General features: G+C 35.0%; 3 protein-coding genes and 1 long non-coding RNA gene across 7 annotated transcripts; 3 read left to right on the forward strand and 1 right to left on the reverse strand.

Annotated features, from left to right (window-relative positions):
* Positions 1-21,186: 21,186 nt before the first annotated feature.
* On the reverse strand, positions 21,187-27,501 carry LOC117209744 (craniofacial development protein 1). 4 transcript variants are annotated; one of them, XR_004487978.1, is made up of 4 exons: positions 27,201-27,500; positions 26,444-26,837; positions 25,366-26,351; positions 21,187-21,338 (listed from the first exon to the last, which is right to left on the reverse strand). XR_004487978.1 is itself a non-coding variant. In XM_033452094.1 (3 exons), exons 2-3 carry the CDS (start codon positions 26,802-26,804, stop codon positions 25,837-25,839), a joined length of 876 nt encoding a protein of 291 aa, XP_033307985.1. In that variant the 5' UTR covers position 26,805; positions 27,201-27,501; the 3' UTR covers positions 24,194-25,836. The 4 variants fall into 4 exon arrangements, 3 of the variants coding, with proteins under 3 accessions (XP_033307985.1, XP_033307983.1, XP_033307984.1); XM_033452094.1 differs by lacking the exon at positions 21,187-21,338 and having other exon boundaries at positions 24,194-26,351; positions 26,444-26,805; positions 27,201-27,501; XM_033452092.1 differs by lacking the exon at positions 21,187-21,338 and having other exon boundaries at positions 24,194-26,351.
* On the forward strand, positions 21,676-24,740 carry LOC117209745. Its single transcript, XM_033452096.1, has 7 exons — positions 21,676-22,158; positions 22,222-22,302; positions 22,458-22,517; positions 23,208-23,502; positions 23,654-23,793; positions 23,884-24,117; positions 24,200-24,740. Exons 1-7 carry the CDS (start codon positions 22,103-22,105, stop codon positions 24,213-24,215), a joined length of 882 nt encoding a protein of 293 aa, XP_033307987.1. The 5' UTR covers positions 21,676-22,102; the 3' UTR covers positions 24,216-24,740.
* A 2,031-nt stretch (positions 27,502-29,532) lies between the features above and the next one.
* LOC117209763 (transcription factor 21) lies at positions 29,533-32,588 on the forward strand. Its single transcript, XM_033452119.1, has 3 exons — positions 29,533-29,686; positions 30,275-30,601; positions 31,974-32,588. The coding sequence occupies exons 2-3, from the start codon at positions 30,278-30,280 to the stop codon at positions 32,169-32,171; spliced, it is 522 nt and encodes a 173-aa protein (XP_033308010.1). The 5' UTR covers positions 29,533-29,686; positions 30,275-30,277; the 3' UTR covers positions 32,172-32,588.
* Positions 32,589-34,019: 1,431 nt separating this feature from the next.
* Positions 34,020-57,256, forward strand: LOC117209754. The gene is made up of 3 exons (XR_004487980.1): positions 34,020-34,154; positions 34,234-34,370; positions 56,584-57,256. It is a non-coding gene; the product is annotated as an uncharacterized LOC117209754 (long non-coding RNA).
* Positions 57,257-72,089: the final 14,833 nt, after the last annotated feature.

Raw genomic sequence — 72,089 nt, forward strand, 5'->3', positions numbered from 1 at the left:
TAACACATAACGTGATCGTTAACCACAAAGCAAGCGCTCGAAGAATAGTAAATCTACATCATTAAAGTCCTCTGTTCTTTTCCATCGTAGAAATAATCGCGTTCATTTCTTTTGCGTAGAACTGCTCTTCGAGATGATTCGTTATTAAATTTTGTATTTCTATAATTCTTCGTAACGTGGAACGTGGATTTGCTCGTTTCGATGAAGTCGCAGCTGAGACAACTATCGATGAAGCGTATAGTATTTTGGAGAACATTATATTTGACTGAGATTTAAATTTTAAACGAATACCGTGGAGAATCTAAACTTAATCTAAATTCAAGTAGCTATATGTTGATACGTGAATCATGTTGGTGTAAGTCAAGTCAGTGTTGTGATACATCCGAGGAACGTTCTTATACTTGGAACAAATCGAAGTATACGAGAAAAATGAAATACTAAAATAACATTTTCTCTTTTTTATTTTTTGAAAAGTCTGCGTTCGTTGAAAGTGACAAGTGCAGCTCCTTTTGTGTCAATATCGTGGAATTGAAAAGTTTGTTTGTTCAATTGCAACGAAAGGATAACATTTTTCAATATCGAAATAATATTTTCACGGCCGATTATATTTTATTTGAAACAAATACACGTTTAAATCTTACGTAAACTTTACGCTATTCTATTTGTTACGTTGTCTAAAATTAAAACGAACTCATAAGATCCAATATCGATTTCTATTTAAGATAAAGATGAAAGTTACTAATAGCTAAAACCAAAGTTTGTTTTATATTCAAAAAGATTGATCAAACGATTAATTAAAAACCCTTATACTAAATATCTATATTATTAGTAAAGATTTATAATAAATTATTATTATCTAGTGTTCGAAACAAAGTTGCACTTCATCTTTCATAGCGCAGTTATTGTTAATATCAAACTAATTTTACTTACTTCAAAACTTTTGTCGGATATACATACGTATATATTCCATTATCGACCGATTGTATTCGAGCTTCCTCAAAATTACCAAACTGACCCCATTCTCCTTTTAATGCGATCTCATGGCCCTTTAACGTGCCTCAGACATGCGACATTAATATCTTAACGTTGCGAATACTTTCCTTCATTTATCATACTATCGACGTTTCATCTTAATCTTCCCTTTTTACACCGCGATCACGTCATTTCCATTCTTGCGAAATCTGCTGTGATCGTTTTGCGTGGTATTTGCATGAAACAAGCCTGATAAAACAATTGTAGTAACCAAACTATAATTCGATAATACGCGCAGGCGTTATTTACCACATTATTTATCACCAGATTTATTTATCACATTATTACCTAGTACTAAACTTCCCCTTATATAAATCATATTTTTCTAAGAAATAGAATCGTACGAAATAATTTTTGAAATTTACAGTAGAAACAATCTTTAAATAATCTTATTAAAAATTAATTAATTAATCCTTAGGAATAATCTTAAGCCTTAAACTACTGGCACGAACGCGACTGATTTTGCGTGTTATAATGTACAGATTTCTTCATCTATATAATTGAATATAAAGATTTCTTTTTTATTTATAATTCTTTTAATTTTCTTTACGTGTCATTGCGGTTCGAACGTATCGTTCCCGTTTTACATAATATTAGGTTGTCCGAAAAGTTTCTTTCGTTTCATGAGGAAATGATAGATGCACAGTATTTTTCCTTTTATATTGTTTTATCGAATTGTACATCACCCACTTCTATTACTTCAAAATAATTCAATAAAATAATATAAAGCAAAACATGTTGTGCACCTACTAATTCCGTATAAAAAGAAAGAAACTTCTGGGGCAACCTAATAGTTTATAGTTAACAATATAAGTATATGTTCTTTTTATCGGAGAGTGACAGAAGCTTCATGTTTGTATTAGTGTTTAAAAATATCTAACGGAAATTTATAGTTATCTTTTCATTCTATAACATTAGTCACTGTTTATTTAGTTACCTAATTATTCTCTATGGTTATGCGTATGGTTAGATCTATCATCGCATTAGACCCATGACAAAAGATACTGACCAAGCATCTCGTATCAGGTAACGTTTTCATTACCATTTTGTTTACCTCGATGTTTTCGTATAATAATAATTAACCTTCCACGTACGTTCATATCGGTATCCACCCACACGAAACCACCAATTAGCAATAATATAGCCATACATGTACGTACAATACATATACATAATCATATCGGACGCTGTAAGTAGTTGTGTAAGCACGCTTAATCGATACGCAAATAAACATATGAATGATTAAGAAATTTCTGCGAATCACTTCAACGTATTTATTATACTCTGGATCATTGAGCAACCAACCGTATACATTATACATACTCGTACGTTTCCGTAAATGGCAACGAATGTGTGCCAATGTATCTTTCCTACGTACGCTTTCGCCGTTATCTTAAATAGCAATTAATATCAAGGCCGCAAATAGAACAGCAATAGTTTGTTGCTGAGTTAAGAGCCAGTTCCTTTCAGACTCCAGACGTTGGTCTAAAACTGGAGGGTGATTCAGTGAAAAGATCTCTTTCTCATTGTTCTCTGCGGTTGATGGGAAGTAAGAAGGTTTAAAACAGTTATTTAAATATCAAGGATGAGAGTAGAGAGTTTTGTACTCGATGTAACAATAGTTTTACTGAATGAAATTTCGAAGTTCAAGGTTCACTCTGACAATGAAGACATCTCGATAAATAATTCCTCGACTACTCGGCGCGGTTTGCATTAATAACAAGATTGAACTTATCGTCCCTCGAAGCCATCACCGGTTAATACAAAATTCAGAATGGTTATTTAAATATTAATTCTTGCGCTCGATGAAACTTTTTCGTAAGTACAAAATACTACCTAGACAAAGTCTTTTCAATAATGTTCTTTTGATGCTTTCGAGATACAATCGAGAAGATGCGAAAACAAAAGTTAATAAAGTAATTTAGTAAAAATATTCTTGTATTTACGCGACTAGTTCTCCGAAAAGAGTGGAAAGGTCTCCTAACAAGTTTCGTGAGAAAGTTTCAATGGCACCGCTGGTGCTCGCGAGTTTGTCGTCGTCTCCAGTGCCAAAGGTTCGGATAAAAGTATTTTATTGGATTTAGTTTTATTATATGGAATTTCAAGAATAGAAATTTTGGTGATCGATAACAAGGTTTTAATGGATTCTTAACAACAGAACTATCAAACCTGTCAATATGATTTTCAGATTTATTATATTTTTATAATCATGAGAAGTACATATGCGGGTCCTTTTGGCAAATTTAATTTTAGTTCTCATTGATATGAAAACATGATTATAATATAACTATTTTTCTTCGTCATAGCATTTTAATTATAATTATTTAAATATACTGTATATGAATAAACATTTTTCAAGTTCGTAATTTTATTTAGCTATCTCTAGAATTTTCTGAATTTCTCAACAGAGAATTAGCCTAACAAAGTATAAGGTAAAAAATTCACATTTATATTCACAAATGCAAATAAAATCGTACTATGAAATTTGTAATTTCGTAGTTGGAATTGCTGAAGCATGTCAAACTGCTAATAATTGAAAGTTACAGAATCGATAGTGTAGATCGATATATACCGTGATTACAACATTAATTCGAAGCATTACTCTGCGCGAATATTTGTTATGAAAACCACGATCGTGTTTTACAGGGACTGCAATGTCATTCAAATATCCTTCTTGTGCGTGTTCATCAGAAACAGGTCATCTTTTAATATTTTTCTAGCAGATAAAGACTACGAGGCAGACGCGTTTAGACGATTTCAATGGGTGAGTATGACACGGCAAAAATTATGTTTCATTTTTTCGAAGTTGCTGAGTCATTAGCATTTTTACGACCGAATGATAAACAGTTTAAAACACTTTTATGGCTCCTTAGTGTATCCTAAGTACCCTCCAGTTTCTTCGAAGTTAAAAAATAAAAAGTTATTAATAACTATCTTTTAAATTTAAGATAAGGATAAAATAGAAGTAGATAAAATTTATCCCTAGAATAAACGAATGAGTAAAGAAGATATGAAATTCATCTGTATCTAAATTTTGTTTATGTATTCTGTATTCGTTTGCACTATTTAAGCTTATTTTTAATAAAATTAAATAGAATCTATTCATAGAATAAATTCGCATTCGTTATAATAATTAAAAATATAATTATATAAATATAATTTTTAAACATATAAATGTAATTTATTCTTTAATTAAAGTCAGCTTATTAGCATGCTAATTACTTCAACAAAAATATTTTAAACTCTACAAAATGGAACTCCTCTGTCTCAAACAAATTTTCTATATAGAAAACGTCAGTAACAAGTACCAAACAAGTTACATAATTAAAACACCTGTTTAACTCTTCAGAGACGTAACTACGAAACAAAAATCTCGCTTCCATAGTACAAATGTGAAATACTAATGTGACTGTACGAGATCAAATTTATAAAATCGTATTATCGATTTTATTTGGAAAAGTACGAATTCTGTTCGTAGCCATGCAGAGCGAGCAACGCGGTGTCGACTTTCGAAACAATCGATAAGAGTCTGCCTCAAGAATTCTCTGGCCACGTACGTCACGCACCTTTCCACGAACGATAAACCTGAAACGAGCGTGCCGTTCAAGTTCGACGAAATCCGCGACAGTGAAACCTGTCGAGGAGAGAGGCAGTAGTGGGCGTGTTTCCAGTCATCCAGAGTACCCGGAAAATAGGATGACATCGGCAAACGGAACCACTTCCGCTCCGCTACAGAAATCCGGCGAGATTAAAATCAATGAGTCAAATATAGAGTTCTGAAAATTTTTGTCACAGCATTCATATTTCCAATGCGTGGGAATCTTAGTAATAATATTTACATTCTAAGTTGATAAAAATCTTTGACTAAATGATATTGTACATTTATCAGAGATTTCAATCAGCGAGTTGATAATATACCAGTCGAAAATTGTAATCAGCATATTTGTAACTAAATTGGCGGATATTTAAATAATTAAATAATTGATATTCTGGGTTCGTTACAATTATTTTGCCCTATACTTTATATTTATTATACATTAGGTTGTCCGAAAAGTTTCTTTCGTTTTATAAGGTGATAATAGGTGAACAACAATTTCTGTTTTATATTATTTTATTGAATTAGGCCTGATCCATTTCGTTCTATTTCTATTTATTATATTCGTGCATAATTTAATAAACTAATATAAAACAAAAAACATTGTGCGTCTATTATTTCCTTATAAAACGAAAGAAACATTTCGGACAACCTAATATATTCTGATATTCCAGATAATCAGAAATTTTGACGAATTACTTTGTCCTGTATTCTTCTACGTTACTGCATGATATTAATCAAAAAGTCGATATTTCAGGCCGATAAAGATTTTAATTAACGAGGCAACGAAGGATTTTACGAAGCCTAAAATCTAAAAGGGCGGATATTCTAGATTAATCAATATTTCAAATTAGACGACGAATTTAGTATATTATTTCTTTCTATGTCCTTTCATCTTTCCAGGAAATTAATAATTTTAATCGAAGGATTGAACCAATATATCAAACGGTTCAATGATTCGAAACAAAATTTTTTTTTCTGCGTTCGTCTATCTTACGAAAAGAAGATCGGAAAATGTAATATTTTATAATTGGTTAGCCACTTTGACCAGAGAATCACAAAACTCTTTTTATTATTTCAAGCTATTTAGAACCGCGAATAAGTAGATCCATGTGGGCAATCGATGCCAATGAAGCCAATGATCGCGGTTTGCAGTGATTACGCTTTTCTAATTGGAGCGGAATCGCGCGAAGAGGGGCGTTTGCTATCAATGCGATGATGCTGTTGATGGAATTTATGGTAACGTAAGCGTGGTCGCGGTTAGACCGAAATACACCTGAATTATTTTCCATTAATTGAGAATATTCTATTATTTTGATAAGGGAGACAAACAAATGTAGGTAATATTAACTATCTAGCACAGCAGGATCTTTGAAATTTTTTACGAATGATTAATATAATCGAAAAATGTAAATGGTCGCTTTCGAACACAATACGTATATATGTTTCCATTATGTATTATAGACATAGCCACTAAGTGTTTTATCTTGTGTTTGATGAAAAAGAGAAACACACGTAGCTTATATTGATCTTAATGTTAATTGCACTGGTAACATCGATAATTGTTACAATTGTAGTGTTCACTTATACGATTGTTATGTTAATAGACTGGAGCTCAATTGTTTGAAATAACAAACATAATATCTAATAAGCAAGTAACGGAATAGTGGATCAGAATATTATAAAAAAAATATGAAATAAAATTAATAGTACAATATTAACCCTCCCTCCATAGGCAAATCGTCGATCGTTTCTGTTTAAGTCTATTCTTATTTTTCTAAACTTACAAAAGAACTTTATAAAATATAGATAAAAATTTGGAAAAAAAATAAGTGTGTAGTAACGCAGTTTGCCAAAGAAGAGTTAATATGTGGAAAAAAAAGATCATCAACAAAATTGAAATTACTAAACATAATCAAAACTTTTCATATAATAATAAAATTTGCCACGCTCATCATGGTTATCACGAAATGATAAAAAGTAAATGATTTCTGCAAAAAAAAGACTATTTAATCAAATAAACATCTGTTACCTAGAATGACGCCTTAAATAATTTTGTTGGCTGCAAGGTGCCATAACTTCTTTTTTCCTTCGTTTAATATTCTTTAACCGAGAGTTTCTTTGCTATGTATTAGCAATAAAAAGCGATACACAGACGAAGCTATTGTATGCTCAATGTCATTCTCTATCTTTCTATCTTTTTCCTATGATTGCAAAATATTACTTGTACCTATTTGCCTGAAAACGCTCGTTTGCTTTTATAACCATTGTGGACAAGTACTACTAAAAACTACTAGTACTACTCGCTTTTTTAAGCTACCCAATTTGCATTATCATTCCAATCGTTTATTTAAGTCATATTCTCCACCATATAAATTTACTACCATCATTTCTACATGTATATTTTTACTACTATTTAAAAACATACTGCTTAGTTAAAAATTATTTAAAATCATGGAATTATTAAATATTCATTTTTATTCTAAAAGAAGACTTTTAAAATAGAATAAAAGTGGAGTTAAGTTATATATTAAATACGGAATGTCAGTAGAGTCCATATATATAACCTCAAATATGTATAATATATCAAACTTTCTGACGTTATAAATTAGATAATAATTTTTATTTAGAAAAAAAGATCTGGAGAGATCTAATTTTCATTAAACTAGAAATTAAGATCGATATAGGATGTAGATCGTCGATAAAATCTAACCTCAACTGTATATAACATATAAAACTTGTACGTACATATCAAAGAGTATAGAACCTGAAATATAATTTTCTAGGTACAACTATTACTACATACTATATATACGTAGCTTCCTATGAAAATGAAGAAACGTTATATGTACCTGTTGGCAGCTTTCAAGGTCAATAACCATTTTAATTAAATATCACATGCCGCTTAACTTAACCTTAGCTTAAATTGCAACCAGTTGCAAGAAACGGAATTCTAAGTACATTCTATGAAATAAATACGATGGCTCGCGAGGCAAGGAACTTGAAACCCGTTTACGATACGCCAGTTACGTATAAACGACACACAGCGGGTTCGCACGTTTAAAATAATCCAATGGAATTCGATTAATCGGTTCCCGAGACATTATCGATGAACTAACCTGTCGTCCAGCGCTAATTACCACTGACGTTTATTACATTGGGAAGGACCATAGACGCGAACGTGTAATATTGACACAACGTGATGTGCGATATAAGGAACTTTTTGTTCTCGCAAGACGATGTTCTTGAACCGGCAACTACGAACCGCAAATATTTGTCTTTTCCACGCCATCTTGACAGGAATGGCGCGTTGCCCCAACCTGTGATATAGTACTGTTATAATAAGCACCAATAATACCGATCATTTCGAACATTTTCCATTCGATTAATCGATATTGTCAAGGGAATTGGAATACTTTCGATAATTTGCACTGTAAATATGAATGTTAGACTGAACACTACTAATATCGATAATTTTCATTTGATTAATCGATATGTAAACTGATATACGTATTTCGAATAATCGATATTACAAAAAAGATTCATATACTTAAAATAATTGCAAAATATTGTACTTTAATCGTATAATTTTATCTCAAACAGTATATTGATATTGGTAATATCTAACAATTTTCGATAGATCAATGAATTTCCCAAAGAAAACTTTTACATTTTGAATAATCGTGGAAATTATACAGTGAACTTGAATTCGTGAAAATAAACACTATTAATATCGAGCATTTCTGACAGTTTGTATTCGTTTAATCAATATCTCAAATATTTCGACCAATCGTCGAGTCTTATACAATAATTATTGTATTCCTGTCTTCACGTAACGAAGAGTACATAAGGTTATTCAACACAGAATCTCGCAATCGGTATTTGGCGGTTACTATTACTTTCGACTTCGCACGTTAGCAAATCGATATAATCGAACATTCGTTATGTATCGTGTTTGTGGTATATTAATGCACATCTACGCGAAATTTTCGATAAAAACTGACGAGTCACGTCAAAGGCGTTTCACAAATTTCTCCACGCTGACGAAACAAGTTTACGTTACGAAACGAAAGAGACACAGAAAAAAGGTAGTAGAGCAAAAATTCGAATGTATTTCACGCGTAAGAAAATTCCTGGAACAGGCATAAATACAACGTCTCTCGCGTGTCACGGAAACAGAACGTTCACGTTTCGCCATCGTCAGTAAAAACACACTGACCGTATCGAAACAGGCAGAGACTTTCAGGTTGAAGGTCACTACGCGGAACGAGTAAAATAAACCAAGAGTAATATTCGAATCGTTTTCGCTTACCTGATTCAAAGTCGTAGGAATAATGTCAGGGGTCTGTGGTAACATTTTGCCAGTGATCTGTAGTCGACTGCCCCTCGAGTCAAAACGATCTTACAGCACACGCGATCGGTAGCATAATATCCTGACCAGAGAACGGTAGAAAACACCTTGACAGGATACACACAAGGATCGATCACGAGCGACTCAACACTAATCGTTTATCACTGACCGATCGTCTTGACACACTACTTGTTTATCACCCGATGGTCCTTTTACGTCTTTTTTAATATAGTAAACTAATCGTTTTAGCGTTGCTCGTTTATGAAAATATGATTGATTTTTTCCGCGTCGAAGAATAAGCAACGAAACGAAGGAACGCTTCCTCTCACTACGAAATCATGCGCGAGACTGACGGGTCCGGGCGGTGTAGCTAAAGCCGAGCGTAACCGAGCGATCACGGGAACAGCCGAATAGCTATCATCCCCCCGAACACGGCATACACCGACACTATGGTATTTCTGAAATTTAATCGCTATCGACTACCGATGAAGGAATTGTCATGGGAATGATGGCCTCAATTCGCAATAGATATTGATATTAATCAAGTTTTTCATGAGTGGGAAAAGTATTTTCTTTTCAATGAAGGTTTGTTTATACTTTAGGATTAATTAATTTGAAAGTTCTACGTATAATGATGGCGCCTCGTTTTAATCTATGTTAATGGAATTAATAGTATAGAAAGTTGAAGATGTTTATACTAAAAATCTTTTACTATAGTAATAAATAAAAATTACAGTTTATATACAGTAAATTACAGTTAAATAAAATTACATACGATGTACTGTAACTCTTATCTTCGATATGCTATAAAACATAATTCAGTTAATTATTCAATACAAAAAGCAGTATAATGATTTCATACTTGCTTATATAATTTGTTCATATTTTATATAATGTTCACATTGTTATATAATTTTTTCATATCATGAGATAATAAACTCGAGTATCTCCTCAAATTTTTAGACAAACAAAAATTTATATCGAGATAAAACAACATCAATATTTAAAAGTCTCCAGATCATAATGTGTACGCGTTAAAATCTAATAATTAAATCGTTTCATCACAACACTTACTGTCAGTGAAATTAGACACCGTAATGTAATTCTTTACTTTTTAATTTCTACTATTTCGCTTTATTCATTTTACCATAATACTCTACTAATTCACAAGCTGTAAGTCTGTCGTATAATTCTTTGTCTTTGTAGGCTCTATTATTTTTTCTGTTCCTCCATTATTCCATTGTTCTCCAACATCCCGCTCGGGTTAAGGACGAGAAACTGTGTCACATCATTATTACATTATCGCACATACGTTTTAGCAGGTTGGTACGGGAATACAGGAGGTTCGCGAATTAAAACCTGTCCGATACAGCGACCGCTACTGTACGCGTACAGGTACGGTTCGTTCTACGAAATACGACTTCATTTCTGAAGGGGGGAAGACTGGTCCGCCATCAGAAGCTCGTTTGTATTCACTCTGTAATGGTTGCCTCGCAGGACGCATAATAGTCGTATCTAAAGAGTTGCCTTGCAGACGACAAATTCCTTTCTCCGGCTGCTTCGGCCATACATGGAATTTAAACGCCGCCTCCGCGAGACGAACCTTTGAAATTCACGGAAACCTCGTTGAAAGATCAAACACTCTCGTGGCTGACATTACGAGGGGTCGACGTGAAAGCGGCGAATGGAGCAAACTGGAAGGACGAACGTAAAACAGGACCACGAATCGGCGAAACAAAAGGGCTCAGTTAAAAATATCGGTTACGTCAGCTGGACTCTTCTAACGTGGGGACCATTAAGTAGGTTCTCTACTGAATCGCTTTTAAAGAAGTATGTATATTATTGTCGTGATTAAGGGTATTTATGTTGAGCTAGTATTTCGTTTTTTCATGACTTTGTGCATTTTTGAAGGCAATTTCGAATTGTTATAAATGTATATAAATATTGATAAAGCGTACATAATAACAAAGGTTTTAATTAAGAAGCGGTTAATTAAAACCGGTTACCAACTGGGCTCCTAAATGAGAACTATTAAATTAATCCTCTATTAGATTGTGCTTAAAGAGATGTATATGCTGATACAACATACATGAAGCGCATTTATGAATTAGTAATGAGTTGTTTCATAAATTTAGGTATTTTTAAGTCAGTCTATTATTACTATAAGTATATAATAAGGACACAATAGTTTCTGATTCTTGAATAACTTTCAATATCAATTGCAACATAAATATTGTGATTTATCAATAATTTAAAGAAATTCTTTTAGAAAAAATTTGTGGGATATTTCAATAAATAGCAATTTTGAGCTATAATCTAATAAATTGTTTAATTCTAGCTCATCTTACATACACTCCCCTCTCTTTAAATACATCCTTTTTATATTTGTCAGACATTAAAAATATTTAATTGGAAAAAAGAAAACAGTAGAAATTAAAACAAATTGATACATTCACCTGATTAAATAAAAAGATTAAATAAAAAATAAAAGAACACTTTTTCCCTCTTCGTTCGTTATACAGAGATGCAGAAATTTAAAATAAATGTAAAATGTCATTAAAATTAAAAATCTTTCATACGAAACGAAGTAGGACGTAAAAGCTCCAATATTATTTTACGTTATATTTCTTTCATTTGTCCTCCTTTCAAGTAAATTTTTGCACTACCGAATGGAAAGTCCATGAATCTTTTTAAATCCTGACACACCTGTTTAAAGTACCATAAGAACGAAGGTTACATCACGAGGTATGAGTCAGACAAGTAATTCTCATTAGTGTCGACGAATTTCGTTGTCACAAAATGAGTCCTCCACTATGGTTAATGTATCGGAAATGAGCACAGCTTTTACCAAACATGGTCTGACTAAATTTTGTTTCAGATTCCATTCAATTATCTCAACTTGTTTGAAGTTTCATTCATCTATGTCATTAAATGAACTCTTGACATCGTCAAATCTCGAGATATACGTCGCACTTGAAGAAATTTCTTGTATTCACGTATGATAACGTTATATTAAGAAAGGTGACAATGACTAAACTAATTAGGAGAAACTTTATTATATACTTTATTAAATATCTGGGTATGTAATTACTAATTAATAATAACGGAATATCTGTAATACTTCTTTCTTTCTAATATGAGATTGTTATTCAGTCTTCAAAATTACTCTGATATTATTACGAATGCTTCAGGAAAATATAATTTCTACTTTTACAGTTATTCCATCCAGTTACTCCACTGTATTTCACTCCATCCTTACATATGTTCCTTTTTACTTGTTCAATTTTTATAATCACAAACCATCTCCTCTTTCCTTCCATTAATGTATACATTTTATAAAATCTTTACTATTCTATAAAACATAAGATATGCTAAGTAATATTTTAACACGATGTAAATGAGGAATTTAATAAACGAGATAGTATCTATAATATTCGTGTTTCTAATTTTTATAATTTCATCTTTCCTTGTACATTCTCTATTTCATATCAATATATAAATCATATCGATATTGATATAATAAATAATCTTTGTTATATTGTAAAATGAAAAACATTCAGATTTTGATAAAACTTTCTCTGATGAATCTAGAACGAAAGTAAACATTAACATAAATAATATTAAATCATCATGGAATTCATGCCCAGTATCATTAGAGAGATTCTATAAATATCAGTATTTGATAAGTATCTGATTAACTTCGATTTCTCAAAGAGCGTTCGTATATCATGGCTTTTCTCTACTTTTCAATTGATGCGATTGGCCAATGTGGATTCTCAGTGGCTCAATTATATTTTAATAAATCCTAAATCCAAAAACCAATTAAACTCTATCTACGTGTTCCTTTCTATTCACGCAATATCCACGATCGATCAAAGTTCAGAAATTTCACTTTCTTTCACAAATCCCATTTTCTATTAGCAAACAATCGTTCCCAGATTATCTGCTTTACGTAACCAAGACAAAAGATAAATTAATTACAGAATCTTCTACAGAATCTTCATACAAATTCACTTCCTACTGACTTTCTACGTCCTACGTTAATCCGCCATAGAAGAATGGTATTATCCGCCGATCATTTTCAAAATAATTCATCGTCAAATTTCACGACATTGTGGAGACCGGGCACTCGCTATTAATTCCAATGTCTCATTTACGTTTACGTTCCTGGCTCGCTCGTGATAGCAGTAGATACAACGACCGGTCGATGTATCTATGGAAGAGCTGGCGCCGCGAAAGCTCTAGAAGGCTATCCATAAAACATGCTCACTCGAACGAGGAGAAAGGAGCGAGCGAAAGAGCGAGCGAGATGAAAAGGGTAGCTCTGACGAGAGAAAAGAAACCGAACGTCTTCTCGACACGCTTGTCTTCTGTGGCCACCAAGAAGCGTTTAGCCAAAGGGAGTTCGTTTACACGGAGGGTGTAACGGAGGGACGTTAAGACAGAAAGAAAGATGGGAAAAGAAGCTGTTGAACAGTAACGGTCCATCGTCAAGGGAATATCCACTTAAACGATCGATCATATGGTATAATGTAGTTTAATCGTGTAGCTCTTTGGCTGTTTTGATATCGCATCGTCCGTTCTCGAACCTTTTTAATTTCCGATTATGTTCATATTTTCTAGTGAAGTTCTAGCTTCGGTAAATATTTGTGTACTGATGAATAATAACATCGAGGTGCGTTAAATTTTAATTAGGACATAAATTTTTGTAGAAATACTTTGTTTGATAGGAATATGTTTTTTGGCATAGTTAGAACATTACTTATCTGATTCGAAGTACAATATAATGTAGTATAAAGAATAGTTGAGAAATAGTTACATAGTGTGACACACGTTACACGAAGGTTCGATTCTTTAGTAATATGTAACTTGAAATATATGTAATGCAAGTGCTATGAAGCAGATCTTTGTAATTCAGCATCGCAGTTTTAGAAACTTTAATGCTTTGCGTAGTTCGAAAAGTAAATTTTAATAACGTGAAACAACGTTAAAAATTAGTTTACTTAATCGTTTGTCAGAGTAAAATTCTTCACTGGGAAAGTGAAGAAATAATTATAATTATAACATCGGTGTTTGTATTGAAATTAAAAATACGAAGTACCTTCGCATAGAGCGAGAAGTTTGAATACTCACACGCGCGTGTAACATATTATTTTTAAGTGATTTTAAGTGATAAGTTTAAAATAACTTTAAGGAAATCTACATTCACATTCTGTCGGTACCAATTATCCAAATCTTCCCATAAAAATCGTAAAACTTACAGGAAAAGAACGAACATCGCTAATCGTAAGAATTTATGTACATTGAGCAATGTCCTTAGATAATACGGTCAACATCGATACAGGAACTTATCAATTTCCACATTATCAAAGAAAAACGGAGCACTTTCATAGAATTTTAATGCTCTTTCATTAACTAGAAGCGATCAAAGGGGACGCCTTTGCGGGAAGCAGCGTCAAACGCACAAAGATGCAAACAGACACAAATTACGCGGTGCTACGCTAGCTACGGCAATTTCAGCTTGTTTCCTTTTAAAGTCCCCCGCTCGACGGCTTTTTGCGTGCCCTTTGCGCCGCGGAATAGATCCGCGAACCGACTCGATCTTCCTATCTCTCTCCATTCATAAAACATAACGTTTTAAACGAGAACGAAGGGCATACCCATCGGTGACAGAAAGACTGGCCGGGAAAAAAAAAAGGAGCGAAACGGAAAATCGAAGAGGAGAAAGAGAACGATAATGAGTACAAAACGGAAATACGGTTCCTCGATGATGAGAGGGAGCGAGTTTTCTTAGCGTTCGTTTTATACGAAGATCGAGGGACGTCAGACAAGAGGTTAATTTTACCGTAAGACAGAAGAAAACAAAAAGATAAAGAGAACGAAGGAGAAGGAGAGTAATAGGAAAGAGCAAAAAAGATGTACTGAGAAATATACCGCGCGAGAGGTACATTTCCGTGAGTTAATTGAAAGTTAGATACATGCGAAATACAAGTTGCTCGAGCATCGAACGGTGTCAGGGGTCGTTAGTCGATGAAATTATTTCATCTCGATGGCTCGTTAAAACAAACATGGCAACGGCGATGCACGCTTTGTGCCGTTGGATTGGAGGAGAATTAAGTACGAAAGGACATGACAAAAAGGAGTCGAATGGTTCCACTTCGAGCCCGAGTCTTTCCTTTCTTACGCCCTGTGTCTTGGCACGCATTAATTCGTACCACGTTTCTTTGGTATAATTGATCCACATACCGATCCAAGTGCTTTTAGGCACGAGTGGTCTCTGCGTTTTCGAGTGGACGTCTTCTTTTTTACTTTAGCCCCCCCACAGGAACGAGCCGGCCTTATCCGTGCTCCGATTCTACGCTCAACGCTAGGCTATTCGTCTGGCGAAAAAATTTCTAGCCAGATAAACGGACAGCGCGTCCACGGACGCTTTTAGCATTATGATTTTTACCAGGTTGAAATGTTACACTTTGATAAATGAACTAGATAGTCGAGTTTCGGTCTGACTTCGCGTTACTGCCTCGATATTGAAGTGTTTCTTTAGTACAAGTTCGTTGTTGATACAAGATGATGTATAGGAGGAATATACTCGACCTATGATTTAATGCGTGATTTGAATAAATGAGATTTACAGGCTATATATTCATGGAATATAACATAAGTTCTAATTTTTTTGTAATAGTATATGTTTGAGAATTCCTTGAATATAAATGCGCCTAAACTTCTAAACGCCCGTGTAACACTATCAATAAACCATTGTCAGTTAAAAATGAGAAGAAAAATGAATAAAAACGATAAGTGGTTACCTTTTTACTCTTAGAGAAGTCTAATAACGATAGAAAGTTTCGTACAATTAAAATTTAGATATCCGTATGTCGAGATATTTTTCAAGCTTAATTTTCTAGAAAAAGAAAAGAAAATCTTGCATTAGAAAACTTCGTTCTACATATTCGATCATATTTTCTATGTAAAATCATTCTATTTCCATACTAATGTAGCATAAACATAAACTTTCATATTTGATCAATTTTATTTGTTTTAAGAAAGGTATAGAAGATATCGCGTCTCTGGAAATAGACTTTCCCGAAATTTCAGCTTGACAGTAACTGGAACGCTTGTTAGTAGAATTTCAAGTAACAAGTTCATGTGTAGTGGCGAAAATAAAAGTGGAGGATAAACTTTAATTCCGAGCTGCTTGGTTGGCACGCAAGGTAAAACCAGACGCTGGAATCTTGGTACTGCAAATCAATCTTATTGCTAGTCTCGTCTAGTTTGTTTCTGGCAAAAGGAATCCCTGGAATTTTATCAGTGGCGTATTCAGAAGGTATGCCAGCTTGTAACAGCACCCCGGAAATTTTCCAGTATCGGAATATCCGTTTACGTCTGTGCTTAATGTTTCTTTCCTTTATCATTGCACGAATCAGAAGTTTCACAGGCAACTAAAGAACACGATCTCACTTCGATGCTTTAACTTCAACTTAATTTTAACGATTCGATAATGAACAAATAGTTTCGCGATACGAATAAGAAATCCTTATCAAAATTCTAATTCATTCGATTAGATTTCAATTCGACTTTTATTCCAATAGTTTTTATTTAATTTAGTGTAGCTTTTTCTCGTCATTTTCACACGAAGCTCCTTTCTCTCGACTATCTTTATTCGCTGTTATGTTCTCGAATAGCAAAATGAAATGCACCGTAAAATTGTTCTAAAAAATAAAGTGAACTGAGAAAATTTAAAACGAAACATGCAGTAATTAACAAGTATGAATAGTACTGTGTATTGCCTAAGTACGTTACTGCATTTTATTCGCGACCTCCTCGAAAAAAATCGTCGAAACCGAAGTGAATTCCCGATCGTGAAAGAGGGACGGTGATGAAAATAGATCTTCTGGTTTTGCCTTGCAGATTCCTTCAGGTGCACCGAAATTACATTTACCGAGGGAAACGTTCCGAGCAGAGATAGCATTGATTATCCTCCGTTTGTCGCGTTGCTGGACAGCTTCTGTTCACTTGACGAGAGAAAAAAGAGGCACGTACTTCCAATTATGTAAATTAACAGCGGGTATATAACGAAGTCATCTTTTGCATATGTATGATCGAATAGAAATAAGAAGAATCGAAGGTCCGGTAAAGAAAGATTTGACTAATCGTGGGTGTCACGTTTATTTTTTCCTTACTTTTAACAAACAAGTAAAATCTATTGTTAGGACAATTTTAGACAAAGGTATTGATCATTCGAATATAGGAAATATTATAGAAATATTCCAAGATCATAGGTACAGTTAATTACAGCACCGAAAATACATATATAGAACGTGAAATATAGAAGAAAATACATATTTAAACGTGAAAACTTCAGGAACGTGAAGGGGAACGATAAACTAAGAAAAATGTCCTGCAGAGATTTGCTTGCTTTCGCTTCATTTTGAAGAAGATCGCGAAGAAAGAAACAAAAACGTTTTCGTTTTCTCGCTTATTTATTTACACTTGTTTATTTATGTTATCATCTATTCAACGAAGATGAGATCGAATCGTAGCTGCGGTCCGTCAAATTCCTTATTTCCTTATTCCAATTCCTTATTCCAATTATAACTGTCACTGTTAAATGTAATGCTTGCGTTACCACAAGGGGCCAGCATTTTAAACAATGTCTTCATTAAATCTTATCTCAATAGATATTAATCAGCAGCATAAAATTCTCTCTAATTTACAAATTAAAAATTCTAGTTCCTCATACATATTTCTTATAATTGCAATACTAAACTCGTTCGTCTCTATCTCTTTATCGTGCATAACAATTCTTTATCGCAGCGTTATTAATTATAAGATCAAACGTATAACCGTATACAATTCCTGCGACGATCCATCGGCTTATCCTTCCTTCGTGAGAAAAGAATTACGAGCTATTTTCCGGAGCCGGAACAGAATTAAACGACCTTAACAAAACACGCAACGAAGAGCCGCGTTTTCCCTCTATGCATTTATTATAATTTCTTTGCTGAATGTGTAATGTCCCGATCTTTTATACGAAATAACAGCTCTTCCCCCGATCCGTTCCCGTAAATTTCCTCTTAGATCATCCGTGCAATCAACCGTGTGTAATTTACTTTGGACTCGCCGTGCACGGTTTTATTATCAACCGTCCCTTTGTAATTTGTTATTCGATAAAACACAGGATGGGAGGAGCTTTTCCTTTTTCTTCGTGTCCATGGCGCTCTTACCGCCACGAAAACTGCAGAAATTCCCTTTTACCGTAATTATCATCCGCGAAACCTCGGGGCTCAAAGTTCTCTTTCTAGTCGTCGAAAAAACGCGAAGACGGTTTTCACAATGCGTTATAAAGCGCGCGTAACATGTCCGCCGCTCGTTACAGTTTGCCCAATAAAGAGCACAAAGAATATCCTTTCACGCGGATCCATTATGGCGTTCGTGAACGCATTGAAGCCTCGTTTCGCGACGCTTAAAAATAGACGGTAATGGTTTTCGCGTAAAGCCCAGCCGACTCTTAATTATTAACACTTCATAACAATGCCCGTAATAAAGTACGTTGGCGTGTACGTGTCTATATGTTGATTATCGCAATACGCGCGTTGCGACGAAATGTCCTGAAGGAATTGTTAGGGAGCGTTTGGAACGAGTTTAAATTTAAACGTAGACGCCTGGAACGTCTCGTTTCGCGCGGATTTTAGCAACACTACCGTTGAATTCCGCCAGAAGACTTTTAGGCAACTAATAATAGTATTCGGACGCTTATGAAGATCTTTTCTTTAGGTGTTTAAGGGCTTGGTTATTTTAAGTTACTGTCTACAGGGTTGGAGTCCTCAGACTTGAGACAATGTTAGAAGTTACCGCGAAGTAACTGTATTTTTTCTTTACATTGGTACAGCAAAGTCGATATAAAAATTCTCCTTTGAGAAACAATTAATTGCAGCAGTATTTTACTGTCTATCGATTACGATATGTAGTAGAAATACAAACAGTTTTAATTACCAAAAGCAAGAGGTGTTGCCTACATTTGAAATGTTCGAAAACTCGTTTCTAATTAAGTCTTGCTGTATTAATTTTACTAAAAAATTTATGGCTCGCTGCCAAGCCCAACTTATTCTTTTATTGATTAGCCTCGTTAAACTGCAAATGCTTAATAGAATTATCAAATATTTACTAAGCATCGTATATATTTATCGACCTACGATAAACCTAATTTTTGTTACTGTTTAAATTAATCAAATTCTATATCCTCCATTGTTAAATATATTAAATACGGTTATCAATATCTAAATCAGTACACTTCCATTTCAATATCTTCGGACTATCCGTATTCCGAATATGTAGCCAATTATAATCTACGCCACAAAATAAATCAAATTCTACTTTATCGTACAAAATAACACTTTTAATAACATTTCTTATCTTCTTCAAATATAAATAATTGGTTCAACGGTCGTGCTAATCTTACCACGTATGCACGTATATTGACACGACAAACAAGCAAGAAAATAACGAATATAATTCACATTTACTACATCAAATTATTTTTCATCGATATGATATATTCAAATAATTTCCTTTCAGATCGCAATTATAACCAAGCGTATGATTAACGTTTTATTGATGGACACGTTTATGATGAATAACGACCTATTATCATTTATTGCCACGGGCATTTAAACAAAAATGAGGAAGAAGGTCGATCGCTTCCCTCAAATTGTTTAATGAGAAACAAAGCACTCTCGATATCTACGTACCATAATACAATAATTTTTTATAAGACCCTAATGGACGTTCCTCGTCGTTGGTATAGTATTAACATTATCTTCCGATATTCAGTCTTCTATCAGAGTTTTATAAAACAAAATTTAACAAATGTAAAAATGAAGCGAAATAGAACTCTACCTTGTTCTACATTTGTTTTCTATTAGTGTGATGACAGTTTTATGGTAACAATCGTGTAGTACATACCATCGAATTTTATCGTACAACATTCGATGCCTCAATAACTTGTTATGGTAATAAAAACTTATCGTTAAACAATTTATTAAAAAATTAATTATTCGCTGTGCAAACAGAAGGAAAATTACAACAAGTTTTATTATCGTTCGACCATTGTTGTTCGAACAATGACAAATTTCGGAAATTTCTTTATTGTCGACAGAAAAATGAAAACAAATAACACAGGAATTACGTGAAAATGTTATAAAAATTGTCACTGAAAGAGCACGCATTTGTAAAGCAGCTAGAGATGGCCATTTCGTCATTATCGTACTTCACAGATAATTGTAATAATACGATAAATTATTGATAAACGACATATCTATCTTATTTCGTTTAAAAATTCTTTAAAAACAGGGTGACAAAACTTCGTTCGTATCGTCATGCATATATACAACTACCATCAAAAACATCAACGAAACTATCACCAGACCGGCTCTATCTATTCTACAAAGACGAGTTTCGCAGCAGCATGGTACTTAATCCGTCGATCGAAATAATCTCGTCGTGTATGCACATGCATCGTTTCGTCAAGGAATCGGGAAAGTAACGAGTGCACTCTCTCTCCGCAAAAGAAGAGAGGCTCGCTCGAGGTGTTTTGAAACGTATGGAGGTTGGCGAAGGAACGGTCGAACAGATATTCCGGTTCGTGAATAAACTGCCGATGGCAAGGCCACAACTAACGGCCGCCAGACTGGCGTCGATAATCCTGCTGCCGTTTTGCACACACGTTCAACAATCCACGCACCGTTCCACCTCCGCTTCGCGCGGCTTCCTCTTTCGCCCTCTTCTTTTATCTTCATCGCACGGTGTATCATAATTCGGTTTTACGACGTCGGCGACACCTTCGAGATCGCGGTTGCGATCCGCTCGAGAAAAAGCAACGTGCCCTCCGGTACTTAAAAATTTGTGACTCGCGTTTCACGGACATCTTCATTCAAAACCGATTACCTACTCAACTTGTCGGTTAATTAATTCGACCCGCAGCGAGTATTTGGTTGCTTCCGCCATGATTCCGGCATCGTGATAAGTCACAAAGTGGATTTTAATTCAATTTTACTGTCAGAGACGCTGTCAGAGACGTTTTCATGGCCACGTTTAACGCATCGATAAAAGAAACCCTTTTTTGGAGAAGCTCGCGACTCGAACAAGTTCCTTCGTGCTCTTTCGTTTCTCCTTTTTCTTTCGCTCGTTTTTTCGGCAGATTTCTTGCTGGTTTTTTTAGCAGGTTGCAAGAACAACTTCATTTTGTTAGCGTGATATTCTTGTTCCAGTGTTCGAGTTGTTGGTATGCTTATACCGATCATCGTACATTTTGTATTTTCGGTCGATTTAATTAATTTGGTTAAAGATAAAAAATTGATTTATCTGTAAAAAAATATGTAAACTTCTTTCTAGAAGATAAAGGTAGGATGTAATTAATTTGTGAAATTAATACGAAGGGAATATTGAGAAATTATTTGCGAAATCGGCAGCTGTGTAGTTATCGGAAAAATGATATCTAGTGAAATTCTAAAAATCAGCTGCAATGATTGCATTGGCAAATTTTTAATCATTTGTATTGTCACCGCTATCGTATTTCTCAATATTCGATATTGCGGATAAGATATTTGACCGAGCAATTAGCTAATGTTGAAACGTCAAGATAACCATACTGACTCAGATCACACAAATATATCACGTGAATGAGATATGATTGAATCCGCTTTCGCGATAATTGCACTCGAAACGCTCAAACATACTCTCGACAAGATCACCTGTCAGAGCAACTCGTGAAATCAATAGGTTACATGAAATTTATGTTTTAAAATACAAAAAAAAATGAAGATGATAAATTATAACGAAAGAAAGTTACCATTGGATATGATCGCTATTAATTATTAAGATGAATAAATGGTTTCAAGAAAATGTACGATATAATAAAAAGAGAAGAAAACGCTGAGTCCTCCGTGAAATCAGGAGGTTAATGAAAAATAGATACGAGCGTTTAAAATAAGATTTTTTAAATAAACCGTACCATCGATACAGATTTTATTTGAAATATGCAATAATAATAGAACAAAATTAATACTACATACTTCATTTGAATATTTATCAAATCCAGATACAAATTTAACAGAAACTAACAAAAGATGAGAAAGAAAAATTGTAAAGATCCTATATGTCCAACAAATCGACACCCTCCAAGGTACTTGAAAATAATTGTAAAAGTGGTATGAATATTTTTCATGCAAAGATTGTATCGTTTAAGGCATCGCACTACGAGTAACAGCAAATCAAAGGATCGAACAACTACATCAAGAAAACGCAGTCGCGCAACGAGTTGTAGAAAGTACTTTAGATAATCTTTGCGTTGCATTTTTTTTTTTTTATGATTTTGCAACTTCAACAATTATTTTCTTATGGTTATGCGACGAAGATATAAACTACATGATTTATAAATAAAAAGGTATGTTCTACGAATAAAGATTTTCATTTGATTTCCAGCAAAATGTGCCAAGCTTCGAGATCGACCGTAGAAAGTTCAACATCGATGTCGAGGACACGGTGAGAGGGTGATAAATAAATTATAGTCTTTGTTGCAGCCACCTGCATATTTTGCATGGAGCATCGTAGCGACAGATCCTTTACGATCTTGCATTCTTTAAGATCCTCATTCCCATGCCATTTCAGTGATTCACAGAATACCTACTACAGTCGTTAAAATTAACATGTTACTTAATATAATAAACACGCATGGATTTCGAAATACAATTAAATGTACTTAGAATCGCTCGTAATTATTCTATATCAACATGTCGAATAATATTATACTCATCGTGCATCTTAATAACATTATATAACACTCGTTTTAAGATGTTGGAGAAGTAAATGTAGGAAGAACTAATGGTTCGCTTGGAAAATATTTTTTCATGTACCGTTTAAGTGAAATAAGTGTAAGAGAAGGTCAAAGTGTAAAATTTAGTACAATTGGTATTTTCTGATTCTACTATAATTTCTTTATTCGAATACTAGTCAATATAAAACATATGTAGAAGAAGATATTAACTTCTATGATTTTAAACACTAAATACCTAATAAAATCGCAATTATCAATTTTTACATAAAATTCGAGTAAAACTTGTCTTAAACTATAAAGTTTGCCTGTGTTGGAATAATTATGAGCGTTATTGTGCATGCGTCGAACTAGAAAGGACTTTCTTCCTAATTCATAAGCATTTAACTTTTGAACCACAGTACAAGAAGCAGAGAATCGATAAAATCATGCAGATCGAGGTCGATCTGTTGTAGATCGCGCAAAAAGAGAGTCTGCCACTGTCGCAGAATACGAGAAGCTCGCAAGCAAGCAAGTCCGCCAAGAAAGAAAAAGCGCATAAGATCTCGATGTAAAACGTTGAAAAAGAACCAAACGCCTCTCTGTATATGCGTCAAAGGATCCAGTTCGCAAGATCTAAGGAAGAATTGCAAATGTCCATCGACGACGTGCCCAATGCTTTCAAAATATGATGATTGTTGCTGTATAAGAAAGAAGGTATGCAAAGCAACCAACTTTAATCAACAAAAGAAAGGCAGTATAGTCATCCATTATTTCTTATAAAAATAGTAACTTCGTATTATAATTCAAGAGAAAAATAATCCTCATACTAATAACATAATTATAAGAGATTAAGTTTCTATTTTAGAGAAATAGAAGCAAGAAAGGAAACAATCCAAAAAATAATCCAAGAAACAATCCAAAAAACAATCCAAAAACTAATCCAATTTCAAATCCTGGAAGAGGAAGATCGGCACGACAATGTCGCTGCGAATCACCTACATCAAAGTTAGGATCAATTAAATAACATATATATATACATATATAAATCCTCCTTTATATCGCAAATAGAATAATATTTTTATAATTGACATTTAGTCCAAAGAGAAACATATTTGCAAGAGGACTATCCAATTTACGTAGGAAGCTACAACAATTTGAACTTCCTTTCCGTCGGTATGAAAAACTAATATGCAATGGTAATAATCGAACAAATATGTCTATTAATATTTTGGTTTCAAACCTAGACATAATAGGAAACAAACATGCAGAACATGCACCGACCGATGCAACTCGAGAGTTTCTTCAAAGAACCGAAGTCAAAATGCGCCAGTAAGCATTTGCAAAACAAATGAGTAAGCAGACGGTATTATATTATTGAAGTAAACTTATATTTTTTTTTTTTTTTTTTTAGGAGAGGAGGAAAGTGAAATTCTGCAAATAAGGGTAACAATGAATTGGTATTTCTGATAAATGTTTCGTTTGTATTTGCTTACAAAATCAATGTAAGTGCTCGAAGACTCGATGAACAAGCGAATGGATTTTGTCGTGCTGGATATCTCTCGCGTGTTTCAGAAACACGCTGAATTATACATACAAGAAGGCGTAGACGAACGAGCTGACCCACAGTTATGATTCGTAGGCTCGAGGCGAGAGAAAATTGTTCGTCACGAGTCTTTTGCATGTTGCCAGAACATTCGCCAGCATTGTAACGTATACAGTTACAGACAAGTGATTAATAGTGATCGAAAAACGCCTGCGTAGTATCGCACGACAAAAACCACTCGTTTGCATCGGGTCTGAGAGATATCTTCGATTTACGAGCTAATGGCTTGTACGCTTAATAATTAAGTAATGCGAATATAAATTATAAATCGATAAATCATACGAAGGTATTAAGCAGCGTCCAGTGAGAATCATTTTTTGCAAGACCTTTGACGAACTAAGAATCTGCTTTATGCTAAGAAAAAAGAAAAAAGAAGTACATCGCCAAGCGGAGCATATAATATGAACGACAAGAACAATGAACAATCTATTCGATACTTTTAATTACGTCAACCAATACTATTCAATCCAAGATACGATACACAAAAATATAAAAATGAAATGAGTGTTTAAATATTAACATATATCTTTTATTTTTACGATATTAAATAGTCCATATGCATAAAGAAGTTTCGTTACATATCCGTAAGATACTGTTTTATAAGTATTCTAAAATCTATAAACCTGAGCTTTGAGAATTTCAAGATCGTTTTTTTTTTTCAAATTAATATTCTTCTAACCATTAAATCTATAATCTGACACGCTACATCTTCGGAGATATATCATGCCGCAATTCTGCAAATAAGTATCATAAATAGGTACAGCTGAAAAAATATAAAACTGTAATATCTGTAACAACAATCTACGTTTTTTATATCGTGTGTATTTCGTCTATAAATATAGTAAAATGTTCCATGTGACTCGCCCAAGGCAGTGATCGTAAATGAAGAAGAAAAATGTCATGATTATTTCTCATACATACTCGAATGAATTGTATTCATTCATCATACAAACGACATTTTATTAAATACCTACACTATTTATACTGCATCAATCATCCTTTCTCCATTGAAACGAAATAAAAAACATCTCTGGAGCTTGTTTATTGTTAAAATATATGTATATCGTCGGTCTCTGAAGCACCAAGCTTCAAACATCCTGCTTCGATGCGAAGTTCTGTGATATAATGAATCGAGACGAAGCTCGCGGATGGTAAATTAAACTATTACGTAAGATACTATGTTATCTTCAATACATTGGAATGATCAGTCTCTTCTCACAGAATTGGCTCTCAACCGCTTCTTAAACAGATTCAGCTGATTGTCAAGCCAAGCGAGGCAATCACATTTTTACATATGGCATGAGATATTTAATAAGAGTTTAAACAATTCGATTAAATAGGTGCTATAAGCGCCGATAATTGGCAAGTCTAATAAGGTATTTATCTCGATACCATCCCTGGTTCTCATTGTTAGGGAAAAGATACGTATACATGAAAATATAAATTCACCGTGTACTGCGTCTGTTCGCATTACGTAACTGCTTTTCAATTTCAAACTGTCTCAAATCTGCTCTCTGTAAGAAATCTTGACGTTCTAAATATCCGTCTTTACCTTTGTTGTGAGTACTAATTTCTTCCTCTAAATTTTCTTGTTTCTTATAATTGTCCCAATCCAACTTGGACTTTTCTAAAGTACTAATTTTCGTCTTTTTTCCTAATTGACCAAGGACAGAAGAAATACCTCCCAAACCAGCCCGTTTAAAACCTTTACCCCTTCCGGATCCTCTTCCTGCAGGAGGACCAGGGTTTCCTGTTTTCTCAGAATTTTCAGCAGAGGATAAAGATAGTCTTGCTTCCGCAGAGTCTATCGAGACTTCTTTCTCAACCTTCACTTCTTCACCAGCAAATTCAAATACCTTAGTTATCTTTACTTTTTCTTCAACTTTTGGCTTTTCTATGGGTGGTGATTTCTCTTTTGGCTTATTTGTCGCGCTTTGTGGCTTAGATTTAGGTACAGTCGCTTTAGAAATTAAAAATACAATAATGGGTAAAACAACAGCAATGTACGTATAATTCAGCAATGCTAATCAATTTATGGCTTAAATTATTTACCTGTATCCTTCATAAAGTCAGCCCAAAGAGAGTCAGCTCTCTTTTTCTCTTCTTCTTCTGTAAGTTCCTTTTTCTCTTTTGTTCCTTCTTCCTTTTCCTCCTCTAGCTTTTCATCAACCTCGTCTTCTACTTTTTTTCTTGTCCTTCTCTGCTTCTTAATTTTAGACTTTACGACTTTGTTCTTTTTTCTTCCTCTTCTCTTTGTTGTTTCTCTTTTGTTTTCATCATTTTCATCCTCAGGACCACTTTCTGCATCACCTTCAGATTCTACTTCAGACACAGGCTCACTGTCTGCACCATCAGGAACATAATCTTCATCATCTTCATCAGAGTCAGAAGGCAATTGATGTTCCTCAGTCATACTTATATAATTAAAACTTTACTTTTATGATAACTATAAAGAAAGCATATTATATATTTATCGAATCCAATCTAAATTAATTAACACAGTGTCATTGTTTAATGTTCCATTATATTAACAAAGAGTTATTGAAAAATTTAAATCTATATTATTTGTAAAATAAAATTTTAGATATACACTTACTTTAAAAGCTTTCACAAGAATTTATACAGCATTTGTTAATAAAAAAAAGATAAACTTTTGGACTCAAATAATACACAAACAATTGTTTTCACAAAATAAACTTCATCGCGTTTCGTATACAAATATACAACCTAACCTCTTTAAAGTACGCAATTCCATTAATAATCGGAAGTCAATAACTTAGTTATTGATTATGGATATTTTAGTACTTACTTATTTTCTCAAAAACACGACCGATCGTGCTAAAAATTCAGTTATACGACGAGCTACCTTCCGGAACGTTCGTTACAATATTCGGAACGTTATCTTTATTTCGTCGTTCGTCACTTAATCGTTGTATATTAAGAAACTTTGAATGAAATTTAGAACTATTTTAGAAACACACAAATGAAACATTACCACACGTGAGAAAGTCATGAAAAATTAACAACCGAAGAGTACGAATCGACTCACGATTCGCAAATGCGTTCGATGCATCTTGCCAGCCATATTTACTTGCTCATCGAGCGCCTTCTTTCGTGAAACTCTAAACTACAATATCCTGCGTGAATCTGCAAAAGTATATGTACTTATAAACAAATTACGCTCGCATTAGGCAAAATATTATAATTTAATAAGAAATAAACAATTCGACTTTATTATAAATAAAGTATCTTTTAAAAATTTTGCAAGCAACTTATATTTCACTCGGGGACAAATGCAATGTCGACATCTATGTGAAACTATGTCGATAACTGTAGGATACAACAGAAAATCAACGAATAATTTCGACTTATCTATCTATGTAATATTTTTACTTTTCATGTCTAGTTCCCACCTTTCTTTATTACAAATGATTCTTCATGTAAACTTAATAAGTATCCAAAGAAAAATGTTTATTAAATCTTCCATAATTTCTATCAAAGGCATAATTTCACTTCAATATTATTTACTTGTAACCATTCTTCGAAAAATAATAATTTAATAACAATTTAGTGGAATATTAATAATATTTATTTACGTATAATTATTTTTAATCATACAAACGTAAAAAATATTTGTCGATACAATTATTATATTGAAATTAATGATATTGTAATCTCTTAAAAGTATTTTTAAAGTATTTTTAATTTATAGTATTTATTATGATATATTTGTATCTTTAAATATTATCATATACCCACAGTATATTGTTTCAGAATTAATTATTAAAATTATATCTGAGAACTAGTTTAATATTTTAGTGAATAAGAGTACCGATAAATCAATGTATCTTCATGAAATCTGAGATCACAGTAATTTTCACGCTTTTGAAATTCCGTCCTATACAAATGTTTAGTTACAAATATCTTGAGAAGTGAACATGGTCAATTACACGGAAAGGAGTCAAATTGCGAAGGAACTTTCACGAATCTGTCGAGCAATAAGTCAACTCCTGCTTTAGGATAAGTAGGATCAACTGGGTCACCGCAAACCTCGTATTACAGGATCCATTTCGAATCCTCCTTTCAACGAAATGGTCGACAGCCCGTTCACGAGGATTTAAACCGGATTAATAGATCAATCGGCCCTTACCTCCTACACGAAATCTTTGCAAGAGGAAAAAAAAAATAGTAACACTGAGTAGAAAAGAGGAATAGAAAATTAATCTCATCATGAGACAAATACCTTTAATTTAATTCGATGATATAATTAACATATGTATCTAGGATACTCACAAAAATTTGAAAGGAAATCTTTTTTTAAAGTAATTTCCAATTAGGAAAAAATTCGAAGCGAAATTAAGATTATGATAATAAGGAATATAGGAGATGATTAAAGATAGTTTTATGCAAAGAGAAATCCATCGTGAAGAATTAACGAATTTTTCTCACTAAATGATTGTTGTTAATGAATTCTGTTAAGTAAATACTTTACTAAATTTTGTTACGATATAAAAAACTAATAGTAAAAATCGAAGGATATAAAATAAGTTTTCTATCATTATCTTCAAATCTTTCGTTCAATGTATAAAATTGGCTTTATTCTATACCATTCATAAACAATGAAATCATTGTGCAGTGGCTGACGAAAATTTAATAAAAATTAAACTATACGTATTGCAAAGATTATCAAATTTTTACCAAAGAATTATCTTCTAATGAAATAAAAAAACTTTCACAAAATATTCATTTCTGAAATCAGTCTCAATTACATCTAACTTTCAATTCATGCATTTAATTATATTAAATAGGATTTTAGGGGATAATAACTGCTTAAAAAAACGAGACGGATATCCGGAAGAAAAACATTCGGAGCAAAGGTCAATTCCATACGAAAAAAGCGCTATTCGTGGATATGCGCTTCAAAAGAGGATAGAAGAGGAAAGGATGGACCAGGTGGCTGCAGATGACGCAGAACTAGACGATTGGGCGAGAACTTTGAGGAAAAGCAAAAGAGGAGGCCGTGGCCAAGCCGAAGGAAGATGCTTTTACTGTTCAGAAAGCTCCGCCCGATTTTCAGAGGCGTCTCAAATCTCCCTCTTCCCTGTCAATGTTCCTTTTCTTTTCTCTTTCTTACGTTTCCTCTCAGCATCCTTCTCTTCGTCCTCCTCTTCGTCCTCCTCTTCTTGGCTAACAGTTTTGACGTACAATTAGTTTCGCGCGAGCGTCGCGAGCTATCGTGGCATTCCAATAATACAGATCGAAGAAAAAATCGAACTCGTCGGAAGAAAGACAAAGGTGAGGTGTCCCATCTTCGACCCTTGCAAAGTTTCAACGCTCGAAAAGGAATTGGTGCTCCGAAATTCTGCTTCGATCTCGTTATTATTTTTCCTTTTCATTTGTTTTTTACGAAACAGTGAAGAAAATTACAACATATTCTTTGCCAAGGATTTCTTTACGTTCTATGTGTGCCGAATCTTCTATTGTCTGAATCTTAAGAAATCATCGCAAAGTTTCACACGCGAAAGGAATTTCTGTTGAAATTGACTCTGAACTTCTGCTTCGATCCCGTTAACATTTTACATCAATGAAGATTTTACATGATTTTAAACGAGTGAAGATAGTTCGTAACTCAAGAGTAATATCTTCTTTCCCGAACAAGGCTGTCTTTAATTCCGTGTATTTACGTGAATAAGTTAGAATCTTCTTTTGCTTTTTTTCTTTTTTTTTTTTTTAATCTTAAGAAACTCGTTTGTTAAGAAACTTGTTCCCTGCAGATGCTGCTAAATGATTAAAATAGCTCGTTACGACATTGTAAATGCAAGGTTCGAAGGAAATTAATATGCAAGGATTTGCATAGTAAAATGAAGCAATTAATAATTGCAGAAAATGCCACGCAAGCGACGTGCTTCGACGCCGACGTTGGAAGTCGACGAAGAGGAATTCGTTTCGGAAGAAAAGTATAGTAAAGACGATTTGGACAGTCGTGCGCCAAGAAACGCGGCGAATGCGAGGGAACGGGCTCGGATGAGAGTACTCAGCAAGGCGTTTTGTAGATTAAAGACAACTTTACCTTGGGTACCAGCTGATACGAAGCTCAGCAAATTGGATACCCTTCGTTTAGCAGCTACTTACATTGCTCATCTTCGAGCGGTTCTGCGAGACGACGGGGATGCGCACTCGGAGACAACCAGATCCTTATCTTTGGCGTTGGTAAGTTTTATTTGTGCAATTTGGTTTAATTGTTTTGATAAACGACTGAACAGATGTCTATGTTAATGGAAACGCGTGTGATAGAATTTGATGTAACGTAGCCTAGTATGGTTTTTAATTTATTACTTAGTGTGTTCTGAAAGTTTTCCACTGTAATTGTTTTTTATTTTTTACTTTTTTAATTTTAATGTAAGTTATTATTGGCTTTCTGCTTTTTCGCGTGTATTATCTTATCCACTGTCTTCTTTTTCTTTCGTGTATTCTTCACGATTGCTTCGCAATTCAGGAAACAGTCGTTTCTTTTTTACTTTGTAATTTTCTTTATTTGCTTACTGTGTTTCTCCTGCTTCTTTCGATACGTACGATCAATGTCTCTTTATCTTATCTGATCAGCTTCTAAAAATTAGTTTTCCACCGACTATCGCCCTTTTGGGTGTCCTAAATAGATCGTAGTCATTAATGTGGATATTTTTACTTCTTATGATTGAAGAGTTTCAGTCGTAAAAGAGGATGATCTGTACAAGTAAACATACAAACCGAAGGATTTTCGAAGCCCCGAAGTATTTTAGACAATACGAAATTGTCATTATTTCAGAATGGGTTTTACAAGCGAATGTACTAGAAGATACGCGTAAGATGACGCGTAACACGCGAATATGTCGATGTTGATAAAAATATGAAGATTTTTATTTGACTCTGTGATCATTCGCATTGTATACATAGCATACATAGTATTGTAAAAATTAACAGGTTCTTTTTTTCTTTTAATGTTCAAAGTTACTTGCCTTAAACATTGTTATTATACAAATTTTGGAACTACATTAACCATCTAAAAATAAGCGGAGCAAATTGTCGAGTTTTCTGCATAATTGCGATTTTCAGTGTCACGATTACGAGTTCGTAAAATAACAGAGAATCCAGGTGGATCCAGTCGGCGTCACAACGCGTCGTCTTCGCAGACACGTTCTCTGTTTACGTCTCTCCAGGTGGATCGAATCACCCTCAAAGCTTCTACCCGTCTTTAGTTAGTTCCATTATTTGGAGAACAACCGTTTATTCCTTTTGCATTACGGGCCAATCGAATTTACATCCTTCTTCTTGTTTTTACGACCGACCAAAATTGTTCTTTAATAAAAAAAAGATTGAAAATAATTTAAGGTAGCATAAAAAAAAATTATAGTAAAAAATTGTTTAACTCCAAATTGAACGTTCGTTTTATTAGAAAATCGTCAGATAAAATTTATAACGCGCAGAAGGAGAACGTTTTTCGACGATACGAGTTTCTCGAGTTCGCTTTAACGTTTCTTCGATCGAAAGAATGGACAATTTCAAAGGAAGCTTTGACTAAATTTTTTCTCAATATTTTTTATAGTCTTGGCCGTTTGCTCTTCAAGGTGGGAACGCTTCTATGTTGATGAACAACAGTTGCAACGTATCATCGTCAACGTCATCTAGTTCTAATCAGTACCGTGGTCAGCAGGGAAACCATGAGATCCAGAATTTCCATCATTCTGGACATCAGAGCGTGTCACTGCGTCACAATCACGAGCCACAACTTTCCTATTTCTAATACATCTGTCAGTGAAGACATTAAAGAGAATATCGTGAGAAATAAAAGAAGAACGTTTTGCTCGCCAACGAGAAGTTTCTTCGTTCACAAAAGTACTAATAATCGAGAAAATCTATTTATTGCAGGGTGCCTTATTATTCTGCTATTTATTTATCTACTCATTTATGTTTGAAAATCGATTATTATAATATATAGATATCGTAAATATCACTGTAACCAAAGCATAAGTGCTAGTCCAATAAAGTATTTCTATAAATTATAAACTACGATGGTTATATATTTTCAAACTTCTTCTCCCGTAATTAATTTATTTAACTTGGAAATGAAAATCTGAGACGTAATTTTATTAATAAATACGTTATTATGATGATATTTTACGATCAACTTAACAAACGTGTAAAAGTTGGAGAATTTTTATGCCAGTTTAAATAAAAGTTTTAATATGTATTTCGAATAATAAAAAAAAAGGATAGGAAAATATTAAAATTAATCGATTGATATTGAAATTAATTTTCATTTAATTGAACTTTATCTAAAAAATTTAAATGACACGATAATATAGGAATAATATGATAACTTATTCGAGAAGATAGCGCGATAATGTTTCATCTATAATTACTTTCATATACTATATTACTTTAACGTAATTAATAATTTAATATCACGAAGCCGAGATTTCGTTTAATCTCGAAAATTCAAAAAATTATCATTAAAATAGCATTCCGTGTAATTCCGAAGATATTGATTCCGCGGAAATTTCGAACTGTGGTTGGAAAAATTTATGCTGCTTCCGGAATGGAAACAGAGGAAGGACGTGGTAAGAAAAGAAGGATAAAGAACGTTAAGTTAAATAAACAGCCCGAAGGGCTTTTTGTATAAACCCAAAACTAAAATAATATATCTCGTTCCATCTACAAATCGACCGAGGTTGGGCGTATCGTTTAGGTCCCTCATATGTCAATACAAACCATCTCTCGAACTTTGTGAATCATATGTTCCTTTCCATACTCGCGTGAACGTTCTCAAAGATGTTTTGCGCATTGTACTATTAATGTCCGTGAAAAATGTATCAACTTTCCCGTTTCGCTTCAACATTTATTTCATTGAGGACATAAAACATTACAGAGTTTATGAATTTTATTCTACGCAGCTTTGCTTCTTTCTTTAAGAAAAGCTAATAAGTACTACGGAGAATGTGCGAGAATGTTACTTAAAATTATTAAAAATTCTAGTAAACTTGTAATGGACCTACCAATACATTTACGACGTATCTATGTTATAAATTTAACGTTTCATAGGTAAAGAAGAATAAGGTAAAGAATTTTAAAAAACTGCCATGACGCTATTTCAGCACGTGCATATTAGTTTGAATCTTATTTCCAAAACGAATAACTTTAAACGCTATTTACTAATAGTGTCGTTACCTTATTTTGTGTTGAATTAATAATGATGATTGAGTATGATGCGAAAATAATAAAAGAATTTAATACAGAACTTCGTTGAATATTATGTATGCTATGTATCGTCTATGTTAATATTCTATTTTTTCAGTTCCTGATACACCTACGTAATAATAAAAAGTATTGTAGCATAAACGAGAAATAATACAGATTTGGCGCTTTATTAAACTTCCAGGTTAATATTCTGGAATGCCGACCACCAAAAATTCAGAGTGTTTCTAACGTCCTCTACGATACTCGTCGTCTCAATCGTCGATTACTCAATCGTCGATAAGGATGGCATCTACAATGTACACCTCGTCTATACTATGGAACGTCACGTTACATGCTCTGCAGTACCGATCATTCAAAAGGTTTTTATTACGCCCCCTGCAATTTATAATTTTGCGTCGAGTGCAATTACTAGTTCGTTTGAACACGGTCCGTTTATTTAAACAAAATTTTAGTCGGTGTTTGATTAAATAAACTTCTGGATCGAACTCCTTTATCTGAACGTGAACTACTATTATGTGAACGAGAAATCGTAAGTAGTAAGGGGGACCAGTAAGTTCTTATTGTATAAATTTTAGTTATACGAAGTATTTATGATTGCCTCGTGACAGGTTCGAATAAACGAAATCCACTGTATATTCGATTCAAACACGGAAGTTGGTGAAGTTAGAAACAAAAGTACTGTAATTGAGACGAAGAACAGAATAGACGTGACATGAAGTACACCTGCGTGTCCCACGACCTAAAGGTTTGTGTATATATTTATGATTATGAAATTGAAAATTATTATACTTCGTTGTTACGAGGAAATAAAAATTTCTTCGCATCTAGTATATTACGTGCCGATTAATGATTGATTAAAACAATAATTTTGACTAAGAGCTACTACGCTCTTACCTTTCTAACCACGTAATCAGAATCATCGAAATTATTAATCGCATAAACTATTTCTTTATTTCTACTCTGATTACCACGAACAGATGTGCTACGAATAATGATCGGATTCCATCACTCCATTTTCTACCCATTTTCTAACTAATTGAATAATTGAACTAAAACGATACTTTAACATAATCTTATATTAGAAAATAAAACAAGGTCGTGTGTAAACATATTAGACTTGTATATTTAGTAAGTAATTGTCGAGTAACGTTTTATGCTTGAAATGAAATTAAGAAAATTTATAAGTTATAAAATATAAGGATATATAAGGATTAAAGTAAAGATTAAAAGACGATTTCTGAGAAATCTGCAATTATTATCATTGGCTTAGCTATTGTAGTATAACTATTTTTCTCATAAACTGGAGCTTAATACGTGTAAATTAACACGGTTCTCGAACAAAAACTAATACCAAGAAAGCGTAAACATTGTTTTAGCTTATAAAAAATATAAAAGCTAGAATAATGACTATCGTCATTGACTAGTGCTATTGCAGTAAATTAGTGAATGCGTCGCGTCTATTCCGTCTTATTTTATACTAAATTGATACCGTTGGCAATAACACTAAAACAGTGAAGAGTAGAGCAGACTCCGAAGCACGTCTAAATTTTAGAGCTTCCGGAACGGAATTATACGTTTAAGGATCTATTCATTCCGTTCTTTGTTCGTGATTTTAGATTTTGTAAAAATGATATTTTATTGTGATATGAAAAATCGAATACCCTACTACGTTTTTACTAACAATTTATTCTGTGTTCAATTCACGAAAAAATGTTGAGGTTAATAGTATCACGTTTTCTATTTTTTCAATCGAATGTCAGTATCTCACGTGAGATAGCGCTAGTTCCTTGGTCCATAGCAGAAGTGGACTTTTCTGAAATTTTTCAAAAGATGGCGCTCGCTAGAAGTTTTCTCCGTAAAAGATTTCGAATATAAAAACCATATTTATATCAAATGTTAAGGAGATAATTATAAACGATCGTAAGCGCAAACGTAACTCTTTTAGTCGATCCTTTTCTGAAAATTTCGTTCTCCTTAGAAACGATTACAAACACGAGTGCTCAATTAAACGATTCTTGAATTACGTAAGGTAAATTGGTAGTGTAGTAACTGCACTTTATCCTTTAAGCATTCAATCGATTATTCTGTTACGAAAAAAATAATCGAGTAGCAAAAGGAAAAAGGTTCGCGGAACGGAAATTCCTTCTGTCACGGCACGGAAATCGCGTTTCAAATCCTCAAGGTAAATCGCAAACATTACGACACGATGCGTATGTGAATCCTGAGGCGGATTCCTATCGACGATTCAAAAAAAAAAAAAAAAAGAAAAAGAATGCATACACGCATCTTTCTTGATTGCGATCAAGGCCTCGAAAAGTCCTCGTCGCTCGTTTCTCGGAAATTCTAATATTCCCTCCTTAAGAGTTTCTTCACTTATATATGTATATATCGATAATAGATAAAATTGTTTCACAATCACTTTAGAATGAACCTAATTTAACGATAATACTATTTAATAATATCAAAGGTACTCTAACTTCAAATAATAACATCTAATAATACTCAACATGAATTTGTTCGTATTAAATAACTACTAATTTTTTATTTTTAATTTTTCAAAATTTGTATTATTAAATAAGTTACCATTCTATCAATGATATCCCATTCCCTGTATTACGTTACACAGATATAATCATACTCTGATCAATATAGTAACTAGCAATAGTTACTAACTAATTTAGCTGAATTTAGCTATTTTGTTGATAGAAATTTTTTAACATTAGAAATTATCTATTTCGTCGAATCTTATTATGCAATGTTATAAAAATACCGTAACAAATATTATTTTTATTTTTCATTCAAGTAATAGCCGATGTGTTACATCTGATTTTGCTTCGATAAGTAGACCCAAGCACATTAGACAGGTGTGACTTCGCACGTAGTAATTAGTGTCGCGTTAATGATGGTCGCGCCTTCTCTCGTTAGAAATTCAAATGGCTTAACACGCAGATATTTCTCTAAACTCATCTTACGTAAACCGTTTAGAAAATCCTCGTTTCGATCCATTTGAATAACGCGACTCGCAATAACCGCAGGATACTCTTGACATCGTTCTAATTGGCGCCACGTGACAATACCTATGCCTTCGAAATCTGTTCTTCAACTAGCTTTAAAAATTAGCTCGAATCGATTCAACCAATCGATGTCCTTCTTCTTGTCTCTTTTTTTTTTTTTTTTGCTATGACTAATTACATCATGGTCATAATACCAATTTAAACATCATGCATCGAAGCGTACGTGCCAACTGTCGAAGGCTAATTTACGTATTCGTCATTTACTCCTTTTTTTTAATAGCCTGAAACAGGAAGAGAAGACTATTTTTCTTTCCTCTTCTTCTTCTATAAAAAAATGTTTGCATATTCATAAATACAGATTGCAGGAAATATGACGAGTCACATTGTTCATCTTTTACGTGCGAGTAATTATAAAATCCATCGATTTCCATCGATTCACTCGCGAGGATATAACAGCTGTATATGTAACATTTTTTTGACATTGTATTTTACATATATATACAGGGTGGTTGGTAACTGGTGGTGCAAGCGGAAAGGGGGTGATTCTACGCGAAAAAAGAAGTCGAAAATATAGAATAACAATTTTTTTTTTTAAATTTTTCCATCGAGACAACGATCTACTGTGAGGTCCGTTATAAGACGCGAGACGAGACGTGATAAAGTGTACGCGTACCGAGCGAAAATTCAAAGTGGATTTTCTCGAAAACAAAGCCTCAAACGAAAAATTGTTATTCTATATTTTCGACTTCTTTTTTCGCGTAGAATCACCCCCTTTCCGTTTGTACCACCAGTTACCAACCACCCTGTATATTATATTATATTCAAATTGTTTTGGCACATAAAGACAAATATTGTTAAGGTGTAACTGTAACGTAATTGCAATTTATTCATGTTCATTCTTATTAAGGAAAAGATATATATATGTACATGTATATTTTCACCGTACTCTCTTTCCTTAATAAACATGAAAATGAGTAAATTGCGTTACATTTTCACGGTATTTGTATTCACGTGCCGAAACAATTATGAGAGCTGTGATATTCGATACTTCAGTTGGTGTATGTAGACTTTTGCTACTGACCACGTAATATAATAATAACATTTGTAACAAATGTTATTATTATATTAAAAGTATCCGCTAGGAGGCATTTCGTTCGGATAATAAAATATTTAGATAGCAGAACGTTCGGAACGTACGGACGTTTTGATATGAACTCCGCTGTAATTCCCCTGCTTCAAACTTTTTACCTATAACGTCATTATAATTGTGAATACAAACGTGAACGACAAGTTTCTTAAACGATCGCGCGTGGTAGATGGTCCTTTAGAGACGGGAATACGCGTTACGCGCACAGTTCTTTATGCGGATAGCCGCGCATACAGGCGGCGCGTTTAAATTCAAACCGTTCAATGGTCAATAAAAGTTTATTCCTACACGCGTGGCAATGAAAATTTATCGCATGGCTGTGATATCATGCGAAACGAAACGCAGGTGCGCCGGATCGTTGCCGCGAATTCACTTGCGGTTTCTACAAAAACACAGAAACGCGTAGCCCCTTTCACGCCGGCACACCGCCGTTAAACTCTGTTCTTCGGCATTTCTTTCTTCCTTTTTTTTTTATTCTTTTTCTCTTTTAACTTAAAAACGATATTTTCACCGTTATTACATAACGATTCAATCTCGATTGTCACAATTCAGCGGTTCGTACTATTGTTGAAATATCTTGGAACGAGTCTGTATGTTGGCCAAAACGCAGAGAAAACGACGCCAGAAATAAAAGATAAGGAAGAACCTTACGTATCGTGGAAGTTTACGACCATTCGTTATTCCTGGCTTTATTCATAGCCGAATCATTTTCCAATGAACATTTTACTGTTACTGCTCGTCGTTTCTCCGGTTTCACGTATGCTGGAAATTTTGTATCCGCGTGAGCTCGCGTTACGAAAGAATTAAATTGGAAAATGGTACTTTCAATTCCTTTTCTTCGTATTTCGTAGTTTCGTGAAATTTCGCGACGTTCCTTCTCTTTTTACTTTTCGATTTATTCCTTTCTCTTTCGCCACCGTTTTTTACATTTTATTATTCGATTTTCATCGAAGGCGTATGGAAAATCGTTTGGAGGATTGACATTTTTATAAAAATGAAAATAAACGTTCTTAAATTTGCTCTGCACCAAGTTTCGTCAGGCACACTGCCGTCCATAAGTCATCAAACATTTGCCTACTCCGTGCAAACTGATTTTTACAACGTGGATACTTTTAACATTGCGTAATCTTAATATTTGAAACGTAAATACTAACTTTATTTTCTAATATAGGCTATTTCATAATATAAAATTTGTACTTTAATTGTAACCGTGAATAACTTAAGGATAACTAATAAAATTAATGGAAAAAGTCGTATCTGTATTTTAATAATAATCGTCTTGCTCAAGATAAGCGTATGTCCAGCGATTTATAAGACAGAAGCGTTCTCGCTATGAAAATGTAATTACATCGGACGATGATAGAATACGAATAAAAATAGTAAACACTTGTCGGAAGAATTTCCTAATATTACGATAAAATTTAGATGACAAAACTTTTGCGCAGTATCGAGATTCGTAGTGGTAAATTTACAAATAATTATCAGGTCTGAGGAAAGTAACGGAATTACAAGTTTCACTGTGAAAGTACGTCATCGTGAATAATATATTTTCACAAGGCGAAGTTTCCTCGAAAAGCAACGAACGGAAATTACGCTTTGCAAGTACACTGTTATCGTGTCCTGAGAAAAAAATGACCACTGATAAGAACACACGTGTTCGAAAGACGAAACGATCGCTCCCTCGAGTCGTATTAACTGCACACAATCGAGGAATGTCGCCTTCGAGTGCAGAAGCACCTAAAATCGCGAATATATTTCAAAACTCGTGAAACACGATTCTACGTGGCTTCCGTACGCTCCAATCGTAGAATTCTTAGCGTAACGAATTAGAAATGAAACAACGAAACAAGCTCGTACCTGGTGCAAGATTAACGTTAACTTAAACAAACAAAACAAAAAAAAAAAAAAGAAAAAAAAACGCAGATACGTTGAAATGGAAAATATCGTGAAACTTCGAAAAAGATTAAATCGAGGATAGAAGTTGATTGAAAATTATCGAAAGGTAGATATATCAGGTCGTCCGAAAAGATTCTTTCGTTCTATAAGGAAATAGTGGATGCACAACATTTTCCGTTTTATATTGTTTTATCAAATTACGTGTGATACATTTTGTTCTATCAAGATAAGGATTACAACGTTCGACAGATTAGCTTTCATGTTTGTACGAAGATGCGTCGTTGTAAAAGACGGGTCTGTAAAAGAAAGATACTTTTCGGACAACCTAATATTTATAGAAACATAAATTTCTCGAAGTTTAATTATGATTATCGTAAAGATAAACGAAATTAATAACAGAGTACGAAAGTTTATTTTCGTATCTTTGGTTCTTATTCTTCTATCGTTATTGGAAAATTCATTTTTCTACGAGAGACTGTGTACAAGCTGAAGCTCGTTACGTCGATTCCGATATGCGTATGTACGTTTACGAGAAAGGCTTAACATGCAGTTGCATTCGATTGAATCGAAAATCAATTCCCGTGTATCGTCGTCGTTTTGTCGACGAGGCACGTCCCGATGCTCTACGATACATCCAATCGACTCTTTGCAATTTAATTACCAATAAAACTAAAAGATTAATGATTTTGATAATGGTGAATTGGTTGCGGGAAAAATGAATTAAACGATAGGTTCATCGGCAATCTGTAAAATGAATCGGTTCGTATTAGTCGAATATAAATCAATTCTCCGATATAGCTGCGTTTAAAAATATTTAATTTCCCAATAAATAACCGAATCACGTTTCGAAATTTAATCAAGCCAAATAAAGATACAATATTATTTTAGGAATTTGTGATTTAGATTTGCGATGTGAAGCGTACATAGGCGAAATTAAATTCCAAACATTTATTAGATAATGTTAATCAATAGCCGTGTTAGTAATTATTTAATACATATTATTACGTTCCTTATCGATTGTAAGAATTATTTACGCAAAGAGCGTAAACCTAAATTCTTGTGATTAAAAAAAAGGTAATTACGAAAAATCGATAAAAGTTTGTTCCAAGTAGTATGCAAAATTACTGTAATTAACGCAGGAAGACAAATTTTAAGAATCAGCCCAATACATTATTATAATCTACGTCAGATGCGATGTTCGAAAAATTTGTAAATATAATAGCGGTGTAGATGGAAATTTGAGAATTTCTTACTTGTAAAATAGAAAATTCGAAACAGATATTTGCACAGAACTAATATAGGGTAATTCCAGAACATTGTCTGGCTGAGTAAGTACATTAGTACTTAAATTATCCGACCTTATCAGGTTTACACGCCATTATCGTTGTCTGATCTTTCAATTTCTTCTTTGTCTAAACACGAGTCGTGTGTTATCCATACTGTATTTGAACAACGAAACGATATTAGTGCACAAACATAAATACAGAGTATTCTCGAGAATAGGCTGACTAAGCGTACATAACCAGAAATTAATAAAATAATCATGTTTATTTTGAAAATTATTCAATTTAAAAATGATTAAACGTTCGATTTATAATTTTCGTAGTAGATATAAATAACAGCGTACGTACGTACGTAAAATTAACCGGATTTCCTACTGCGTAGTTGAGTTTTCCAAGAACAACATATGCTAAAAATTTCTTGAACACAAATGGAAAAAACAAGTCTTACCGTTCCGTAATGAAAAGGAGAAGAAAACGTATCGCAATTGGAAATAACTTGTAAAAGATGTTATTAAAAGTTATCCACAGATTTGTTAATATTATTATTCGTAAAATCCGTGTTTCATAATATGTTGGTAATGATGCAATAAGTATAATCTTAAAATGTCATTTCTTACGTCTCATACTTGAACAGGAAAGATAAAAAGATACGGAATTATCAGCGTGAAGTGCGTATGTGCCACATATTATTGGATTTACATTAACTATCCGATTCGTACATAATTATCAGCATCAGGCATCGAAATTTAGTAATTCTTTTTATGGTCCTAATGACTCGTACCGGTCATAAGAGGGCGATAATCGAAAACGATCGTTTATTTTTGCTCGGTAATGTCCACGTGTTGATAAATGATATCAAAATACATCTAATACTACATGTTTGCGTGCATGTGTACTCGATGATTTTGATTTCTAGAACGTAAATTATCCTGTTGGGAATTATCAGAAATATACTATCAGTGTAAGAATTTTGAATTATCGTAACTCGCTTAATTACGATTTTTTAGCAGCTTCCTATTGCGAAAAATGGAATATTCTTCATTTACATTTCGATAGAATATTTTCAGAGTATTGAAAATTTGTCGACAAAAACGATTGAAAATATTCAAATGGCGTTTACAATTTTTTAATTATTTAGCACAATAAAACACGGACATTACATTTTGCTCGTAATAATTAACAATACTCGTAATAAATTTTCCAATATTGAATATCAAAGTAAAAACTTGTGGCGAGAAAATAATCTAAATCGGATTAAGTACCTAAATATTATACACGAGTACATGAATACATTAAATACATAAAAAAAAATAAAAATAAAACATACATAAACATAAAACAAAAATAAAACAAATAAATACATTAGTATATACAGAGAATCGTGAAATTTGCAAAAATGCATTGCCAGCACGGAATAAGAATTGTTTCAAATACATCTGCACTTTTTTATTACATTCAATACGACAAACAAGGTAGCCATACGTGTAAATAACTACGAAGCAGTTTTAAAATGCAAACATTTTCCTGTTCAGTTTATTTATAGTTATCGTACGAATATGTAAGTCGCATGAAACTATGTGTCGAATGTCAAGCGAATTTTAGTCGCAGCTTTTAAGTACGCTTATTGTGAAGTACGATTAAGATATCACGTCGACCCAGTATGCAAATCCAAGTCACTGTACCACAAATCTTATAAGCGTACTGTTATCGTTCTTGTTAAACGCGTGACAATTCTGTGCCAAGAATAAATTAAATCGGTCGAATGGTTGTATCAATAGACTATCAGAAAATTTATCAAATGTTGTATATTTCGACACGTTAACACATTAAACGATATAATTATACGCTTTTACGCGCGTTTAATCGTGTCTTAATTTCTAATCATTTCTCTTAACCGATCGAGTAATTCAACGAATAAATCAAAACATATTGATATAACTCGTCAGTATGTTATTAAATGAAACTTAATCTCAAAACGAACTTCGTTGATATTTTAAATAAAATCAGCAGTATCTGGCTATAAAAGTCGTTCGGTAGAATAATTATCTTCGAATTGGCAATTTATTATGATATTTACGATTTTCATAGTACCGAAAGATATTAAAGCCAACATTTAATTATTGTAATGAATAAACATTACATTTAAATAGACTAAATATTTCAAATAAATTAAACATTTCACGATAGCATAAAGAAATTATAATCTGTTTGAATCTATTTCTTTTTTTTTTTACTCAAGTAAGATTTTAATTAGAAATATAAAATTACTATAATGTTAGAGGCGAACAGGTGTTTTAACTTGGGGAAGTAACAGTTATAAAAATGGTTTCAAGTACGGTTATTTCCATTGTGAAAAATAATTCTCAAGCTAACAATTGTGCGATTAGATTTTTTTTTTTCATTAAATAATTTTCACGTCGTAATTACGTCAAATAGAAGAGAGACCGCTTCTTTTATGCTGAACGTTAGCTTTGCTCTTATTTCGGAGCTCAGCTTTTCCTATCGCAGTTAGAAATACGAGTGCTTCCTTCCTGTTTGTCTAAAAACTTTCCTGCCAACGTGATAAAAATTTCAATCGCTTATTCGTTATTTATTCGTTATTATATCGTTATTTGAACTTTATTCAGAGAGTTTAAGTTAAATTCGGAACAAAATTATCGATCGTAATGGCTTAGTAATAAACGATAATATAAATCGCACGTTAATCGACGATCGATTTTCAAATAGAAGAAATTTCTTCCATTTTGCTTTTAATCGTCGATGAACAAATTTTTGGAACTTCTTCGTGCACAATCTTTATCACTGTTAAGCTAGATGAACATAAAATATTGTCAAAAGTTCCTTCGATTCTTTCAACTTACAGTACACGAATTGTGTTGGCAACTAAGTGATTGCGAATTTTGTCATTACGTGGTATCGACAAAATCCGCAATCACTTAGTTGCCAACACAATAGCTTGTCTGTATCTGTTCTTAAGTTCAGTCAACTGACATTTCCCACAATATCTCTCTGCAAGAATTATTAGACACTAGCGGATTATATTTGGAATTATTTTTTCTTCTATCAAACGACCGTATAAATTGCTTAAAATTCGCTTGTCGAAAGTACCCTGTAATCCACTTAAATTGTCTACAAAATTATTCGTCTCTTAAATAATTCTAATTAAGCCCGTTCTCAAAATAGTTGCCAAATAAAATCCTATTAAAAGTAAGCGCTCTGTAAGCTACTTAAATCGCTCGTCGTATAATTTTACTCGATTCAGAAATTCTTGAAATATCTTTCGAATAAAATATTGTACAAAATACCCTTTAACGCTTACCTTCTTCCGATATATATTTTTCACCAATTTTCATCTTTAGTCAAATAACATTTGATAATAATATATGATAATATTGTTTATGCGTGTTACAAACAATAAAATATTATTTTTCAAATAGTATTCGCTCTAACGTAAACTGTTCGCTATTTTATTGCCCTATCGTCGAAACGTCTAAATTTCGAAACATAGTAACTACGTCGACGTTATTAGGTATTTAAAATTAAAATGCAACAATAATTAAGATAAAATTGAATCAACGCGTCGTACGCGTCACTAGCAGAAAGCGATAACTTGCCAAATCGTTGGCTCGTTCGATAATTCTGATCAATCTGAACATTCCAAAAATAATTAAAAACGTTCAAACAACAAAATAAAAGAGACTTCAAACAACGTAATACATTTTCTAAAATCCCATTCGACGTTCGTACTTACTTAGCAGGCATAATAAATGTAAGGACGCGTAATTTGCATAACGACCTCACCTAAAGTCACGGTCGTCTCGTGCAGCAAATCTTATAAATATCATGTGCAAAAGGTCAGACATCGGTAGAGTCGTGAACAATCGTGTTGCATTGGTCGACAATGCCGCGTACAATCGGTGTAAAGGTAGAAAGTGAAGGCATTCATTGGTCACAATCTGCTCCCCGAATCATTATACCTGGATAAACCGCTTACATCATAATCAGCATCTCATTATACCTTCCCTATTACTCATTTCGCTTCTTGAGTTTTCGTCGTGCATATTCATGAACGACCTTTTATGACTGTCACCCGCGTGTTTTGCTTCCTCTTTCGTCCCAAGGTTCGAAAACCAACGCGCTACCATGTCGGCCAGGTTTCTCCATTTCCACGCGTTTACCATCTTAGAAATGATAAATTATAACAATTTTATATTAGAGATTGATTGTTTGTAACATTGGAATTTCACTTGCTTGCAAGAGGCAAATTATGATTCATTACGGTCTCTCACTTTGATCTGAAAATCAAAGACTAATAATTACGATGTAGATCGCTCGCTATCAGTGTAATGATATAGCAATATGTAAAATGTAAGTAATGATATACAGCTACATATGAGCATAATAAAATATGATTTAGGAAATATGGATGTATGATCTATGTCGCACGAAATTATAGACGCTTAATAATGCAATTGAGATATTATTATGGGAAAAAATGGAGAAACTTGAGGCGTAATTTTTAAATCATAGCGTTTCCTTAAACATCTGGCAAATAACAAATTCGATGCTCGTAAAGATCTGTGATCTAGCAAAGTGAGGGAAATATTTAAAAGTACTCGCTATACTATATAATTTAATTACGTAGAATGAATTTTGAGCGGAATAGAGTGGAAAAGTTTCGAAGGTCAGGATTTTAAAGTCAACAACAAGCGTGCGTCTACAAATAGCACTGAAATTACAATTGCAAATTGACGTTATTATATTATTACGTTTGCAAAATTATATACTGTACTTGAGTTACGTTTACAATTTACGAAATGTTTGCAAAAGGACTGTTGCATACGTTTTCGAAAATGATAAATTTCTCTGTACGAAGAGATAAAAAAATTTAATATGCTCAGAAAACATTGAGTTTTATCTGTATAAATAAATACGATGATCTACGATGCGGATTCAAAAGCGAAACATAAAATCAAATTGTCGTAACTCAAAAACAAACGTTTATCCCATTTATAAGCTCGTGTCATCAGACATCGTAACATAAACTGTTCATCGATTCGCAGACAGAAATTAACGTCTATTTACAAGGTTTACTGCGACTCGTTTTCATTCGATTTTAATTATCCGACATAAATAATTTTTAAGGCTCGATCCGCTAACTACCAGGAGGCGAACAAAAAGTGCTTTACCGCTTCATCGAAGTACTATCTTTATCACGATCTTAAAATTCGTTCCTTTCTCGACACTTCCATCGTACGTAATAATTCCTAATAAGCTATTAATTATAGGCTCGATGACTCGACAAATCTTCTCCGTATCGTATAATCACGATCATCCTCCAACTCTTGCTCATCTATCGATAAAAAGGAAACTAATTATTTATTTTTCATCTATAAATACACACGATGTTCGCTAATTAACGCTAATAACACTGTGTAGTAATGTAAAGAGAGAATTATAGCTACCAGTTGATCACTGCTATGGTCTTCGAATTTTTATGTCCTCGCGTTCAACGAGTAAGAAGACATTCGATAACTTAAAAAAAAAACTTTAGCATGACGTTGAAAAGAAATACATATATATTAAGTATTACGTTAATTATTATATCAAATATACATATACATATCAATTATACATATATGTCAATGATTCTTTCATATTCTCCTCAAACGTAAATAATTTTATAACGCTAGAGAAATAGTTGGTAAAGTCGTAAACAGCGTAAAGCTCATAATAGAAATCGTAATATTCGTAGCCTCGTTATCACGCAAAAGTCGCGATAAATGTTTAAAAGGTCTGTTTGTCGCATTTCGAAATAGCAAGCCTTTATCCTCTTCTGTGTTTTTCACAAATGTTTTTCTACCACTTAGAAAAAGAACGCTGACGATTAACAGCGTGAACGATAATAAGCACCTTGTATGTATTTATAATCTCTATAACGATTAATGCACTTCTTGCAATCGCATAATTAAAGCCTATAAACAATTTTCGTAATAAATTCGCGTTAACGAACTCTCATTCCGGTTCTTACCGGTGAGGCGGAGTAAAACATGCCCTAGCCGCGCTCGTAAACCATGCTCTTGTACCATGATCGGTATGGGAAAGTACGAGTGTATACGGACAAATCACATTTTCAAGAATCCTTGCCAGCTCGAGTTACAGGCGCGGGCAGTTTGCATGAAAATTTAACGCTCGAAAGCGTTGAAATGTCGTCGGAAAACGCGGGTACCGCGATCGTAAGACAGAAAATCGACGCCGATAGACGGGCTAGGCTTGGCTTGGAACAGCGGCGAGCGCCGCTCTGAATCGCAATTACAGCAAATGCAAATTACCGTGCGGCTCATGGCCTGACATGAACTGGTTCAACGTGTCATTATTGTTTATTAACGCGAACGCTCGCCGTTTTTATCGCCAACGAGATGCAACGTCGTATTAAGAATAACAGCGAGGCCATATAAGTACGTCCACTCGAACAATAATCCCACGCTCCAGACTATAACGGTTTCCGTGCAGCCGATAACTAGAAAATTCATTTGCAACTTTTAACGTGGAACGACGAATAGAACGACACCTGTGAGGATGCCACGTGTTGGCGAAATTCGAACTGAAAATGTACACGGGTTGCTTCTGTTTCTGTGTTCATAAGCGTCTCACGGCGATGTTTCTGCGATGGGATTGGAATTCTTGACGATGGGCTTGGGACGGAGTTTGTGATCTTTCTTCCTTTTTTTCTTTTTTTTTTTTTTTTTAGGGGTATTTTAAGTTCTATGTTAATGAGTTCGAAATTTGGACAATATTTTTAGAAATCTTTGAATTAATTGTCACTTGTCAGTGGAATGTAAAGCGGCTGATAGATTTAAGTTTCGTTAAACTTTTTCTTGGACTACTTTCACGATCGCTTTCTCGAAGTGATTGTGAAAATAGTCTGATATAGTCTTCAAACCTCGGGAAATTAGCTTTAAATTATGTATATTACTTTCTAAGTCAGTCAGTAAAAGCGAATCCACTGACAAAGATTCTGTCGAGACTTTAATATTCCGTTTCGCTTTCTAAGATTCTGACTGTTTAAGAGATTTCAACAGATCGATAAGTCACAGAGTAATACTCGATCAATAGTATCGATAGATACTGTACAACGTGTTACATCGGTATGTGTATATGTTATTCAGTAACCACCTGTTTCATCGGAAAGCCATCAAGAGAAGAAAGATAACCGAATAGTTGAAATTCGGACCGAAAGTGTTAAAAGATTTAAAAAATATTTTCATTTGGAAGAAGGTCGTAAAAAGTAGCGTAGAGGACTTAGATTACGTCCGATTTATTCGAATTACCGATCCTTCTCATTTAGAAATGAATTTTTTTTCAAACAATTTCTATTTGAACCTCACAGAAGCCAAGTTAGTTGATTTTATCGAGGTTAATCGCGTGTTAACGTTAACCCAGATGTGTCTATCATGCTTAATTTACTTGTAATTTTATTTTGCGATTTCTCAACACTATTCGCTGTCCAACACCATTCTAGAAAGATAGCCATCTTTTAAGAAACAAGCTAATACAGAATTTAATCAGTAAATTGGTAGATTTTCAGCTTACACGAAAGAAAAACTACGTTATTTCAAAAATACCAGATAAATTTGAACATGTCTGAATTAATCGTGTATCCTTATACGAAAGTTAAGAGATCTTCAGAAAATTAAATTAATTAATTTCCAAGTGACTTATTTATTTTCTATCAAAAAATTACTTCTCCCACGCTATATTAAAGAAGAACAACGTTAACGATTGATAGGGACGTTTGTATGTTCATAATAAGAACATAATTCAACGAGTTAAGAACGAATTTCACCGATTTCTCACGCTAGCACCGTAACTATTTCACAGTCTCCGAAGTTTCCCTTCTGCTGGGAATGGCGCTCGTGCAATCGGACCGAAAGAAACGCGAGACTGAAAGTCAACAACAGCTTGTAATCGCGCGAATTAACGCGCGTGAGTGCCGGCTGAATGCGACACGCGAGTGTCTATTCTTAAGAACTCCCATTGATATGCAAACTCAGCTACGGCGTGGCGCGCGCTAGATAAGCCTTATCAGCGCGGCCTACCTACTTACACGCGTAGGAGCTGCTGGTTCATGTATTCGTGGCGATTCAAACAACTTCGTAAAGCTTCGATTACGTTAATTAAGTATCATAATTTACGATCATTTTCTCTGTTCTCGTCGTAGTAACGACCCTGTTGTCCTCTATGTCGATGATCCTTCGTACGAACCTTATTAATAGACTGCGGAATTTTATGCATTTATACGTAGGAAATTTGAAAGTGCAAAATTCCACGGAATGCGCATAATATGAAAAAATAAATAAGATATACAAAATATGAAGCGTCCATGAAATATCCTTCTCTGTGACGCGATGGGTAAAGCTTGCCGTGAATTTTCCCCAAGTTCTATCTTTTTAATTATATGTTCAAAGATATGAATTCGCATAGAAATACGCGGTATACTTATTGGCAAGTCGTTAGTAAACTATGAGCTTATTGTCTTTCTCGTTTCGTAGAAACTTTTATATTGCTGTTTGAAAAAATCTCTGTTCTCTATTATCTTTGTTGATTTGGGATTTTGGAATGGCTTTCATCAGGTTATTATCAGATACTAGTTATCATGATGTACTTCAAGTATTATTTGGGATTAATCGAATAAATCAGTGTTTTTTTCTTTTGTTGGTTACTGTAACAAAGAATTAAACGAATCAGAATATGTTTTCCTTATTATAATTATGTGAAAATCTTTCTTTGTGCTCATAACTCGCGATAATTACACGTAGACATTCTGAGGCAGTCCTCAGACTTGTTTTTTAATATGTTGAATACCGCAAGAGAATCGAAAAAAAGAAAACCGAAAGAAAAGAATGTTGGATGTCGCATTTAAATATATGTCACGTTCCAAACCGTATTATAGTGTAATATATGTACGTTAATTATTATGATTTATTTCCTTTCATATGTTTCATACTACATGGTTTACGATAGCCAATAAAAATAAAATTTATGGTAGGAATAAAGATATCAGTTCTAAGGAAACGTGTGTACAAACAAAGTTTTCAGGAAGGACCAAGAAGAATATTATTCGTACTATCTTGAGCTTTCCGCGACGAACAAAGTCTACGCAGTAAAAGTGATGACATATGCCAAACATCACGTGCTGTGTTTGCTTTTATATTAACTTGTAAATAAAATTTACTATTTTTCTATAATGTTCAAGAGAGATACCAGAAAGGATCATGAAGTGTCAGAAGCTATTAAAACAAAAATGAAATATTCTTTATTTCGTGAGAACGCTTCCTTCCCATTTGTAATTGTAGAGAGATAGTACTATGGAAAAGTAATGATAGTGCTGCATTCTTAACGCGCATTCATCCGAAGAAAGTTGCGCATATTTTTGTTATCTATTGTTAGATAACCAGCCTTTTACCATAACCGAATCAGCAAGCTGTCCTAACTACTTTCGAAAACGTGTTACTCGTCGCTCCATTAATTATCCTCTCAAACATCAAATTCCCATCCTCGATTAATCAATTACACATTCCAAATATTCGTCTCTCACTAAAGGTACGTATGTTCACGCGAGTTACGGAATAAAGAGGGATGTTTTATTTTGACTTTTATTAATATTTAATGTGCTTTTAAAGAATTCATACCGTATCATTGATAACGCGGCAATTAGCAATTTATTCCATCCGACATATTCTAATAAGTACACTGCTTTGAATATTCTTTATACGTATTTGTGTATTACGCGCATTCTATAGATTTCTGCACTTTTAAACTTCCCTAAGACGCATAAACATCCGCGGTGTAAGTATCAAAATAACCTGTTTCCCAGCCGGATCTCGACACGTGAATACCGGTAATCCAGAAAATAGAGAACGTGTTAATTTACCCAGGAGAATTCGCTAAACACGTGGAATTTCTCCGTCGACTGTAATGTTTCACGCGCCAGTTGCCAAAGAGGAACGGAAATAGGGAACATAATCAGCGATTAGTAATTACTTTAACGGCACTTTCTCGTCCGGTTGTCCTCTCTCGTTCCGCAAGAGACAACACGGGTTCCTCGTCCAGAAGCAGCTTCACGTTCCGTCAGACTGGAAATGCGAGGCTGTTGGCGAACGAAGGAAAGATACAAAATCGACGAAGGAGAAAACAAGATACGTGGAAACGAGGTGACGTAAAATCAAACATCGAGCCAAGCTACGGGGTTCGTAGCGTTCCGGCTCGTAAAGTAGCGGAAGAAACAGGGAATTCGTTTGATTTCTTCGTGCGGCAAAAAGAGCGGGAGTGCGTTGCACGTGCACCATCGCAAGTGGAAATTTAGAAAAATTGTTACTAATCGTTGCAAACAGCGGAACTTATAGATATTTATGGGAAACTTAACCCGTTGGGCGGTGAAGGCTCAACTCGGTTTCCCAATCTTTAAGTAAGTTTCTTTATTTAGAAATTCTGTAGTTTTTAAAATTATTCTTTCGTTCCAGTGGAAAGTAACTTGTATCATATTTTCATGCGCAAGCTAATCTGATTCTACGTGATTCGACTTTGTTAGTTATTTGTGAATCTCTTTGACGTAATAATTCCTTTGTTTAGGAATCCCTTATTTTTTATGCATTTTCTATTTCTGTTAAGATCAAAAGATGTTACAACTAAAGACGCAGAGACCAAAAGTAACTTGGTCGAAATTTATTTGTTTTTGTCGATTATGTGATTATATTGCTGGTTAATAGATCTCAAAAAATGTGTAGGATATACATAATTGCAAAAATATTAAGTTAGTCGAAAGTTCTATCGTTTTCGATCTTTTAATGGAAGGAAATCGATTGTTTTGCCTGGGATTTCTATTAATTTAATCTTGAATATAGTTACGACTATTGCCGGCTTATCTGGAAATTTATTTATTCCATTGATATTGAAAATGTTTCATTTCCCTTATTAATTAATTTTGTAATTAATTAAATTTTCTTACTAAATTTCATTGTTGTTCCTCCAGAGCCTCTACAGCCTGATTCCCAGTACTGAAAACTTTTTCTTTCCCAAGAGTTTTATAAATATTCAACAAACAGCCAATCTACTTAAAAATGTCTGTGAAAGTTGCTTTCGTTAGAAATTCTTTCTCCTTGATATTCTTATAAAATAAGACGACTAATTTTCTCATAGACTTATTTATTGAGCTTTTCAACAATTTTTAATATCACTTTTTACATCACCTATATCTCATACGTTTCAACTATCTCTGATTTCTCTGATATCCCCGATTGATGAGAGTTATCATTGTAGAAAATTGTATATAAAAGATTGTGTATAATTGTACAAAATCTGGCCTTTCAGAACTTTCAGAAAAATACACAGTACATCTAGTCGTTATAATATTTAGCGAGTTATATAAATCATTATTTTTATATAATAATACGAAATTGCATAAACATCCACGGTTTAATTTATCGTGTCTCACAGCGGGATTGTGTAACGAAGAACACGAACGAGTGGTTAAACTTCAAAAGAGAAGCAACCAAAAAAATAAAGAGAAGAAGGAACTTGAACGTGAACTTCTGGCGAGGATTTATTTATCGTTCGAACAGCGACGTTCGATCTGAAATATATGAAATTTAATATCCTTAACCTGCGTGCAGGTAGCACCGATATTACGTGTTGCAATAGATCGGTATCATCTGTTAACAAGTTGAATCACCGGCGAGAAAATAAATCTCGAGGTCTTGATTTATTCTTGTTCTTTTTTTCATTGTAAAGGATTTGTTTCTGGTTATCGACGAAGGTATGTAATTGATAAATTGGCTTTTCAGTCGGGTCGCTCGATGTATCGTTGCGCTCACGAATGAAGCTCGTTTCTTTGTCGCTTCGATACACTTTATTCAACTAGAAAATGATAGTATCGGCGATTAAACTCGGAATAACACCGGATGTTTTCAAGATAACGCGCCTCGAACATGTGGAACAACTAATGGCTTGAAAACAAGTCGTTCAACAATAGGGTTTTTTAAAGCTGATATCGATGTTCGATTGCATTCAATGACGTTTTAAATACCAAACATTATTTCGTGCTAATTCATTGGATTGAAAATAAAATGATTTATATAAATAAAATGATTGTGTTTTAAATCTTATGAAATCTTTTATCAATTTACGATATGCTCTTGTTTAAAATTATATTTTATTATAATAAAATATTAATGATTATGTTTCAATGAAATACAAATAACAAGTAACACAGTAATATAAATATCGAAATTGAAGCAAAAGTATTAAATCTAGATGTAAATACGTTTCTTTATGTGTATATATATAAATATTAAATCGATCGCCTGTTTGAAATTTTTTTAACTGATTTTACGTACCTTGCAAGGACTTTGACATAATTTAAGTAAATGAAGTCTGCTATTATACTTCTTTTTTCTCTCCATTTTAATTTAATGCTTATTCGTAATCGAAATAAGTTTATCCCGTTCTTTATGTAACAAGTATGTTACTCCATCGCTCGAAGAACGAGTACCCGCAAAGTACTCAAAATTATTGTAATTTCTTGATCACCTTACAATCTCGGAGCATCGTTCGACTACTTCATTTATAAGAAAACTATAGAGTCGGTGATCCGCAAAAATAACATGTATCTAAATTATAGTAATCTTTAGTCCATTTTCATTAAAAAAAAAAAAAGAGAAACAAAATAATCGTAGCAAAGAGTAACGAGCGAAAAACCTTCGAAAAAAGAAATATAATTTTCAACACAAATTGCTTTTAAAAATTATTATATCCTTGCCTCGGTATCGCGTACAACCACAATACATATTCATTAAAATTGCAGTATCGATAATTTCCAAGAATGAGGATAGCTTAAAATATGTATTTCTAAAGTAAATTACTTATAAGAATCATTATACTTTAACTGCAGTTCTTCTATATGCTCCTGATAAACCTTCACTTCTCTACCTATTTTCTACAATTGAATATTGCTCGCTCTTTTCTCCAAAATCTCTCTACCAAAATTTGTCAAATACAGCAACTCTTATGCATTAATATTCGGATTCCGCAGTGTTTGAGAGAATATTGCTTCATACGTTTGTTTCTAATAGCGTTATTGAATTGATCGTTTCTTTAACAAATTACAACACTTATTGTAATTAATAGAGACATAAAGTTTATTTATTTAATGCACGTAGTTTTCGCAGAATAAACGATAAACTAAATAAAGGCAGAATTTAAAATTGCGAAAATATCCGAACAAGCAAGATACATTGACACTATATAAAATATACGCACGCATGTATAATTTATATATTTGAGATATATAAAATTAACATAGAGATTTAACTTATCCATTATCCGATTATTTCTGCGATGCTGTTTACTATGTGCGTTAAATCAAATTTATCTTTCAACTAACTACGATGATACAACAATTAATTCAATAATATACTGTAATAAACAAATATATTACAAACCAGTAACCTCTCAAACAGCGTGAAATCCCAACATTGATACAAATCATTGATTTGACGAAATAAAAAAATTCTGAAGCTACAATCCGGCAATCTCAAAATCACTCTATCAGAGCCAAAGGTATTCTATTGGCTACCTAAACGAATCTACAACCCTTCCAAACACCGTGACGAAACAGCAATCAAATCGTCGCTGAAACAGGCGTAAAAATCTGGAGAAATAAACAAACGATGCTGGAAGAAAAAAAGGGAAAAATGTTAATATAATCCAATGAAATCGGATGCATGACCTTTTCGGTGTGGGCTCCGTGGGAGATAAGGACACGAAGAATGCACTCGGCCGATTTGTGTCTCGGGGCCGATGGCGGAAGGGGAGCTGAGTCCTGGTAGGTGCGGCCCTGACTGTCGGCTCTCTCAGCGAGCGAGTGCAGGTGCGCGGCCGCCAGTCTGTCGCCAGGGCCCCCACCAGATCTCCGTGGACCCTTCTTCGGTCCCACTGCTCTCCTTGCCCCTGCTGGAGGACCCAGAGATCGCGGACCCTTCCGACTGCCCCCCGCCACCCCGTCGCTGCTCTCCAGCCGAGGGAAGAACGAACGGGGACCCTGCGGCACCTTCTCTCTCGCTTTTTTACAAGTCAGGCCCCGTTCGCCTCTCGTCTCTCTGTCCGTTGTTCGTCCGCGTTCGCAACAGGTAGTGCGTACACGAGGGCCGCCTGTGAAACGAAACCGCTCACGCCTACCGCGCGCCTCGCGGATTTGCTTTTTTTAATGAAAATTCGGACTTGGCTAACCGCTAACGCGTTCTCTCCGCCTCTGTAACCGGTAACCCTTGCATCTCGCTAAAGACGGAATGTCGATGTGCCTGATCACTAAGATGGTGTTTAGGTCGCGGAGTTGGCGCCTGGTAATAGCTTCAGGTGGATTCTCGAGCTTGATGGATTTATGAGGGAAAGTTGGGTCGACCCCGCATTTTTGGAGAACAGGAATGATAAGATGCAGTTGAGATGTTACCTTTTTTTTTCTTTTTTTTTTTTTTGAGGATGATGCAAATATAAGGTGTAATGTATAGGATAGGTTGTTGGATATTAATCGACGAATATTCATGTTGGATACATTTGGAAGGAAACGCGTGACATTTCGTGCACCGTGTTTCTTTCACTTTTCGTGCTAGGCTACTGGGATTTCGTAAGCTGTTTGGGTATATTTAATAAGGATATGATGCATGATGTTTTAAGCAATTTGGCGGGGGAAGTGTTACTGCTGGCAATGGCTGCTGTTTGTTAGAATTGTTGGGCAATTCTTGTTTCGATGAAATCAAAGCCTTCCATGTCATTGATGTATTATGTAGCTCTTATATGTGAAAATATTCAGCGGTAATACTTGTCAATGGAATTAATGTTAATCGTCGTGAGATTCCAGTTGGCTCTTTGACATCCTGCAGTTTATATCGTTTCATAAAGGCACTTTAAATATGAATCAAGTATATAATCGATTGTCGACATTCTTTCGATGTCTACGATGATAATTACAATCCCATACAGGAAGGTTATGATAGATTCATTTTTATTGACTGTTAATTTTTATATTACTCGATAGCTAGATAGTATCTATTTAAATCAAAGAATCTTTTAATACGCGACAAGTAATAAATCCAGAAAGTCTTTTAACAAAACAACGACATAATTCGTTCTATGACTATTAATATTTTCGAAACCTTTAGAAGAATGAAAATATCATGTACGTATATGACTTAAAAATCAGTAAAAAGAAGTTACGGAATTCAGATTAATTTTGGATTGATGTAGAATTCATCAACAACGATCATTACTAATTAATACAGGATCAAACGGTATGGTATTAATTATGATGGAGTCATTATTAACACAAAATGAAAATTGGTGTCTATTCGATTTCAAACTTATTCCTCTGTAAAATAAGAAAAATACGACCTGTGTGGTTTTTAATTGCGTCTTAGCAAATATCTTTCGCTATTCGGCGCATTTTTCCCAAGTCTTTCCATCGATAGACGCGATAACGCATAATATATACGTTCAACCTTAGGATATCTCTACATCAGATATTAGAGCGAACGAGTAACTTTGTAGGCATGTCGTTATCAACAGGTAGCGGGACTACAGTCTATAGCAAAATAATAAGACTTCCAACAGGTGGTAGAGGCTTGGTTAAAACTGCGACTAAACCGAATAGATTAATGGCGCGACGGTTCGCGCGCTGACGACGATAAATCGAGGAGGACTCGTAAAGGTAAAACGTTGGAAGACGTTGGGTGGCCATGTGGCAAGGTAAGAGCCAGGACACATCTGAACTCGTCATGACCTGTGCGTGAGCTGAAGAAAAGGAACTGAAAGAAAATACTGGATTCTCCTACGCTTGAAAGCGGACCGAGTTTCGGCCATTTGAAATTCCTCGGTGGCTTAAGCCGCTACCTTATATTACCTGGCGCTCGTTCGAAGCCAGATTTCTGGATAAGGAAAACAAAACACACCGCTGTTTTGATGTTCACAGACACTGATGCTACGAAATATTCGCGCGAAATATTCCGAAGGCGAGAGATGATTCATATTGTTTAAAAAAAACATAAAGACTAATTTTATTATATTTAATTTTGACTGAAGCGATAAAACGACTGCTCGATAACAGTTTTAAGCAATATTTACGATTAATATCTTCGCTTGTAATTATCGAACCAAGCGCGTGGATTATAATTCAAAGAAATGTGAATCACAAATGGAAAGATATCAAAGGTGGATAAAAATTATTTTCATGTTCCGTATCTAGAGCAAATACTTTTTTTTTATTTAGTTGTTTACATTCACAATTTGTCCGATTTGAACATTTGGTAGAATTTTTTGGCAGAGCAAATACTTAGCATACACTTTTTTGCGCGGTATGTTAAAAAAAAGGATTTAAGACTTTAAAAGTCTTCGGTACTCGTAAAATATTGACACGAAACAATAAATATATCAATCAAAATGAGGAATACAGCAGAATTATTAAAGAACACGTTTATAATTTATCATTTACAATTTATAATGTAAACATTATATGCAAATAGGAGTAAGACACATTTCAAACCTTCTATAAACAGGAAATAAAATGTTATTTATGTCGTAATTTCTCATTAATATCGGTGATGACTTTTTCATTACAACATTTTCCTTGACATTTCCTTAATCAGTTTACATATTTCCCGATCAATTTTTTTATTCGTATTTATAGCACGTTACGCGATAATGGTTGAACCATTCGCAAAGTTACATTTTATCTCGAAGGAATTGATGTTGGGGCTCTTCATCCGAACAAAAATTTTTTACTCTTATACACAACATCCTGTATATAAATATACACGCGTAAACGTATGATTACTTAACACTAACCTAAATAATATACCACAAAGATCATAAGATAAAATAATAAAAGGTTCAGCGTTGCAAGTTTATTATTAAATATAATTAAAAAGCATGAACCAACTGTTCAGCGTTTAAAAAGATTTCAGTATACACATTATCTAAGACGATTATCATAACGGTACGCACAATTTCTAAATCGCTCCTAGCAATTTCACACACAAAAGTTACGATACTTCAAACTTCCTCAAACATCGGTCTATCAATCAGAAAGAAAAAAGAAATCTTTGATACATCCTCAATAACCTGTATTAAATTCTAACCATCCAATCTTAACTAAACCCTACATCCTCCTAAACAAAATTCAATCAGCCTTTTAAAATTCAACACCTGTACGAGCTTGACCATCATTACGGTTCCCTCGAATTTTCCCGCGAAACCGTAAAGCCCTGATTATTTCCAGTAACGTGTCTTCTTATGATGCTACAGTATCCCGTTCCTCCCGTATCGAATCGATAATTTTTGCGTCGTTTTTTTCCTCTCCACTTGAAGTCACTTGGAGCAGACCTCGCTTCCACACGTGAAACAGGGTGTCCTTCGAGAACGCAACAAGAGCGCCACGCGATGAAAATCACGGACCGCGAGCTTGGTTCCCTTTTTTCCATCGGTTCTGGCACACGGGAAACCGGCAGGTGTCAGTCGTCAACACTTTTTGCGCCGGTCCAGCTGTCAACGATCATTTTCTCTCCTGGGCGAATTTTCCGGCTCGGGTGTGCGCCACTGGTATACAATACTATACAACGGGGTGAAACGCGATTGTCTGAGAAGATGACACGCAAAGAGGACGTGACTCAACGTCCACTTTTACAGCCGGTTGCTCATTTCGGTCGGTGAAACGGGTCGTCCTTCGAGGAGGTCGGACTGGCCAGAGCAGAGAAGAAAAAAACGGCTCGTTGCCTTATGCAGTGTCAGAAACAATAGGGGTATCTATGGCGTGACGAAAAGATATCGGTTGATCTTCGCCAACCGTACATAATGACATTGTCATGCAAAAATAAACGAGCCGAGAAAAGTCCGATGAAAACGAAACGGACTATGCGTCGTTTATGGCAGTCCATGGACAATGATGTTTACAATGCGACACTATCGAATGTCCCAGCTGGGTGACAGCACTCGAGAATTTTTTGTTACCTGGCCTGCTCATTCATCGAATTGTGTTCCGAGTAATTGTAAAGAACTTCCGGTGAGAGTTTTCGACTGTTCCATAAATCATTTATCAAGAATGTGGACAGGAATTGTCTGACAAACCAAATTGTAGGTGTATCTGACTTTACGACACGAGATACACGTGGTTTATACTATAAGTCTTTACGAAAGATAAAAATGTGCGGTCATTTGAGGCAAGCTTCTCAACGCGAGAATTGATTGTAATTTTAATAAATAAAAAAAAAAAAAAAATAAAAAATTTGAGGCAAGTTATGCGCACATGGCGTTTAACGGAATCGAAGGATCCAGGTTTTCGAATAATTTGGAAGGGCTATGAAAGGAATAAAAAGGGCAGAGCCTACAGAAATGCCTGTTATGGTGATATTTCCCCAGGCGATGTAATTTACGTGGCGTATTCAAGGTTTTAATATACGAGTGTCTCGCAGATGTGCAAAACCATTTGAGCAAACGATTCTACCTAATTGCCCGATGTGTTATTTATGATATTGTCATTATTATATTGGTATTGATTTGAAGTTCAGATGAACGATGAGGCTTGTTATCGCAAAATGAGATCCAAATTGCGCGTTATAAATATTTGTGAATGCGGTAGACACAGCTCAGATGCAGCTATGTTAATACTGTTTTGAGAAACAAGCTCTGTCTGCCGATAAATTTAACAGGCTTGTAATAATTGGAACGATAAATAAAGCACATTTGTACAGAATGTATGCACTTCCATTTGAAAGATATTTTTTCAATCTTTATGTTACATCACAAATGTAGTATAATAATATTATCAGTATTTTTTAAGAATGAACAAATTTTAAACACGAAAGCTTAAGACGAAAGAAAACGAACTAGAGACCGATGAATAATTTTAGCATTAAAAAGCCAAACAATTCGCTAACATTATTATAGCGAGGCAATAATTTATCGAATACTATACACCTATGAAATTTAATACGAATCATATCTAATGTATCATTGTCTAATGTATTTAAAATTTGTTGTCCCATTCTTATCACTAAAAACATCAGAGCTTTATCTTCCTGATACTAATCTTAAACAGATATACTTCTATTAATAAATCTTAGCAATGAAAAATAATTAAAAAATATTATTACTTTAAATAAGACAGGTTAAATAACACTCTTAGCCTATTTCGCACGATATAAAACAAATAAAATCCATTAAGTGTTTACAATAAATATTTTCCGTTTTAATACCTACATAATAATTGGCAAGCTGGCAATTAGTAAACTCGAAACATATTATACCCACTAATTGATAACCTTCAAACATCAACCTTTTTCTTCTATCTACAAGTACCTTAATCTGAGAGGATCTTAGTCTCGTAAAGAAGAAATAATGATACATAAATCAACAAATAAAAGATCTACTTAGAGACAGAATATACGAATAAACACGTTTCTCCATCCATAAATACAATCTACCATAAACACATCGGAGTAGAATTTCGAAGCCAAATGAAATAATTGGCCGCAATTATGCTAGCTCATGTGAAAGGATGGATCGATCCCGTTGCAAACGCAAACAAGATCGAGCTCGAAGGTTTCCAACAGCTTTGGCTACTGTTTAATTAAACGTTGCCGGTTGTACGGCGTTTTCAGCGAATTCGTCTTTTTCAACTGGCCGTGCAGTGGCAAGCCCGTATAATCTTTAACGAGCGATAAGTCTCGGCCGTGGATGGCGTGTAATCACCAAAACGGTCATCGTTGTCGCTTGTGACGGGGTTTCACTGCACCGCTAGTTCCCGATTCAGAGTGCTGGTGTACCTGTGCCGCGCACCTGTACAAGCCCAGCTTTATCGCCGTATAACCAGCCTGCCACCTGTGCGGCAGAGATGGTCGCACAGGTGTCTTTTAAAGCATTTCATTAATTACAAATAGGAAAGCCGCGTGCAATCCTCGTCGAGAGCCCCAGTGTGTCTCCGCTTGGGCAAACCGGCAATTCGCAGGACACCTGGCCGAAACATCACGGATTTTCTGCTGACGACCTCGACGGTCCCCCGAAACCTGCTCGTTTCCTGGTAGACTTGATCGAAAGGTTGCAATAAAACAACTACTGCCAGAAAGGGGGAGCGCGCGTTTAACTGCTGACGAACCAGCAGAATTACCTTGGTACGTTATTACCAAAAAAAAAAAAAAAAAAAGGAAAAATAGAGAGGAGAGAAAAGGAGAAGGAGATACAAATTGGCAAAGCATGATTCGAATCGAATTAAGCGAAGAGAATTCCTGCTGGAACGAATTGGAATTATTTCGAGGAAGAGGAATCTTGTTGTTGGTTTCTTTGTGAGAATTTTGGCAGTCAGGTTGGCCACGAGATTCCAATGTCGACTACTATTCGCGTATAATCGATCTAACACGTAGCTACGTGTTTTAGGTAACAATTTACGCAAGGGCATCTATACAAATATAACGGTACACTCGAGAATCTCCAGGTGCTGCGGCAGCCTAACACCTGGTCGAATATTCGAATTTTCTCAGGGACCCCTACCTCACCGAAAGTCCAAGGTTTCCAGGACCCCACTGAGTGCAGATGTAGATCAAAAATGTACCTTTAAATCCGCGTAAGGACAACGATGTTGCAAGAACATCTGCAGCCAGAGCGTCTCGGACTTTGAACGTTTTGTCGAGTTATATAACAGAGCTGCAAACGCGTCTGACGACACTTTACCGCCACGTGTGTAGTAAATTACGCTTGTGCACGTAAGTATGTGACATTAGGTTCGGTTTGGAGAACGCTATATAAACCTGATCGTCTTATTGATCGGTGTCTGGACGAACGAAGCATCGCTTGTCACGTGTCGTGCCAATGCGTCTTTCTTTCACCGGAACGTATTAACGCAGCTGTGCCTCGGAGTAGAGAAAGCTGAACGCGCCAACTCGCACGGAAATCTCCCGAGAGCCTATTCGAAAACAATTTAGATTACTTGCTTTCATATTGACTGTTCCCTGCATGTTTAAGAAAAGTAATTCTGTCGTAACTTTGAAATTTCAGTCGTATAATTACCGTGTACTTTTAAATGGCAGAAAATTAATTAAGGTCAGACACTTTATTAATCACATCCGGTAAACTGTTATTTTCGTTGCGTTAAATATTTTTAATTCTTAAACTCTGATTTTTCAATTCTTTTTACCTTTAAAATTTTCCAAGCTCGTTTGATCGTCTTCTAGTTACTTTATCACAAGCACGATCAACTCCAGTGTCATTTGGAAAATCGTAAACTTCATATTTTCATTTTCACTGTCATTTGTCACTTATCACTGGCCATATTTAAACGGCTTAAGAAATTAATTCACGTAACAAAACACTGAACACTTTTACAACTGTTACAACTTGCAACTGAGATATAATTGCTCTTGATTGATAATATAAAATACGAGATATCTCGTCAGCGATATTTTACCGCCCCTAGCGGAAAGATACGAAAGACGAGATATTTCGTCATCCGTCTGCAACGTGTTAAGGATTTGACAAAAGAATTTTTGATTCTTTGAATCGATTTTACGCCTTGTAACTACGTAATTAATTACTTTACCTTTTTCATTAACTTGGTTTATGTATTTATTAATCCTGTTTAAATGGAAATTATCGAGTTCGACATTTTAACCCTCCGCGACCAAAATTTTATTTGCTTATGAAAACAAAGAATTCTCTCCTTGAATCTTAAATTTGCCAGTTAATAATTGCCATAAATAGAAAATGTTTATGGTAACACAATAACGTATTAGTAAAATACAATAATACAACAATAAATAAATTAAATTAAATTAGAAAAGAATAAACGCAAAGGTATATCATTTTTATTGCACACGACATTATAGGCGATTAATATTAAAAGCATTATACAACTTTCCGACTTTCCTATTTAACAAATCATAGATATTGTATAAAACTTCTTTTGTGGCGTAACAAGGAACAAAAAATAACTAGTCAGAGATAAACGGATTAAATGAATGTGACATAATTCCATACTTAATCTACAACGTTAAACGTGTGACCAAGAATCGTGAGAAACGTGACAAATACATAGATTATGGCTTGTATTAATCAATACCAATCATTTTTCCACCGACAAGAAACTCCAGTACAAATCGACACCTGCGATCTCACTAAAAACAGAATATTACGTTTTTTGAAGCAGCACAATTACTTGCATTGTTAATGTATCGTGCACATTTTGTTCACATTTTTGCCCGAAGTCGAAATTAAGTCTACTTATCGATTAAGTAACATATTTTTCTGCATAGCTATCGAGGATAAAAAAGAATGACAGACCACTTTGCAGAAAATTGCGTAAAAACTCGTCGAGAATGTTCTTATCAAATTGAATGGAAACCTCGAATAACGCATTTAACATTCATGAGAAAGAACAGCTTTTAAATCGCACTATTTCATAAGTTTCAAACGTTCGACGTTTCTTAAAACGCTTGTTTCTTAAAACGAACATAGAATCCTACTTTACAGTTAACTCAACTTTGACCAAACATTCGAGATCTCCATTCGATAGTTATTGACCTCGTAAAATTACGATCGAAAAATCCCTATCTTGATATTCCATACAAAGAGGAAGACACAGATAAAGACCGCTTGGAGATAGTTTCCAAGAACGTTTCGAGGCCTCAGCACACCTGAGGAGGACTTACGAACGGTGTCGCCTAAGGCGTGTTCTCCAATCTTAGCAGAAATTCGAGCTCTCCCTCGCGGTCGTTCAACAATAAAACAACGGCGTGGGGTCCGTTCAAATGTACAGGTCGCGATGGAACAAGGCAGGAACGGAAAACAGGCTCCCACGAATCCCACGACACTCGTTTTGAGTCGTGAAGGAAAGGCTGCGGGTGTCCTGGTGGCTCTTTCGACTCAGCCAAGTGACAGTTTCGAGTTGTTATTGTGCGCGATCAAACGTTACAAAGAAAAGATCGATTCGAATGGATGATACGCGAAATAATCGTAATCTTGAGATAAATGGCGGATACTTAAATTATTTTGTACCCCATAACGGTTGGGTGACTGGAATTACCATCGCGTACAATCATGTGTTTTAGAGAAATAGTCAACTCGAATCACAACACGCGAAATAATCATAACTTTGGGACTAATGGCAGAGATATAAATTATTCTGTAGCCCATAAGAGTTAGGAGCAATAAAAGAGAAATAATATAAGCCATACCTTTTCTAGAGTGTAGTACAGTTTGTAACTGTTAACCATAATACTGGAATTCGTAATTGGTACAATATGGATGCGGGCAGATTTATGACCACCTGGCCATCACACGTGTGCAACAACGGTGACGACTGTGCGCATTCGTCAAACTTCTACCGTTATCATGTATGTAGTTTAGGTTCGGTTCTCTGGGTTCGATAAAAACTAAGAGTTACTTTTTACAACGTTTCTTATAATTTTATTTTAAAATTCAACAAGCCGCTGGCAATATACAGGCATACGGATTAACATTATCCGCCACCTGATTATTCAGTTATTGGTGATTTATTTTTGCAATGTATGCAGACACATGTCCGCAGGGAACATGTATACGGATTAAGATAAAATCGTTGCCGTGCTAGAACTTGCTCTGTATCTTACAACGTCGATTCGTTCTCCAGCGAATGATTAATAAGTCGATCCATTTTTCTTTTATTGCAATTCGATAGAAAAAGCAAATAATCGTTTCAGTTGAAATTCCTTTTCGTTACGTTGATCTTCACTTATAAATAATTGTTCGCGCGGATAATTCTTATTGAGAATATCTCAAATTCATAAAAGAAAGTAATGAAAAAACCATTTGTAATCTTTAATAATTTTAGCGTTGCTCTCGATAATTTATATGCTTTTAAGATAAAATATCACTTTTCGTGGTCGGACTATTTTAAAACATTGCGATGCGTCACGAAACTACAACGTGACACGCTATTATTAATTATTCGTAGACTACGGATATGTAGCCACGTATTTATGAAAAATTTAGAGCCGAGAAAATGTACAGAATGCATATATAGTACTCGATGTAATATTATATGAGGTAAGACAAATCTCCATTTATATTATTCCATTCCTTTAATTGCACCGATAAAAAAGCAAATAAAGATTGTAGCTGATTTCCTGATCTTGTAAGTAAAAAATATGCATAAACATCTGCGATCTAATCGTTAGTCTTGCGTAAGCAACGCCACATAGATCCCAATGACTATCCTTCATGCTGATAGTGCAACATTATCAAGAGCAACCAGGCTTCCCGTGCAATTTATTAACCGGCAACGAAAAACGAAAATAACAACTTCTCTGCCATCTCCATGAAACTCTCGCGACACAAATTGAGACAAACAACTGGAGTGCGCGCTCGTGTGCGCGCTTCTATGGCTTCTAGATCGCACGCACACATTCAGCCGGCCTGTCTCATACACAGCACCGGCCGACTTATGAATGGTATCTGCACACGTTCCCACGTCACTGAATGAGTCTCAGGTCTCTCACGTCCGGCAGGATTATCGTGCCCGGTCGCGTTCTTCGCGTAAACCGTGCGAGTCTCCTTTCACGTTTCCTCCCTGTTCTCTCGTGTCTGCTTCTGCTCTAGTTCTGCTTCGTAGGAAGAAAAAAGAGATTTCGACGGCGCTGTAGAACGACAGCTTCAGGGAAGAGAGCAGAGAAGGAAGAAGAAAGAAAAAAGCGTGCGTTGCTCTCCTAACTCTCGCTAGGTGCATGGCGCACGGTAGCAATTCTAGTTGCATAACAAGTCACATTCCGCGAGTAAGACAATGCCAGTTTGCTTCCCGGAAGTTGGTACACGTTCAGAGACCTGAGAAAAAATACATGTTTATTGCCGGTTTTTCGATACTGTAATTATACGGTCTGATGTAAGGCGCCGCTTTTCATTTGAGATTGTGTTGATTAGGCTAAGACTTGTTAGGAAACTCTAGCAGCTTGTTTTATGATTTTATAATAAAATGGTAACTGAATATACTATTTTATTAAGCTCTTTATTCAACTTATTTTAACTTATTTACGCGTTAACTTATTTTACCAAGTTGAGAAAATACGTATATATATTCGTGATGTGTGTATTTGTAGTTTATAGTTATACGTAATTTGATGCAAGTCGACTCTTTTTAGGTATTTGTATTTATTTCTGTCGATTAGACTGATCCTATTGGAAAGCTTCAGGGGTTTGTTTGAAGATTTCGTAGAATAAACGTCGATCGTGTATATTATTTTACGAAGCTGAGAAGATATGAATACGTAATGTTTGTATTTTTATCCTATAATTCGACGTAAGGTGTCAGATTTGAATTAATATTTAAGATTAATTGAGATTAACTATTAACGTTAATATTGATATTGATATTAACCGTATAAGTAATATACTGTGTACATATATTAATTCACAAGGCTGAGAAAAAACATATTTCTGGTTGGTCTCTCGATCTCACAACTAACGTGATGCAAGATGCTATTTTTCATTTGCGTTAGTCGATATTGATCAGGCTTAGCTTAATAAGAATCTTCAGAAGTTTGTTCGAAGATTTCATAGAATGAAAATTGATCGAACATGTTGTTTTACAAAGATGAGAAAGTACGTATTCGCAGTGTTCGCATCTTTATACTGTAAGTAATTAATTAATTTAATACAGACGGCCAAATTTAGTTGAATTTACATTTAATGTTAGGATAGGTTTCAGGCACTTGAGACGTTTGTTTTATGATACAGGAATGCTAAATGAGTAGACGTATTAATTTATAAAGATGGGAAAACACGCGTTTGTAGTTAGGTTTATAATCTTGTAATAATTAATTTGATGCAAGGCGCCAGTTTTATTTGAATTAATATTAGTTAGGTTAGAAAGATGGGAAGTTTGTTTTACGAGATAGTAATATTAAATGAGTACATACATTAATTGCAAAGCTGAGAAAGAATGAATTTTACGTGTTGTTTCATTTTATAATTAGCCTGATACAATGTTATTTGAATTAATTGTTGATTCGCTTAAAATTCTGAATTATTAGTCGATTCAATGGTTAATAATGTTATCACATTAATGCATTAAAGATAAAGCGATAATCGTACTTTAAATATCTATAGGATACTAATTAGATGGAAAGAAACTCGTCTGAGAGGAAAGTATCAAAACCAAACTACTGTAAAACAGTTTTATTTATTCCATATAGAATGGTTGAAACAAATGTAATTTTCTTTCACCTATCTTATCATACAATTATCTGCATCAACGTAAATCAAGTCTATAATAATTTCATATTCGCATATAGACCGATAACTGTTACTTCTATAACTTGCAGCAACTTGATAGCAGCAGTTTATAACTTATCGCGTTCTTTAAAAAAATGAACCTATAAAAATATATTTTGCGGCTGCGTACAACAAAGATTCGTTTTCCAAAAAATTGCTGTTCCGTCTCTTGTCAACGACATTTCACGCTGAAAGAATATCCCACATAATATCTAAAAATACCACATTCTAAAGGAATACTATATGATAAAGCGACACGTACTTAAAAGACTTATTCTATAATCTACAATAAGCAATCGTTTTCCACAAAGATCGATCTTTTGAAACTTCTCTTTTTTCTTATCACCGTGATAATTCGCAAGGGCGACTAGAACCATACGAAGACATCCCGTTTAATACCATTATCGCGGACAATGAAAACGCATTTGAATAATAGCTTCTTTCACAATAAAGGCGCCTTTCTTACAGCTCAGGGTCTAATCCTGCAGCTTTGCTGGATGACCACGCGTCGATGCAAACATTATCGATTATACCGTAAACCAGGTAGGAGGGGGAGAGGGACGTTGCGGAAAGAAAATACGGATTCCTGTCACGTTCTCCTGTTCGGCGAAAAAAGAAGTTCGCGCGGGGCCTGTCGGTCGGCCGGGCGGTTCCGCAGGGCCGTAGCACAAAACAGGTGCTTCCAAGAAAAACAGGTGTCCGCTCGTAGCCGTCGCTAGTCCCGGAGCTCGGCTTAGATTGCGGCACTGACAGACGTGCCGACCGTCGGACGAACGACGGACACCTGCACGCCTCCGATTGTACGTAAGATCGGTCCTTCGGAGTCTCCTTTTTCCCCTGTCTCTTTCGTTCTTTCACGGTCTCCGGTACCTATCTCAGGTCCCTTTCTCAGATTCTCGTTGGTCCTTCCGTGGCTATTCGAACAGCACGGAGGTGGCCAGAGGACGGTGGTAAGGGGAAGTAGAAGAACGAGGTACAGAAATCGTAGGAAAATCTACGCGGAGACGTGGTAGAAGAGGGACAGAGTCGAAGCTCTCGAGGAGTCAACGAGACTCGAACGAAGACGAAGAGAGAGAGCGCGTGATTACCATAAGCGGGACGGAGACGCTTGCTTTGGCGCGAGCAAGCGACGAACGAAGAGAGAGATTTCTGAAAGAAGGAAGAGGAGGAGAACGGGCCTGTCGTTGAACGAGGATAGCTTACGTCGGCGCGTTAAAGACGGAGAAAGGCGCTTCGTGGGACGAAACAGAAGGAACAGGCAGACGAGGCATGCGAGCGAAACGAAGATAGAACGACTGGCTCGGACGAACCGACCAGCTGAAGAAGGACGAAGAGATTGGGTTATGTCGGAGGCGCCGTGATTCAACCGAACGCGCAGGTGTGCCGCAGACTGGCCGGCGCCTCTCTGGAATGCGCGACCCCTCTCCGCGACTCCCCTCGCCATGCCGCTCGCCTCGTCGGCCTCCACCCCACCGCCTCGCTCGAACCACCACTACCGACCCTCGCGGCTTACCCTCCTCCGCGACCATCCGCGCGCTAGCCAACAACACACCGCTTCACCACTACCAGTCGCGACACACGATCGAGACCGCGAATTGCTAGCGATGGAACCGATTCTCTCGCGATCTTCCAGTTTATTAGAGGGCAACTAGAGGTTTTTACAGGTTCTTTTTACCGCGTTGAGTCTGATGGATGATTGGATGTTTTCTGCTCTTGGATGATCCCTCGAAAGACTAGATCTGGTTGGCTAGATTGGAAGATGGATAGTCGAGGATGTTGCGAGTGTTTGTAGGTTATTCGTTGTGTTCGGCTAGAGATAGAGATGCTTCTCGATGTTTTAGTTTTACGCAGCTTCTTCGAAATTTTTAGGGTTAATTGCACTTTGAGAAACGTCGCACTGCCGATAAATCTATTTTTCTTTCGCTGGAGAGCAGTAGAAATATTTTTGATAATAGGTCTGCCCGAAAGCAATCATTCGCGATGCAATATTTCGCTTAGCTGTAGAAATTTTCCATTTTATCTTTATACGGTTTACTTTATTCGAGTATAGTAACGTCCAGCCCGAGCATGAATGTATTCGACATTCTTTGAAAATAGGGACTTGGGAAAAAATGTAGGGCAAGCTTAAACGATTGATTGATAGATTTAGAACGTGCACTTGAAACAATAGACGTTACAATAGGTGAATTGAATATAATGCGCGGTGATCAACAGCTCGTTGGCGTTTGACTACGTAATTAGGATGATGCTTATATGCAAATTTTTTATTACTCGAATTCACTCGTAATAATAGCTGGGTGAGAGATTCTGAACATCTTGGTGAGTCATAGTTTTGAGTCACAGCTTTTAAGACGAATTCCAAAACCATAAACGCTTAGTCAATCTTTGCGCAACTACCAAACAGTTATTATTAATGTCAAACAGCGAAAATGATATCTCCTAGTAAATTGTTATCGATCTGCTAATATTATCGTTTTGCGTCCATTTTTCCAAAATTTTTCGAAACTGTCTGTTTGAGATCAACGGTGATTAATGTACCACAAAATATTTTCCACAAAAATATTTTTATCCTTCGCCTCATCTTCTATACAACCCCGTACCAATTCCATATATGTATACTCTTGCAGTTTACGATGAATCAAGTTCGTACCAATTTTCGTATCTTAACCGAACGGATAATACAAATTATAAACGGTGTTTTCAAAAAGGAATTCCACTAATTCCAATACAACCGCGACGTAAAACAGCAAAACCACGTTATAGAATTTTCTTGAAAATACAGAAATACAGGAAGGATCACCCCTCTAATTCCCTTGTCGAGTGAATCGAAACCAGCTGCATAATCGCAAACTTTCATCTCCCTGGATGCACCTATTTTCCTTGAAGAGCACGGCGCACCTTTATTCGTGTGTTGGTTCCTTGAATGAAGGTTCGTGGAGTGCTCGGCTCGGTCCCATCGCTAGAGCTGCGGGTCCACACAAGAGTAAAAGACACGTTCGTGTTGCATGCGCGGCTGTGTGGCTTCGACGACGACTACGTCACGTCCTCTCATGGCAATCAGTGCAGCTGGCCACCAACGCGTTCCCACGGGGCCAAACCGACCAGGCCGGCCAGCTTCGGTCGCCTTTGCGAACGCGCCTTTTACCTCTTTCTCTTTCTCCGTTTCGCCCCTTGGGCTGTCTCCCTTCCACTCGCCTCCTATCACGCTCGTCTTCTCTCCTTTTCTCCCTATTTCCCTCCCTGTCTTACTTTTCCTCCTTCTCTCTTCCCTTTCTGTCTGTTCCTTTTCACCTCCGCTTCATACCTTTCCACGTTGTTTCGCGAAGATTACTCACGCTGGTGCAACAACGTTTTTACGCGGCGCACTTGCCGTGTAATTCCAACGGTTCTACCGGATAGAACGAAGCCCTCGAATGCGATTTGATGGCTTTTTGCATGACACGGAGATTCGTTTTCGAAACGTGCTGCCCGATGATGATTTATGAAAGGATCGTTAGGATTTTATTGCTACTTACGGGACGGTGCCCAAGCATAAGCAACGAGCGGAGCTTAATGGACTGCCGCGCGTAACTGACTGTTCCTCCTCGACCAGATAGTCATTAATTAAATATCTATCGTAAACGATAGCCGCTGATTAAGAACCCGCTAAAAGGCTGATTCTTCTCCGAATACCTGACTTCTGGAATATTATTCGATAGACACGCGACGATTATGAAAATTTTAACCCGTCAACCGGGCCGTTTCTTAATTATAGGATCAAAAGTTAGAGAAGACAAATCAATTTTGGTTCAGGTTGGTTTTCAATTTTGGAAACGTAAATACGATTATTTTGGGAAAAATACGATTCACGAAAAGCTAGAGCTAAATGAAGAAATTATTGTGTCTTGCGTTCGAGAGATTGACTACAAGTTATAATGAAATCATTGAGCAATACTATTATCATGTACGCGCTTTGATGGGCAATATACCGAGCAAGTTGATAGAAATCAAGGGTTAATTGCATTCTTTTATTCATTCAAGAGAGACTCACTTATGTTTTTTCGTTGTTGAAATAGTTTTCTAAGTAAGATAAGTAATATGCAGGATATCCTGTGTAATTGTTGGTACTACGTAAAAATGTAGATTGAAAATACGAAATGAAACTTTTCTATATAAATATCTTCTTAATTATCTAATACAATAAAGACGAACATAAATAGATACAATTAATTAATCTATCGCGAGAACCATTATCACGCGGATATTGAAGGAAATTTTCCTGGGAAACAAAATCTTGTACGAAAAGATTTTATTCCATACCTTCAATTTCCTCTCTCTAATAGAGCTAATAGAACTTCCTTCTCAATTGTACTATCAATTACGAAACACCCTCATATAACTATAAATACCCGCGTATAACGATGATTACAATTCTTTCACTTTTATAATTATAATTCTTGCTATTAACTAGGTATACATTTTTTATTAATAATATGACGAATTTATTTTTCAATCGAGGCATCGTATTTGCACGTGCCTCGGTTCCCACGAACGGTTAATTTAATTTGAAAGGAGTTTCATGGAAAATATTGTTTTTCCAGCGTTTCTTCACGTGTTGCAGCCCATCGCTCAAAGAGCCGCATTGCTCGTTTCAATGGAACGCGTACATGCATTTTAAATTTAACTCGGTAAAGTCTTTAGCGGGCACGCGTATCATTAAAATGTTCCGCATGCGCTAATCACCAGACACACGAACGATTGACGTTTCATTAAAAATATCCGCACGCACGATTCCTCTTTGCTTCGTT

The sequence above is a fragment of the Bombus bifarius genome, unplaced genomic scaffold (genome assembly GCF_011952205.1).
Source record: "Bombus bifarius isolate JDL3187 unplaced genomic scaffold, Bbif_JDL3187 scf7180000008193, whole genome shotgun sequence".
NCBI classification, from domain to species: domain Eukaryota; kingdom Metazoa; phylum Arthropoda; class Insecta; order Hymenoptera; family Apidae; genus Bombus; species Bombus bifarius.

Coding starts and splice junctions, on each gene's coding strand:
- LOC117209745 (XM_033452096.1), top strand. CDS start 22,103: ATGAGAAAGAAAAATTGTAAAGATCCTATATGTCCAACAAATCGACAC. Junction 22,159..22,221: donor ACAAATCGACACCCTCCAAG/GTACTTGAAAAT, acceptor GTATCGTTTAAG/GCATCGCACTACGAGTAACA. Junction 23,503..23,653: donor GTTGCTGTATAAGAAAGAAG/GTATGCAAAGCA, acceptor TTTCTATTTTAG/AGAAATAGAAGCAAGAAAGG.
- LOC117209744 (XM_033452094.1), bottom strand. CDS start 26,804: ATGACTGAGGAACATCAATTGCCTTCTGACTCTGATGAAGATGATGAA. Junction 26,352..26,443: donor TGACTTTATGAAGGATACAG/GTAAATAATTTA, acceptor TAATTTCTAAAG/CGACTGTACCTAAATCTAAG.
- LOC117209763 (XM_033452119.1), top strand. CDS start 30,278: ATGCCACGCAAGCGACGTGCTTCGACGCCGACGTTGGAAGTCGACGAA. Junction 30,602..31,973: donor GATCCTTATCTTTGGCGTTG/GTAAGTTTTATT, acceptor TATTTTTTATAG/TCTTGGCCGTTTGCTCTTCA.